This window comes from Bacillus rossius, chromosome 11 (assembly GCF_032445375.1).
Source record: "Bacillus rossius redtenbacheri isolate Brsri chromosome 11, Brsri_v3, whole genome shotgun sequence".
NCBI lineage: Eukaryota > Metazoa > Arthropoda > Insecta > Phasmatodea > Bacillidae > Bacillus > Bacillus rossius.
In genome coordinates this window covers 59,477,586-59,549,674 of record NC_086338.1, presented here as the reverse complement: position 1 = coordinate 59,549,674, position 72,089 = coordinate 59,477,586, and the positions used below count along the sequence as shown (strand labels likewise).

The 72,089-nt window shown below is 36.8% G+C and overlaps 2 protein-coding genes across 2 annotated transcripts; one reads left to right on the top strand and one right to left on the bottom strand.

The window, feature by feature from the left end:
- The first annotated feature begins 21,665 nt into the window (after positions 1-21,665).
- LOC134536523 (protein G12-like) lies at positions 21,666-29,072 on the top strand. The gene is made up of 5 exons (XM_063376253.1): positions 21,666-21,797; positions 23,124-23,193; positions 24,094-24,278; positions 26,444-26,695; positions 28,876-29,072. The coding sequence occupies exons 2-5, from the start codon at positions 23,124-23,126 to the stop codon at positions 29,002-29,004; spliced, it is 636 nt and encodes a 211-aa protein (XP_063232323.1). The 5' UTR covers positions 21,666-21,797; the 3' UTR covers positions 29,005-29,072.
- A 2,862-nt stretch (positions 29,073-31,934) lies between these two features.
- LOC134536493 (uncharacterized) lies at positions 31,935-55,500 on the bottom strand. Its single transcript, XM_063376216.1, has 10 exons — positions 55,460-55,500; positions 54,982-55,048; positions 52,694-52,878; positions 50,691-50,948; positions 50,148-50,271; positions 38,590-38,678; positions 35,337-35,403; positions 33,734-33,918; positions 32,663-32,920; positions 31,935-32,170 (listed from the first exon to the last, which is right to left on the bottom strand). The coding sequence occupies exons 1-10, from the start codon at positions 55,463-55,465 to the stop codon at positions 32,045-32,047; spliced, it is 1,365 nt and encodes a 454-aa protein (XP_063232286.1). The 5' UTR covers positions 55,466-55,500; the 3' UTR covers positions 31,935-32,044.
- Between the last annotated feature and the right edge of the window lie 16,589 nt (positions 55,501-72,089).

Here is a 72,089-nt window from a genome sequence, read left to right as displayed (position 1 = left end):
GTAGTCCGAGAGCCTGGCCTCGCAGCATCGCGGGGACAGTAGTCCGAGAGCCTTGCCTCGCAGCATCGCGGGGACAGTAGTCCGAGAGGCTGGCCTCGCAGCATCGCGGGGACAGTAGTCCTAGAGGCTGGCCTCGCAGCATCGCGGGGACAGTAGTCCGAGAGCCTGGCCTCGCAGCATGGCGGGGACAGTAGTCCGAGAGCCTTGCCTCGCAGCATCGCGGGGACAGTAGTCCGAGAGCCTGGCCTAGCAGCATCACGGGGACAGTAGTCCGAGAGCCTGGCCTCGCAGCATCGCGGGGACAGTAGTCCGAGAGGCTGGCCTCGCAGCATCGCGGGGACAGTAGTCCGAGAGGCTGGCCTCGCAGCATCGCGGGGACAGTAGTCCGAGAGGCTGCCTCGCAGCATCGCGGGGACAGTAGTCCGAGAGCCTGGCCTCGCTGCATGGCGGGGACAGTAGTCCGAGAGCCTTGCCTCGCAGCATCGCGGGGACAGTAGTCCGAGAGCCTGGCCTCGCAGCATCGCGGGGACAGTTGTCCGAGAGCCCGGCCTTGCAGCATCGAGGGAACAGTAGTCCGAGAGCCCGGCCTTGCAGCATCACGGGGACAGTAGTCCGAGAGCCCGGCCTCGCAGCATGGCGGGGACAGTAGTCCGAGAGCATGGCCTCGCAGCATCGCGGGGACAGTAGTCCGAGAGCCTGGCCTCGCAGCATCACGGGGACAGTAGTCCGAGAGCCTGGCCTTGCAGCATCGCGGGGACAGTAGTCCGAGAGCCTGGCCTCGCAGCATGGCGGGGACAGTAGTCCGAGAGCCTGGCCTTGCAGCATCGCGGGGACAGTAGTCCGAGAGCATGGCCTTGCAGCATCACGGGGACAGTAGTCCGAGAGCCTGGCCTCGCAGCATGGCGGGGACAGTAGTCCGAGAGCCTGGCCTCGCAGCATGGCGGGGACAGTAGTCCGAGAGCCTGGCCTTGCAGCATCACGGGGACAGTAGTCCGAGAGCCTGGCCTCGCAGCATGGCGGGGACAGTAGTCCGAGAGCATGGCCTCGCAGCATCGCGGGGACAGTTGTCCGAGAGCCCGGCCTTGCAGCATCGAGGGAACAGTAGTCCGAGAGCCCGGCCTTGCAGCATCACGGGGACAGTAGTCCGAGAGCCTGGCCTCGCAGCATGGCGGGGACAGTAGTCCGAGAGCCTGGCCTCGCAGCATCGCGGGGACAGTAGTCCGAGAGCCTGGCCTCGCAGCATCGCGGGGACAGTAGTCCGAGAGCCTGGCCTCGCAGCATGGCGGGGACAGTAGTCCGAGAGCCTGGCCTCGCAGCATCGCGGGGACAGTAGTCCGAGAGCCTGGCCTCGCAGCATGGCGGGGACAGTAGTCCGAGAGCCTGGCTTTGCAGCATCGCGGGGACAGTAGTCCGAGAGCCTGGCCTCGCAGCATGGCGGGGACAGTAGTCCGAGAGCCTGGCCTTGCAGCATCGCGGGGACAGTAGTCCGAGAGCCTGGCCTCGCAGCATGGCGGGGACAGTAGTCCGAGAGCCTGGCCTCGCAGCATGGCGGGGACAGTAGTCCGAGAGCCTGGCCTCGCAGCATGGCGGGGACAGTAGTCCGAGAGCCTGGCCTTGCAGCATCGCGGGGACAGTAGTCCGAGAGCCTGGCCTCGCAGCATGGCGGGGACAGTAGTCCGAGAGCCTGGCCTCGCAGCATGGCGGGGACAGTAGTCCGAGAGCCTGGCCTCGCAGCATGGCGGGGACAGTAGTCCGAGAGCCTGGCCTTGCAGCATCGCGGGGACAGTAGTCCGAGAGCCTGGCCTCGCAGCATCGCGGGGACAGTAGTCCGAGAGCCTGGCCTCGCAGCATGGCGGGGACAGTAGTCCGAGAGCCTGGCCTCGCAGCATGGCGGGGACAGTAGTCCGAGAGCCTGGCCTCGCAGCATGGCGGGGACAGTAGTCCGAGAGCCTGGCCTTGCAGCATCGCGGGGACAGTAGTCCGAGAGCCTGGCCTCGCAGCATGGCGGGGACAGTAGTCCGAGAGCATGGCCTCGCAGCATGGCGGGGACAGTAGTCCGAGAGCCTGGCCTTGCAGCATCGCGGGGACAGTAGTCCGAGAGCCTGGCCTCGCAGCATGGCGGGGACAGTAGTCCGAGAGCCTGGCCTCGCAGCATGGCGGGGACAGTAGTCCGAGAGCATGGCCTTGCAGCATCGCGGGGACAGTTGTCCGAGAGCCCGGCCTTGCAGCATCGAGGGAACAGTAGTCCGAGAGCCTGGCCTTGCAGCATCACGGGGACAGTAGTCCGAGAGCCTGGCCTCGCAGCATGGCGGGGACAGTAGTCCGAGAGCCTGGCCTCGCAGCATGGCGGGGACAGTAGTCCGAGAGCCTGGCCTCGCAGCATGGCGGGGACAGTAGTCCGAGAGCCTGGCCTCGCGGCATGGCGGGGACAGTAGTCCGAGAGCCTGGCCTTGCAGCATCGCGGGGACAGTAGTCCGAGAGCCTGGCCTCGCAGCATGGCGGGGACAGTAGTCCGAGAGCCCGGCCTTGCAGCATCGCGGGGACAGTAGTCCGAGAGCCTGGCCTCGCAGCATGGCGGGGACAGTAGTCCGAGAGCCTGGCCTCGCAGCATGGCGGGGACAGTAGTCCGAGAGCCTGGCCTTGCAGCATCGCGGGGACAGTAGTCCGAGAGCCTGGCCTCGCAGCATGGCGGGGACAGTAGTCCGAGAGCCTGGCCTTGCAGCATCACGGGGACAGTAGTCCGAGAGCCTGGCCTCGCAGCATGGCGGGGACAGTAGTCCGAGAGCCTGGCCTCGCAGCATCGCGGGGACAGTAGTCCGAGAGCCTGGCCTCGCAGCATGGCGGGGACAGTAGTCCGAGAGCCTGGCCTTGCAGCATCGCGGGGACAGTAGTCCGAGAGCCTGGCCTCGCAGCATGGCGGGGACAGTAGTCCGAGAGCCTGGCCTTGCAGCATCGCGGGGACAGTAGTCCGAGAGCCTGGCCTTGCAGCATCGCGGGGACAGTAGTCCGAGAGCCTGGCCTCGCAGCATGGCGGGGACAGTAGTCCGAGAGCCTGGCCTTGCAGCATCGCGGGGACAGTAGTCCGAGAGCCTGGCCTCGCAGCATGGCGGGGACAGTAGTCCGAGAGCCTGGCCTTGCAGCATCACGGGGACAGTAGTACGAGAGCCTGGCCTCGCAGCATGGCGGGGACAGTAGTCCGAGAGCCTGGCCTCGCAGCATCGCGGGGACAGTAGTCCGAGAGCCTGGCCTCGCAGCATGGCGGGGACAGTAGTCCGAGAGCCTGGCCTTGCAGCATCGCGGGGACAGTAGTCCGAGAGCCTGGCCTCGCAGCATGGCGGGGACAGTAGTCCGAGAGCCTGGCCTTGCAGCATCACGGGGACAGTAGTACGAGAGCCTGGCCTCGCAGCATGGCGGGGACAGTAGCTGTGTATCCCGCGGTGGCCTGTCGCGACCAGCTGTGGTCGAGGCAGTGTGCCGCAATGGTTTGATTATATCATTATGGATTTTACATTTTTTAAAAATAATTTCATAATTTCAACATATTTAGTTTTATAATATTTTTTTCTATTAAATAAAAAATATATATACTATCTACATATGCTAAAACATAACTTATAAGGTTTGCTCAGTTGGACGTAGGCGTACTACAAGTGTGAAAATGATATTTATACTCTCATGACCTTCTTCAAAATCGCTTTGAAGAAACAATTAAACTATATCAAGAGAAATGTACGCCAAATAAAACTATCTTCTTATTAAACACCAAAAATATAAAGGCTTTGATTTTGAAACAGTAAAATGACGTATATGCGGTGGCAACTGTGAACTTCATGAATGTGACGCACTTACGTTCACCGTTGTGTGTGATTTGGTGTCAGAGGAATGTCGTTAATTCGGTAGTTGATTTGAAATTGCGAACTTCACTGGTAAGGTGTGTGGGAGAGGGAGAGAGAGAGTGTGTGTGATGAGAGATTGAAGTCAAAGACAGAGGGCGGGTAAGTGTGCTCTACTCTACATCTCGCTGGTATCTACTTTCCACTTCTCGTGTTCATCGTCTCTTCTCTTCCCGCTTGAACCTTGACCCTTGATTTCCAGCTCCCACCTTTTACTAGCAGTTCATCTCGAAGCTCACTCGCCTTCACAGGCTAATGTCATCAGGGACATCTTTAGTCTGTGCTGAATTCAATTTGTAATACGTGTTGCAATCAGATTCGTTCTATACAGAATGAATTAGAATTCAACACACACACTTCGGTTTCAGGACGAACACATGTGTATATGATTTATTTTCTAAAATGCTTTCTAAGGCTGTAAAGCCCTTGAATTGAAAGGAGAAGAAAGTTTTTTCATTATAAATAATATATAGCATGTTATAAGATGTGGCAACGAACATCTGGGTTATTTCTAATTGAACTTGTTCCTACATCCACCACATTTCGCTGTCTGGTGTGTTTTACGTCGAAATATTTTAAATAAATAATTTTTAAAAAGCGACAAATTTTTAATGGTCGTTGTCCAATTTTCTTTTTGATTAAACATAATCTAGATGCTAAGTTAAATAATTTTCTATATTTTCCAATTGGCAATTTGTTCAGCTCCAAGTTGAAAGGCCTTCACTAGATTTGGGAAGTTGTACATGTGTTTTCCACGTATTTCTGCGCGATGAACCTGCACACTTAGTTTGTCGGTAGAATTCTAACTCAGCCTGCGTTATTTGATAAGAGTTTATTTGACATTAACCTATCACTTACATTAAGAATATAAACTACTGAATAATGAGCAGCTTTCTTAGGACGGAAAAAAATGTTTACTTGAAAGTTTCGAAATCAGTCGAAGAATCAAGCTGGATTCGTGTTTGTAGAGAACGAAAATGTTACGCTTTAACCTGAAATAACTCAATTTAAATGCACCTATATAAACGTCTATCTATTTATTGTCTAAAAAGTGCATAATGTAACGTTGCAAGACCCTGCCCTCCTAGCTAAATAATTTTCTTTTAAACTATTTTTATGCATGTAAATATTTCTTAAAAAGTCTTTCTAATGATATTTTACCGTTTGTTATATATTTTAGGGTTGATATTTTTCACTTGCTATGTGTTTTAAGAAGGTATTTTGTATTTTATTAGACAATTTTAATCATTACTATTTTTTATGTAACTATTCACAAATGAGCCGTTGTACTAGATTTTTGCCTGTTTGGGCCTACTTTTTCAGGTTTTTCTAAATAAGTTGAATTTTGTCAAGTAATTTGTATTATGATTGCTGTTCTTAATTTTAATTAACATGTTGCATAATTCTAGAACAAGGGACTGTGTCTGGTGTGATGGTTAGAAAGAGAGGCATGAGAGGCCTGTAAGTGTAAGTGAGAAAGAAACAATGCTTCCCCGCCAACCGAGATAAAGACGGTAATTCCCCCCCTGCGGGGAACTGAGTGATAACTGCTGTCTCACGGTGTGGGATAGATAACGAGAATGGGAGTCCCCGATTTTGATGTGAAATTGAAAAGAGACAGATCAAGGGAAGTCCCGAGTTATGTGTGTACAGGGTTTTTTCATGTATTGTAATTTGTACTCTGATTGGCTTGTATCTGTAAGCGTGAATGAAGCGTGAGTGTGATTGGTCGATGAGGTCATGTGACTTCTCCTCCCTGCGTGGAGGAGACCGTGGCAAGACTTCACCAGTCGTCCGTCGAACGCCGCACAAGTAGGTCGCGTTCGGTGGCTTCTCGCAAATTATGTAGAAGTTATTGAAGAGATAATTTAACGTTGGTGGTCAAAGCCAGGCCGATTATTAAGTTAACCTAATTCTTTTATATTTCGTTCGGACATAAATTAGAAATTGCGACCACCTTCGTCGGCGTTTTGGCTCGTGGCGAAATTCGTTTTCGCTGGGTGCGGTCATGTTTGAGGTCGCACTATATTCGTGTACTTACAGTAAGATTTTACTGAAGGACATAATCTACGTTATTTTTCGTTAGTCTTCATCGCCCGAGCCGTGAGCATTCTCGACAGGCGAACATACGAATGAAACGAGTGAATGAAACATTGAAAGTGTTTGGATTCGTCTGTGCATTATATTTAAAAAAAATAAAAACAACAAAATTACAATCGGCGTTGAACATCTGTTTATTTTTGTATATAACGAACCGTTATAACCTTCATAAACGTCTATCTATTTAGTGTCTAAAACGGAATAAAAAACTTAATATTTTACCTAAACTACATTTATTATAATTTAAATTATTTTTTAATGCTAGCTATCATTCCGCTATTTACGCTGGCTGGCTAGTTATGGAGCAGCATCCGTAACTAAGGGCCGCACAAAATTTTATTTTCTAAATTACACTACGCAAAATTAAAAATCGGAAATTTTTCACAGAAGCTATAGTTTCAACCAACTGCCATAGACGAGCATCATAAGCTTAGTAATAATTAAGTTTTAATTAAGTAATGAATAATGTGGATGTTAAGAAAATGTTTCGTGACACATCAAGGAAAAAACGTAGCTACTTGTATTGTACGAAGATTTAAAGAATGCGTTGTAAAACACTCAGCTTCATAGATGACGTAGCAGTGTCTGCTTCGTCTCTCGTGTAGCTCTTAAATTAGCCCGGCGCTCTTTTTGTCCAAGCATTCCCAGCGCCGCCGGAGCAGAGCGGTCCTATCTGCTCACCGCACTCACAGTCCGAGCTCTGCTTGAGTCCGTGAGGGTGCACTTGGTCTGCTCGTCTGTGTTCGTTTAGTGCGCAATTAGAATGCCAATAGCATCTTCAATGGTTTGCGTCAAACGTCATTTCGTAAAAGCAATGACATAAAATAAAACAAGTATGCTTATGCGTTCTCAATTTCTTCTTGCACACATATTGGGATAAAAATACTAAAAATATTTAACATGCTAATGTTTACATAATTTTTAGACTAGAGATCTTAACTATTCTACGGTAGAGCTATTTCAATGCAAGCCACGGCTGTACAGTCAGATTTATAAATCATTAAGTTACAGTCTTCATATTATTTAAAAACGTGTTACGACGTTTGAATACTCTGGATAATTCACACTATATAATATGTATATCTTACATTAATTAATTTAAAAAGTGAACAGACTCAGTTAATTATAAAATTTTTTTTGTTCAGAGAACCAAACTATAATCGTGTAAAGAAACTTGAAAAATTAATCGTCATATTTAAACCCGATATAAATTGTTTTGTTGCTGTCCAGTTATAAGGTTATCAATGAATGTATACAAACAAATACATTCACACGTTAAGAATATTTACATCATTCAACAAGTAAGTTAACATTCTAATCATATTCCAAAAAAATAATTTATGTTTAAAAACCCAAAAACTTGAATTAAGACACTTAATTTTACCATTTTGTTATAAACTAAAAATTATTTTGTTATAGTTCGAATTTATAATGACACAAATTACAAGAAAAAGAAATATTGTACAAATACCTTCAAATGTAATCAAAAGGATCTAAGTATCTTTAATTATAAATTGTATACTACTCTTAGGAATTGAATAAATATATTTGTTTTTATATTTTAATAAATATTAAAATATATATTTTGCAGCAGATATTTTTTGTTTTGAGTTTGATTGTCAACCGGATTTCAATATGTTGTAAAATCTTTTATAGCTACAGAGAGTTTGTTTAATTTTATTATTGGTATTCTTGTTTATATTATATTTAATTTGAAATATTGAATAATTAAAAATAATAAAATATATACACATCTAACGAAATTTAATCACACTTTCATAATATTTGTGGTTTATATTTTCTCTTGGTTGATGTTTATAAGCTTAACTGAGCATAAATATATTTTTTTCATTACAAATTAATTGAAGTTTATAATTAAAAACCCATCATATTGGTAACATATTTATTAAATATTTGTAGTGTTACATGCCAAAATCATTCTTGTTATTTTTCAATTTATTATTTCATAGGTGAAATAATAATTATTTTTAATCATATACTGAGATAAAAGAATTTAATCGTGTCTTGGTTAAAAAAAATTAAAGCGAAAAACAAATGTCCTAAAAATAAATTAGCAATTAATTTGTGTACAGTACATACATAGATACCCTGCGCCTACTGCAGGGTATGTCATCATTGTAATGTATAGTGACAAAAATATTTTCATATACATAAATTTATATATATATTTAATTAATTATTTATTTATATATGGACGGAAAGTTTAGCATTAAAAATAAACCTATGTCTGAAACTTATTTGTTTCAAACGTCGTAATTGTTAGTATCGCGAATACAAATACGCATAGTTTCAAGTGTATGTGTTTCTGACGATCCAGTGGCGGTTGATGCAGCATTATCCCGACAAACTAACATGTGTTGTTGCCGAAGGAGAGCAACAGACGTGGCTTTCCACGGGGCGGCACCACGTCGCTCCTTACCTCGAGGCTGCGGTGAACTAGGTGGCTTCCAGCCGCGCGGTCATGCCCAGGGCGGCTCCAGCGCCTGCCAGCTGCTGGCGTATGCAACCCGCTGCGACGTGGCTGCCGCGGCTACGCCTGGCGCGTCGACTGACCCGCCCGGCACGCGCGCGCGGCGGGGCGTGGCGTCGCCTGCGTGGAGGGGCAAGTCCCGCGCTCCGGAGGGGGGAAGAGGCGGCGGTAGGGGTGGCTGCGCCCCGCGCAGGGGTTAGTGCTCTTGCGTCACACGAGTTGACAACAAAGGAGTTACTGCCAAATATTTCAATGAAATAATTTTAGTACAGCGACAAAATACACGGTGGTTGTAGAACATTATTCAACCAAACAGTCCAGATGAGCAGTGTTCCATGTTAAATACTTTCTCCATTATTTATATTAACATTGTTTTTCATCCCCAATTTAAAAGACGTATACCCGCCTTGGGAAGCACTTTAGACTATTAGTAATATAGAGATTTTCAACTTATGTTGTCATTATGAAACTGTAGCTGAAGTTTGTCGTTTGAATTCAGACTCATTCTGTATATTATTTATCTGTGGAAACAATAAGTAAAATTATTGACTTATTCAAATAACAGTCTGCATTATTATTTACCTGTTGAAAAATTTTGCAAAGAATTATATTCTATTATAATCAAGTTAAATATATTAAAATATTTTCCTGAAACAAAACTAATGACATGTAAATTCTTGAGTCCAAGAGTTGAGTCTTGAGAAGTGCGCCTACCCGGACTGTATTTGTGCATAAACCATGGGGTGCTTCACGTTCACCTAATACCAGTCGCCTCTAAGCGCAAGGCAGTGTGGGTCCTGGCTGGCCGTGATCACTAACGTGTGGCGGGGGTCATTGGTTCGATCTCGAGCCCGGAGTGACTCAGCCATGAGCACCTATTCAGTGTGTCCAGGTGTCTCGCCGGTCGCGATAATCCTGGAGTGTGCAGTCGCCTTAATCTGTGCCTAGCCGCGCTCCGATTGTTTAGATTTTGTCCTTGTTTTTATTGAAGAGTTTTTTTTATTTGTACATCACTGCCTTTTTACGCATATTATATTACAATAGCGAATATCCATGAAGTGATCACTTTAAAGATATCACTTTAAAGTGCGATTGTGCTTGTTAATATTTTTTTTTCATTTTACGAAATGGAGGACTTCAGAACATAGTCCGGTGTACATACAACAATTTCACAGCTTGGGGTTAGCTACATATTCATCCACTGAAACCTCCAAATAATTATTTGGTGTGGGAAATTCCTACCTGCGAAATTCTTAACTTACAACATTATCTTCAGAAGCCCCTCAAAAGTTTTAGATGTTGGCATCGTATTTTATTTTGACGTGACAACGTCTAATAAATCGATGAACGCCGGCTGCACGCACGGAAAAGTGTCCCATTACGCACATTGTCCCGTTGCGCTGTGTCCCGTTACGCTCATTGTTCCGTTACGCTGTGTCCCGTTACGTTAATTGTACGCTTACGCCGCATCTATCATTTCATCAATGTTTTGTTATGATGTTGTCACGTTAAACTATCGTCCGTATTGTTTTCGTGTTTCACCAACCTCTTTAAGAGGCCCGCCTAGTCAGGGATGTATTTGTGTTAGTGAGGCGGGATGATTAGGGTGACGCTTACTTGTGCTTCTAGCGCGGTATCGACTCTAAGAGCAAGACTCTGAACGGGCGCGCAGTCATCTCGTCGTGCATAATAACGCTATGGGATCCAAGCGATAATCATAATGTTATATCGCGGGAATACGAAAATCAAGGTAATGCAAGTCCTTTGAGTTCTTTCAAGAATCTGTACCGAGAGTTTTATGCCAAAATACTAATATAAAAACACGTTTTTGGCCATTTTTAATATTATAAAAATAAATTTATGAAAGTAAATGCGGAAACCAAACCAATAATCTGCCCTCAGCGTATTATTAAGTGTTATTCTTAACAGACACTACTCACATATACTCGGATCTCTTGTAATTATTTCCATAACAAACGGTGCAAAACTGCATGGTGTGTGACGAAGCAATCGTATTAAATAATTGAGTTAGTACCTGAAAGAAATTCGTCCAACCAGGTAACGCAGGCGATGCTACAGTGTTAGAACACACAGCTGTTCTTGCAAGAACACATGCTCCTACCTTGAACTAGTTCGCCCAGTTGGTCTGCCCATGCGAGCCTCTCCGGACTGCTAGGGCTCGCGGCAGAGGCCTGGGTTTATGGGCCATGCCTGGGTCGCAGCAGCCCCGAGCTTCTGGCGAGGATTGATAAAGTATTTATAGCCCAGCGTTCTGACCGACGCGCCCTTCATATAAACGGTTTGACGAGACCGCTCTTCAAGATATAAAACTATCAAGTTTTCATTTCGAACAAGTTTTATTTTAAGTAGAGGGAGAAATGGCGTGGCGTGGCAAATACTTTCCACCCAAGCCACGTTTTGAAATTGATCGCCCAGGCACGATGATTCTGCGGTGGTTTGCCATTGCCTTCTATGGGATGAAGGCGAGAGAGACAGCACAAACACCCTGTCCTGAACACAGGGAGAAGGTTTGAACAATTCTCTTCCCGGCAGGCAGTCAAACCCGGGCCCCTGGAACAAATTGAAATTAATGTACGACACAAGATAAGCATACGTAAACTTATCTTTGTAAGAAACAAAATGATTTAAAAAATGCGTGTGTCTGTAATTTTATAATAATTACTGGTAATTATTTTCCCAGTTAGAAAATTATAAACCTGAATTAATCTAAAGTTCAAAAAGTTATGGTCTGTATGTTCTAATTTTTTAAACTTAATAACTGCCAGTGCTGTTGATTCGAAAATCAAAGAATATTTATATATTAACCTCAGGATTTATTAAGTATTCATTTCATTACTATTCCACAAATTGTTCTGAAGGTATAATAATTATAAACCAAAATATTATAGAAAATAACATAACTATTGATTTGTACAATGATAAATAAAACCCATGTAATAACTTGAATCACTGTGGATATTTAAGTTTTTAAAATCAATGGACATTTTTGTATAGTTTATCAATGTCATCAACTAGGTAATAGACAGGTTTTGTGATAAGGTTGAAGTAGCAGGTTTCCGAGTTTGCGGTTCCACTATGCTGTTTGTTCGCTCCCGAGCATAAAACCAACTGTTTATCAATCTACGACTACGACTTTACTGTACACATATATTTTAACAATAACTTTCTGTATGTTTTCAATTTAAATAACCTGTGTGAATTATTCTGCATATGCGAGTGAAGTCGTGGGGATGGATGGCTATTAGGTAATAGTTTTATCCCTTATAAAATTCAAAAGTTTTGATATATTAAATTACGGTAAAATGAACAAATATTATTAATACAATTTTATAAAGCGGAAATAAATTTAAGAAATGCTAGGAGATTTCATAGTATTTGGCTATGAACATTATTGTCAATAAATATTAGTTTTTTACTTTCTCGTGCAATAATAAATTTTAATTTTAGGTAGATTTTAAAGAAGTTCTACCTATTGAAGCCGTTACCATGGTGCAACTTTCGTAAAATGTTTATATAGATTTCGTTTCATGGTCCATAGACCCTAAAACCATCGTAAACTCAAAAGTTATATATATATATATCACAAATTTGTGGACACGATCTGTCGCAATTTTTCACAAATAAATTCCAGGTTGATAAATAAAATTTAAAATCTGGTTGTGGAAAATATCGTTCGCGTTCGTACCTAAATGGACAATAACCGAGTAGAAATGGGGAAGGTGTTTTGAAAAACAGAAAAATCGCTGTAACTCCCATAATATGGAATATATTACATCCATTTGAACGTATTATACTTTGTAGGAGTAATATCAAAATATTTTGTCTTAAAATTTTTTTGATACAATCAACCATAACTACAAGGGGTTAAATAAATTAAGGTTTGAGGACAACAAATCATAACTTTCTTCGTAGGCACAACATCGAATTCTTACAGATTTTTATTAATCTTATAATTACTATCAAAACTTTTTTGGGAAACAATTTTTGATTAGACGATCCATTGCTACAAAAGGTAAAATAATAAGGGGTGGAATTTAAAAAAATCATAACTCCCTTAGTAGGTACCGTTTACATTGTTTGTAAATCTTATAATTTATACCCCAAAACGTTTCAGAAACAATTTTTAAAAAAACGAACCATTGCAGCAAGAAGTTGAAAAAAAGTTTTAAAATAAAAAAAAAAAATAAAATCCTTAATTAGTACATTATTTAAAACATTTATGTTGATTAAAAAGCAAAAATAATTATATAAAACTATTGCCTTAAACAATTTTTTATATGACCAACCATAACTGCGAGGGGTGGAAACAACAAAGATTGGAAAGGGAAAAAATTCAACTCCTTTTTTAAGGACACAATCAAATCCGTTAAAATTGTTTGTAAATCTTATATCTTTTACCTAAAACTTTTGACTGTAATAGTTTTTGTTAAAACAAACCATTATTGCAAGGGATTGATAAAACCGGGGGTTTGAATAAGAAAATAAATAAAATTTTCTAACCATGTACACTACCGAATCAATTTTTTTAACTTTACAAATATTGACTAAAAACTATTGTTGAAATAAATTTTTATCTAACCAACCATTACTGCAAGGGCTGGAAATAAAAAGGTTTGAAAGTAAACAATGATGATTACTTTTTTAAAATAGGTTTACTATCAAATCCGTTATAATTTATTGTATTAATCCTAAACTTCAGCGGCAACAAATCTTGATGAAACAAATTAATACGGTATAAAAAGGGGTTGAAGTTTTAAAAAATTCGAAACTTCTTAGTACCAAATTCATTCGAATTTATTTTAATTCATCTGAATGTTATCTTAAACCTTGGTGCAAAGAACAATTTTATACTACATACTTATTAATGCAAGGAATGAAAAATAGTGTTTGAATGTTAAAACAATTATATAATTACCTTTTTGGCATGTAATATGAAATTAGTTCTAAGTTATTCAAAATTAGATACACTGAGTTAAAAATAGTAGTAATATTTTTGCTGCCTGGTAAATGGGCAAATATTTAAGCAATCGTTTAGTAATATTGGAGATTGTAAATACATTTAATTTTAAAATGTTCCATAATTTTATGGATGTTTTCATAATATTTCCAAAAGAAATATAAACTTCAAACTCTAACTACTCCTGTTGGCTGTGCTGAAAGGGATTTTTTCAAACAATGTCTATCTAGTAGACTAGTGAGAAGTTTTAAAAAAATTCATCTGTCAAATAGTAATATTTACTTCAAATATTTCATTTCTTTTATATTTTATTACCGATTTTTTGCACACCTAGGCACATCCGTAACTGTCACAAAAGAATCTTTTACTGTATTAATTAGTTATTTTTAAAACCACTTTCTCCTTTTAAAAATTGGTTTGTTCAATATGAAAATATCACAATTAGTTAATTGTAGTTATGCATTTATTTTAAGGCTTTCATGGTTTACAAATTGATTGCACGAGAAAAAAATATGACAGAAAAATTGTCATTGATATTTGTAATAAATGGAAAAACCTTGTAAATATTGTAACGCATTTTGTCCAAGTAAGATGTTTTACGAAATTTGAGGTAAGAAAATAACGCTTCACCATTTTATGTTTCAATGTTACTGCTTGGGTAGTATCGACACCAGAGGCGATATTTTTACAGCTTTCTTGACAGTTTTGTTTTTTCTTCAAAGGTTATCACCATCGCAAATAACGAAGATAAGAATTATCAAAAATTATAAGGTGACCTTGTATATTAAAATGAAGGTTATTGACATTTATATCTATAGTGATATTGTTCAAGTAAAAACTCATTCATGTGCTCTTAGAAAACTTTTATTTGTGATAAGTTCTCTAGTTCAATTATTCTGAATACCTTTCCTTAAATTTAAACAAATATTATGGATACCAAAAAAAAATTTCGTGTAATTAAGGTACATTTAAAATTTAATTCCTACAGGTAAATTTTGTCTGAGCATCAAAACGAATCACGTATGACCACAAGAAATTCAGCATCACTAATGAACAGTTTTGTGAATCATTTAAACTTTTTGTTTTTACACAAAATAATTGGCAGTGCAAATTTTAAATCTAGTTGTAAACAAAAAAGTTACTTATTTTCTGTGTTCTGCTAGTACCTTTTCTCAATGTATCAGCTTATGTATCACTATGCAGCCAGCAGGTACTAAATAGCACAGATAAATTTGGAAGTATAAAACTATAGAAAAATTTAGAATAAACTTTGTGACGGTATTACATTTTGAAACAGAATGTGTATAGTTTTATTGTCTGTCAAACTTCAAAAGTCGTGAAATATAACAAAGAGTAAATGTAATACAAGAGGGTTAAGTTTAACTGAAAGTCAGAGACCTTTGCAGGATAAGTAAAACAAAAAATATATACTTTTCTTTAAACTCTTCATTATGATAGTTTTATTTAAAGTCTTCATTATAATAAAAGTAAAACCAATAATATTCTTGGTTGGAGTAGCAACAAGAAAAATATGGAATTTTAGTGAAACTGAACATATAATTAGATGCTTGCAAAAATAAAACCAATTTATTCAATTTAATTTACCTCGATGGTGTATCTGATAGTACACTCAACTTTTAACTTTGTGATCCTATGCCTCACTTCAGGAAATTGTTAAACTTAGAAATTATTAACCACTCCAAATAATGTTGGGAAGAGTAATTTATTCGGAATTTTTAAATGCAAATCATTTAGCGTTTTAATATCGTTCACAGTTAAATATAATTGAATTTTTATATTTTAGGACAACGGAAACTTAAACTTAAATACAATCTTCATTCTTTCTCACACACCGAGAATACTGAGAGGAAAATAACTAAAGAAATAATTTTAAGTTTCACATGTTAATGAACTTCTGCACCCGCATCAAAACTATTTTCTTTTTACGCTGCATTATAAACCATAGTTAATGGAAACCCCATGTGCAGGAACCGTTGCCTGTTACCAACAGCGCACCACATAAACGTTCCTATAATAAAAGTGATAATACAATCAAAAATCTTTATAAGAAACCGGATAAGCCATCTTGATTTCAAAACGTTGCCAGTCCATTACGATTTTATAACTTTATATCTCCAAAGTTTGGTTTCGTCCAATCAAAGCATAGTATGAATTTTAAATGAATTCTGGAGGTTTATAATGACTGGCTGCTACAAAAAGTTTACACTGCGAAGCCATTAGCGTTTAGTATTGAATTCAGATTTTTTGGGAATGACTACTACTATTACAATGCTGTAAACATAAATTATGTAACAGTCTTTGTAAATCTATTAATATTTAATATAAGCTTTAAAGAAGCCAAATGTATAACCATAAAAGATTAAAAAAATTGTTATGGCACAGTAACCAAAATGGTGCCTCAAGTTTCCCGCATTTATTCCTTAAGGTGGTCGCCTACTCAGAAGTGTATTTGGGTTATTGAGGCAAGACGCCCGCTGGTACTTCTAGTGAGGTAAAGCCTCTAAGCGCAAAGCCCTGGACGTACATAGGGCAACTATTAAATTTGAGCAGTAACCATGGCAGAGAAATGAAGGTAAAAGTGATAAGAAAGTCCTATGAGTGATTTCAAGAATCTTTATCCGGTGTTTTATTCTTAAAAATTATTTTGAAAACACTAGTTTTAGCCATACATCTAAAAATACAGTTTAAAAATAAATACGGAAACAGGACTACCTGTCTGATTCGTAAACAGTCTCCATACATCGGTTATCTTCAGCAGTTTTCAAATGGCGTGGTTTCTTCTGAAGCTGTGCACATCGTGTGTGCGCCCGTGTAGGCGGGCCCTTAACAGTCTTTACGGGGCGCTAGTACCGAAATCCAGACCCAATCAAGCACCAATGCGGCCGAATGGCTCAAGCCCCCGACCCCAAGATGCTTGAAACTTCCTGTCCTTAGCCAACTCTTCTTCCTCTGGACCACCTTACTTGTCCTGCACTGAACCTGCCTGCTTAATGCTTGCACTATTTAACTTCGAATGAATGAGCCCGGGGTTTTCCCTGTGTTTATGCAGATTTTACCTGGGCCCAACTTAACTAGTTATGTTCTAGATGTAAGATAGGAGAGTTAGTCATGGCATCAATTGCTGCCAATCCCCGAACAAAGCACACGATGCATCCCACCCTTTCTGTCTGGCTGAAACCCTGTATGTTTAGGCATTAAGGCTTCGGCCTGGGACGCACCCCAAATCTTCCCTTACCCAGACCCTCCCAAACAAATACACTTAGTTTAAGTTAATTAGGCAAAATATAGTATCGAATTTTTATTCTTGGAGACAATTTTGTTTTTAGCGTGAACCGGGCACGGCTGTTTAATAAATGGCAGAGTGTCGCGAGTGTAAGCATCGTTGGTTGGTGCAGGACGAGCTCATCCGAGCTCGCCCAAGGAGCAGCTCTCAGCCCCCCCCCCTCCTCGAAACCCTCGGAGGGCGTAAACCTCGCGGCCTAGATTTGCTGCTCTGATAACAGCCCTGCGCCCCTCTCAGCCCTCGGAGCGTGGAGACGGCGGGAGACGTGGGGGAAAATTGGGGGCACGAGTTGTGATCCGGAGAAAACGGTGACATCTGAAAGAAGCCCTGGAGAAGGAAAAGAGGGAGGGGGAAGGGAGAGAAGAAGAAAGAAAAAAAATAATCTCGCTGTGTGGTAGGAAATGAAACTCTGGCGCCGACTGAGACGGATCTGCTATCGAGACCCGCCCCGCCAGCTGCCTGCTCTGGTCGACTCCAGAACCTCGCTCGAGGGACGATGGACCATCGAACACCACAGCGGCAACTCGACGAACGTGGAGTCGAAGGTCCTATCGACTGCTTATAAATTATAATGACAAACGACAATATTGTTATATTTTCTAAAAAAAAGGGGGGGTTGTCTGTAAAGTCGGTTTACGGACGATAATTTTACGTGATAACGTCATAAAAAAACATTGATGAAAAATTGCATACTTCTTAATTTTCAAATATAATTTATACTTTTCGCAAATTTCATTTAAATAATTTGTTTAAATATAACCACGAAAAAATAGTTAAAAAGCCCGCCTTAACCTGTTTGAAATTATAGAAGATTTTCTCGCACGGTGGTTGGCCGGTTCTTGCACGCTAGGCTCAGAAGGAACGGGACAATATTTCGTGCGTGCAGCCGGCGTTCATCGATTTATAAGACGTTATCACGTCAAAAAATCAACAGATCACCCATATTTTGATAACTCTTTCTCTGAATGCCCACAAACTTAAATTCGCAAATGCTGTAAGCCTAGGACGCGATCAATCTGGTTTAAGCTACATCGGCAGAGGAAACATCCCTACAATTCGGAAACAGCAAAACAACCAACGAGGGATTTTTTTTTATCCTCAAGAAAGCACGAATATATATTTTAGTGTGGTCACATTTTACGACTAGTAACAGGTATGCCAAAAGTTTTTAAAAGACTAGATATGATTGAAATTTTTCTTCGGTAGCACTTTGTTTACCTAAATATCTGTAGGGTTCAAGTATTTCATTCGATGGTAAATATTGTATTATGTTTATTTAAATAGAATTGAGCAAGTTTTAACTTCACAACACACAATCTGAAAACAAATGGTTTTTACATATTTATCTTTGAGTATTATTATTTATCTCTAAAACTATTTATTCTTATTGTTACAGTTTACTACCTATGTCAGTAACTGTACTCTATATAAAATAACCGTACGCTATATAAAGGGTATTAGTAATGAACCAGTCCTTCAGATAGATATTATTTTAGAGAAAATTACTTAGTAAATAGTTTTCCAACCTAGTTATTTGGAAAACAAAGCATGCACTTTAGTACATTTAAGTGAGAGAATTAGGAAACGAAAAGTGCCATATTGGTTATTAATTTAATACTAAACTCTGATGACGTCACAGGAAAAAATAATGGTAGCAGCATGTCACTTTTAACTTCACTCGTTGCACTGAACTATACACTGATAACTTTAAAAATAAAGCCGAATTTTGAAATTTAAATGACAGAATATTATTTGTAATAGCCTAACAACATTTGAAACCAAAAAGGAATCTTAGGATGCTGTATTGGTCCCTTCATGAAACATGTTGAGTGGAATGCATGTAGAAACTAAAGTTAACTCTTTCATGAGCTCGATTATAACTTGGTGGGGTTGGCCAGTTTGTTTGTAGTTGTAAACAGATATTCAGTGAAAGCAAACTTATCGCCATTTCCGTTCTGCTCGTTCATCCAGGATGCGGTCGTGCAGTCGCGGCGCTCTCCCACAGGAAGGCACGCGGTCGTGAAATATCGTCGGTGAAGCCAATTTCGCGCTCTCCTAGAGCATATGCCCGAAAAAAAGAAATGGATAAAGACTCCAACAAATTCTTGGCTATAGTTTCAGAAGTAGTACACAGAGCCAGATACAATTTAAATTAATACACTGCAAAACCATTCATATTAATACCATTAAGAGAGAGTGGGAGATTTTTTGTTAGGAGCAAACTTAAACCTTAATGGACCAATTAAAAAAACCTTTCCAGATGTACCAATATTATGTTTTAATTTGAAATAATGGACGCTGCACGTGTTATAAGTAAAACTTTATGGATATAGGCATATAAAAAGTGTAATATACACAAATATTTGGAACTTGAGTGCAAGTGTGCAAGTTTAAAAGCTGTATAAACATGCGAGTGTATAAGAAATTGTGGAAGTACCCGAGTGCGGAAGTATGCGAGGGAGGTATTATGAGAGTGAGCAATACGCAAGGGCGCAAGTATACAAGCGCGTGAGTATGCTAGTATTACAGTATGCAAGTGTGCTGTAAAACAAACATGCCCTCGAGCGCTGTTGTAGGCTTTGTTTTTTTTTCTGAAAGTACATAATCGCACACACTCATATACATATATATATACTGTTACGAACGCGGGAGACAAGGACACGACGACCGCAAGGCCACGAGCATAGGGTGGTGGGTCCTCTACACCTCCCTGCCCCCGCGCCCTCCTTCCTCATCGCTGTAGTATATACTTGAGTGGCCTGGGAATCTCGCGGTCTTACAGAGGCCGTCGCATGGAGTGGCGTGAATAATGCGCCGTTGTTCTGGATCCTTCGAGCGTCGGGTCGGCCCGGGTTGACGCGACATCTCACAACCACTTCAGTAGGTTCCAGAAAGGCTGTCAAGGGTAAAAAGCGTCGACGCCGGCCTCCGCGGAAGTTCCGAGAGTTCCAACAGGCAAGTGGAGTGGAGTGCGTGTTCGGCGAGGAGGACGAGAGACACAGCCTCCCCCCCCCTTCCCCTCGCTGTGCGAGTGGCGCGAGACTGTGTGTGGACAGGGGCGAACTACTGTTCAGCCTAGCTACAATGAGGAGTGTGAACTGTGGATTGGACCGATATTCTATTGTTAATGAACAAACATTTTTAAGTGCAAGTAATTTTAGAACAAACATTAAGTGTGTTCATTTAATTAGTAATGTAAATAAATGTAGTGAATAAAATTCTAAATTAATTAATTGTACTATCCTTACACACCATTTCCCTCACTCAGAACTATATATATATATATATATATATATATATATATATAAAGAAGAGTTTTAGTTTGTAGCTTTGTAGAAGTGTACGTTTGTATGTTTGTTTTTTTCAAATACCAATTTACAGCTTTACTCCAACATTGATGAAATTTCACTCACTTTGCCTTCGAAACAAGAGGAAGGTCACTGTCTACATGAGGTATCAAAAACCAGCCCCTTACTCCTTTCCCATTCCTTAAAATATAACTTTAACACTACTTGACGAAAATTACTACATTTTACACTCAAATTAAGAATGAAAACACTGATTAAAGAAACTAAGCTCACTTTATTCATGAGATTTTGAAAAACCACCCCAAACCCCTATCCCATCCCTTGAAAAAAAAATTGGTAAATTTTTTTTTTTTTTTGCAATTTTACAGACTTCACGATCATAATAGATGGAAAATTACTAGATATTTCTGATTTTGAAAAAAAAAACAGTCCTTCTTTACCCTTAATGTATAATTATTACTGTACTACTAAATAAAATTTTGCATACTTAGTGTCCGAAATACTTTATAAAACTGATTTTGAAATAAACTAACCCCATTCATCTATCCACAAGATAAATCGAAAAACCTACTCATCTCTCAATCCCACTCTTGAAAGAATAATACTGCTACGATTTGAAGAAATTTTTGTAAATTTTAAGTTAAAAATAATAGGAAATTACTGTTTCAATCCTAATCTCATGAGATTTAGAAAAACCTTCCCCATTTACTTCCCACGCCTTAAAGTATAATTTTGTATTGCTTGATGTAACTTTCAACGCTTAAAGTTCAAAATAAAAGGAAAATTACCGTCTACATCTGTTATTGAAATAATTACCCCACCTTCTTTTTACATGCAATTTTTTTAAATCACTCCATCCTTGTTTTTCACACCAAAGAGCAGAATTTTGGTACTTCTTGATAAAGTTGTGGACACTTTTAAAACTGAATTTAGGTTGTTCTTTTGCAATTTTGCTATTCTATTGTTAATGATTTCTTCATCCTTTAGCAATTGTCAGCATGTACATTTATACATAAAATACTAAAATTAGCCTTTTTCACGATGCTTTAGTCCCGGGAAACTCCAGGTACTTTAGTTAGGAACTTATAAGGTATGTAATGGATATTCACAATGTAGATTCTTAATACATATTAACAAACTTGGCGAGGAAATCACTGGAAGGATTCTTAAAGTTGTCTGACTGTCTTATTGTTACGCTTTTTTTCGTTGCGCTTTGGTGACGTCATTTTACTAATTTACCCCACCGGATACAATGAAATTTCGTTTCATAAACGTATCGTCCCGTAAGCTATAGCAATATTTCTACCAAATACTATGAAAAACGACCAATTTTATGGCATTTTTGACCTTCGCTTAATGAACTGTTACAGATATAACACAACAATTTTGTCAAGCTTGTACGTGGCGCATTCGTGATTATACACGCATGAGATAAAATAGTGCAAACTTATATTTGCTTACGTTGCTACCTAGTAACAGGTATCTTTGATACAATTGCAACAAACACTCGAGATAAGGTTTGACATTATGACGTTGATATGTTTGCCCTTCTATTTAACGATACTAATTAATATGTGTGTGTTTTTGAATAGATAGAGCTAATAAAATTGTAAACACTTGATATTTTCTTTTGAATGAAGGGTATATAAGACCGCAAGCGCTCGGCAAACTCATCAGTAAGGATCTCTTTCAAGTGACGGCAGCTGAAGGAGAAATTTTAAAGGTAGTTAGTTACATGTGTACACTTAAAGATGTGTGTAGTATATTTAAATATATCGTTTACTTAGAGTACTTGTGTGTTTAATATGTGATGCCAGTAATTGACAGAGATAAGCTATTATTTTACGTTACAGTTTCGCAGACTTATTGTGATAAATTGAAATAAGTAAAAAGCTTGCCCGGGATTGGAACCTGGTGCAGTCAAAGAAAAGGCCCAGGTGTATCCAGCTGCCTCATGGGGGGGGGGGGGATTTACCAACAGCTGAACCTCCCACTCTTCACGTACCGTCCAGTTTAACCTACTACATATTTTGCGGCGACTACACAATAATTTTAGTGAGAACATTTTATAGAACGTCCAGTTTATTATCATGCACAACAGTTATTTTTATGTCCCCAAACACTGTAGATAGAGTGAGATAAAATACGTTATTTTTTGTCAAAAAAACTTCACATTCTCAATGTTTTGAAGAAAAATTTAAGCAATTAATTATAATTGTTTGCTAAAACCCTCTAAGTGCACGAGTTTTACATTCAAGTTAACACTTGATTACAAATAATTTACAGAACTTGCTTGCTCTGGTTGACTAAAACACTCGTTAAACTTAAATTAGAACACACATGTTGAATCATAGAACCTTTTTTTATTCTTTGGAAATTATCTACGTGTTGGAGTTAGGGAAAGGAGATCCCTTCAGACACAATATAATCATGGAATTAGGATTTTCCAGAAGAAAGCATGCCGTGACGTATTTGAAGTCACGTTTTTTACCTCACCATCACCATCCTGCCCGAAACATCGCGGAAATGGTGCTTCACCATGTCTGAAGATGGTTAGTATAGTTATTCAAAACGGTATACACAATGCAAACAGTACACTTCAGCCAATGGTTTGGGTGGCTAACAAAAAGGACGCAAGAAAGCAGAAGAAGAAAAATGACTACCCAGTTACCATGTAATCATGCAGACGTGGCTAGCCCTGAGTAAAACATTTATTTGACTACGGAGTAGATGTCTTCTCTAAAGTTCAAGATACCTTGGTAAGAAATTAGATAGTAAAACAAGCTGTAGCCTCAGAAAATGTATTTTTGAACAAATATGTTAACAAAACATCAGCAAGAATCACCGTTATACATTTTTATAACAAAAAACTATCAGATCGTTTTAATTTTGACTTCAACTATGAAAATTGCGAATATATTACTCACAGCCACTCCCCAACTTATTACCATTAAGAGTAGGAAAGGTAATTTGGTAGGGGCATGTGAAATGTTTTGAGACAAATCATTGCCTTTGAATTGTATTAATTGATATTTTTCCTGTTTTTCAGATGAATTTCCTGATTGTTTTCGTGGCAGTGTTTGCCGTTGCATACGGCGATGCTAACTGCACATCTTCCAGTGAGTTTTGGCTCTAAGTTTATTAGGTCTTGCTGGGTTTTTGGGTTCAAAAACGTACTCCTAGTATTTGTTCTAAGTTTTTATTTATGTGAAATGTAATTATTTTCTTGCATAAGTGAAAAAAGTAAAAATATAGTTTCTTTTTTTATTTTAAAATTTGTAGGTTATTTATTTCAATTGTTTTAAAACAATTGAAATCATTTTTTTGCAAGAATAGCGTAAAAATGCTTTAAGGAGTGAGAAACTTTCTTTACACTTATTTGTGATGTTTTCTGCAGATTCAGCTCAAACTTTTCTTATGCAATTATTTGCATTTTTTTCTTTTTATACATTGAATGCAGACATTGAAAGTAAAAAAAAACATATTACAGATCGGAAAGTGCTATTAATAGTAAAAAGATTGAATCAATGTATAAAAACATGACATAAGCCTTTATCTAAACAATATAAAATCCACACTAGAACATAATTTTAAATCATCCCACAAATTTTAGTTTATGTTTTCTATTTCAAATATTATAATAATTTAACGGGTATTATAAAAGAATTCGCTATATAAATTAGTCCCATAGACCTTGGATAACCGTGGTGCTAGTAACTGAAGGCTTAGGCTATGAGTAGCTTAAAACCTACCGCCTTAATTAGCATTCTGAAGTGATGCAGAAGATTTAAATATCACTTTATAAATAAATATTTTTTAATCTTCACAGTTGATTTCTGTGAAATATGATAATTTTTTACCATAATATTTGCGGAGGAATTTAGTCGAGATATGTTTTCGCATTTTGATTAACAATGTAACTACACAACGCATAGCCTCTCTTCTACGGAGTATCCACTGCTGCAAATTTGGTCTCATTTTCGCGAGACATATTCATGTGTGTTTTGTGTTTGCTGCAGCGAAGCCCAACCTCGAAGACGACATAAAGGCCATCACAAAGCTGATCCCCGTGTCCAAGATAAAGGCGATCGCCCTTAAGTACATCGCCAATGACGCGGAGGTTCAGGCGGTGGTAAAGTACATGAAAGGCAGCGAGTTCGCAGCGCTCGTCAAGGCAGTCAACGACGAGAAGCTGGTCAAAGACGTGAGTGGCCTTCGATGTAGTTTAACATGAATGAGATGAACACACTCTTTTACTATACAAAACCATAGAATAGTATCCAAAAATTTTCAAATTAAATTATAAGTTAAAATACTTTTTACTATTTTAATTTTGTTTAGGAAGAGCAACTATGATCCATAACCTAAACACATAACGCTTCCACCTGTAAAATATTTTCGTACGACAGTGTTTTGAAATTGTTTTTCCCCGCATTATTTACGGAGGAAAAAAATTATTATTCTGCTCTTCCACCATGTGAATGTGGTGTATTATCTTTCAAGATAAGGAAACTTTCTCTGGCAAAAAGGAGTAAACCAAGGCTGTAAATTGCTGCATGAGCTTTTCTGTTTGGCGTGACGATATTTGCAGGCTGCTACTAAGTTTACTACTCAAACCGTACACCAACACACGTAGTTCTTTCGCAAAAGTAAAACTGTTAAATAAATGTATATATTTTTCACATTACGACGATAGCACTGTATTGCTTTTAAAACTGGTATTCTTTTGTTTTTTAAAATCGTTCTGTAATCCGGCAGCACTTGAATTGCTCGCGTCGGGATTATCTTCCGGGTGGATCCGGGCGATTCTCGACCCTGACTTGCCGTCTAACCTCTGGCCGCCCACTTCATGAACGCTCGGTGCTTCTCTTTGGAGAAGGCATCCACATAATAATACAACACATTTTCCTTTGATTACAATTCAATAAATTAAACAGGATAATTTAGCACTCACAAAAGGGATGCTTGTGTGTTAGTTCATCTAGTCACTTAAATCTACGTGCAGTATTTGACTAATGTAAACATTTTAAAATTCTAAAAATTGACAAATTAATAAATAAAAAATAACATAAGAACTCTTACCTATTTTTCAAAAAGTTAAAAGTTATAATATGATGTTTCAAAAAATATCTATGTATAAAAAACAAAAATAAATATTTATAAAAAAATACGAGTACATAATTTACTTAAGTATATAAAACTTAACATATAAATTACAATAAATCTGTTCATCAGTTAATTTATTCAACCAATTTTTTTTTTTAATTTGAAAAGACGCAAATTAATACTGAGAATTTTCTAAAGCAGTAACTCTCTTTAATTAAAGCAGTTTATTGCAACTTATCTTAAACATAACAATATACATAATTTTCCAGAACTCAACGTCAAGCAGATAACAGTTAGTAGTCAAAATAATAAAAGATATATATATAAAAATATACAGGAAATATGTCGTAGTGTTAGAGTTGTAGGAATTTAATTTTCAAGTATCTTAAAATCTTCATCCTGTAAAAAATTATTGTAAACTGTGATTCAAAATCCACAATCCACAATACTAAATAACACTTCTATTTAAAACAATTAAAAATTGAATAATATAAAACACACTAGTTTATACATTTGAAAAATATTTTCTTTGCATGCCTTAAGCGGTAAAAAAATTGCTTATCGGGTAACTTTAGACTATTCATACTGTAAATAAATTTACTTTTCTTACTTGAAAATGACTTTAAAAGATGACTCACTTAAAAATAATAAACAGAATTCAGAATGGTGTTGTGGTGTTTCCGTTAGACCTGTATTGACGTTCGATAGTCCGGCATGGCCGTAGTCCGGCAAGTGCTGGACTAAATAGCTACCAATCTACATTCCTGTGCTGGGTGGCTCCAAGACAGCACCTGAAAAAAATCTAAATTTCTTAAGATATATTATCAAAACCATCTTCAAAATAAATATCCAGATTGGCTTTAAAAAAACGCTGTTTTAAGGGGTTTAATTGTCAAATTTTCCGGTAAAGTTCTCCCAAAACCCACTTTTCTCTTAGTTGTAATTTATCACCTTAGCGCCCCCCCCCCCCCCCCCAAAAAAAAACATTTCAAAAGGTCACTGTCTTAGATACAAATCAAAAATATTTACAATTTCGCTGTATACGCTGATAAAATTGAGTAGAGGAAGGTACGCACAACAGTTTCCTAGTTATAAATTTTTTCAGGCATGTGTAGCAGTCACAGAAATATTCTAACACACAAAATGTTAAATCATGGGTTATAAAAGTCCCGCTTGCTGTTTAACGCCACCTGCAGCCCAGCTCATGAACACTGTGGAAGGGTCGTGAGCACACACATGTCTGAGTGTCTGCTCTCCACGCAGCTCTACACGTTCCTGTGCTCCAACGGCGTGGATATCTACAAGGACGTGAACACCGTGAACAAGCTCCTGGAACTGCCGGAGGTGCAGCCCCAGGGGAGAGTCCTTCCTGCTGCCAGGACCTTCCGCGGCTTCCTGGACGAGGTGGAGGCCGAACTGCCGCTCGGCGACATGAAGAAGGTGTTCGAGCAGAAGAAGGCCACCAGCGCCGTCTTCAAGGCCTTCTTCGACAAGATCAGCGGCAGCGAGTTCAGGGTCAGTACCTCTCGAGCCACCGGCTTCATTCGGCGACAACACGTACCTTACTGGCGCACTGTTCGTCTGGACGAATCTCAACCAAAGAAGGATCGAATCACAGACAAACCAGCTGAGACGACTTACAAGTCAGTAGCCAATGATTTGGAGTTATTTGCTATCGGGGAATGTGCAGTCTGTCCTGAAGTCCATCGAAACCACGAATTTATCCTGTCCTTACTAATCCTTAGTTTCATTGGCATTTGCTCTCTCTTCCTAATGCGCTGTCTTGTTTCAGTGTACTCTGTGGCCAGGTATAGGCACCTCATAAAGCACAAGTTGTGCCCGGTGACTCGCTAGAGTATCACTTTTGACGGGTTATTTATTGACATATTTGATTTTATTTCCTGCTTAATGTTGATTACATAAATGTAAACCACGGAAGGTGGAACACACACCCAAAATTTTTTTTGGTAAGCTATGAGGGAGGGAGCTCAAGATTATGTTGAAATTATTTGAGTTATTTTCAAAAAACTTGAGAATTAACGATGAAATTAAATAAGCTTAGGTCAATTTTGGTCAGCGGTAGCGATAGAGACAAAAAAAAAGTATGTGTTCTTATTAATTTCTTGGTTTGGGCCATTCAGGACGGGTTGTTTCCGCATCGAGTGGCTGTGATTGGTGTGCCTGCAGTAAACTTTTGCCTGAGAGAAATCCAGCCAATCACAAAGCACAGGCGATGCTACAGCAATTTAACAACCAGAAATTCTCGAAATATTTTTGCAAAAATAAAAACCCCTCCATAGAAATGTTTTTACATAAAAAGAAAAACAAGTTCCCAAGAAAGAGTTACAAGGGAAAACATTGTAAATAAGTATAAAATTCTAACACTATGTAAAAACTACTGAATATTTTTATGTTGCATTTATAAAAATTGGCACATAGTTTCAAATATGATTGAAGTTTTATAAAAGCATTAATGTTTTAAAAAATGAAAAAAAAAAATTACTTTAACTAATGTAGGTACTGGGACCACACAAAACATATATAACCAGGTAATAATTCGAACAGGTAATAATTGCGTTTGCCTGAGAATCCTAAAAAAGTTTTTAGCCACCAAAAACTATAAGGCATATTCAATATTATTCGGTACCACAAAAAAATCACCCTGTCTCTCCGAAGTTGCTATTGGTAACAATTATTTTTCTCGATGGGGGTGGTTTTTTATTCCTTTATTTTTTTCTGTTTGTGAGGTGAATGAATGTGTACTAAAATATACCGTACGTATCAAGAGGTTAAGACTATCAGAACGGTAACAATATTTAGTAATACACTGGAAAACTATAGCTGCAAATCACCTTATATGTTGGCTGTCTTGTACCTGTAAAACTGAAGAATTTATTTACATACTAACGACCCGCCCCGGCTTCACACGTGTGCAATTTATCGTAACGTACTTATAAGTATGGATTACGTTGTCGCGCTGAAAAGCACGTTTTTATTAAGTAATAATTGTTATTTTCCTCGCTAGCGCTATTTATAGGCACGCGCCGCCGGCCCCCCGGCCTGTACCGCCGCAACCGCTATGTCCCTGCATTTTAAATCTGTAATATCTTGGAAAAAATTCATTTAAATGACCTGCTGTAAAGGGCCATGTTTATCTATATTAAATGCACAATGTATTTAAGGTACTTAATTGGATAAGGATTAATACTGTATTGCTTAAAATCGCTTTCGTAAATAAGCCATTATTTCTCGTAAAACGTAAAGGATAAAAAATGGTTATTGTTGGTTATCCCTAAGAGATAGACATAATACCATTGCGAACTTTTTTGTAGACCTTTTTAAGGTGTACAATACTGTAGTACATTATTTTGATCTATCTCGTAGGGTTCAGCCAGCGTTAGCAATGTAAGAGCAAAAAAAAAGTGTTTATTTACGACATCACATTAGAAACCTCATAAAATTATCAGTGTTTCTCTACTATATTAGCATGTATTATACATATAAACCTTCCTCTTGAATCACTCTATCTATTTAAAAAACCACATCGAAATCCGTTGCGTAGTTTCAAAGATCTAAGCATACATAGGGACAGACAGACAGCGGGAAGCGACTTTGTTTTATACTATGTAGTGAGTCAGTTTATTTACAAGAGCAAAGAGTCTTGACGTGATCGCGGGGAATTTGTTTGTTTTCAGGCTATGGTGGACAAGTTTTGGGCCCTGAAGACGGTCCAGGATATCAAAACCAAATTGGAAGCATTGGGAGCTGACGTCGACAAAGCTGTGAAACTCTTGAAAAATCTTCTTGGATGGGTGTCAAACTAAAATCTTAAATGTTTTAATACAAATATGTAATTTTTGTCATAAATAAAAAGTAATTATTGACTGCTTAATATGTGTTGTTACTGCAACCTTCAAAGTTTGTGACATTAACTTACCACAACAAAAATTAATTTCTTGAAATTCGTGGGAATATTTTTACACTTTCCATTTATTTTCAAAGAAAAAATACATTTCAGCTAGAAAACAAATGGTATACACCTGATAATTTTTTTTTGTGATTTAGTCTAAATGCCAGAAATAACCACAGGTTAAAAAAATACAAAACTGGCGAAATATATAATAATATAAAAATGTACATATGTATAATGAATTTTTTAATGAAATGAAGGTGCAGAAGAGCGTGGTTTTACACGACACATATAAAGGTTTTGAACATGTGTGTATATGAATGCCTAAATATTAAGACTGAAAAAAGTGATATGTACAGCTAAATTACAGAAAAAATGACGCCAAATAAACAATAATTTGATGGTGTTATTTTATTCAGCTAAGAAATTAACATGCCTATAAATATTTTGAAGTGCACAATGCAATACTGGGAAATAATTTTAAAAAAGGAGTTTTAATTTTTGGGAAATTTAATATTTTAGCAACGATTTTACATATTTTTTACGTAAATGACCTAAACAATCTTTAAATTTTACAACAGCAAGAAAGGTAAACACAACTGCATGAATGTGGATTATTCAGACGTCAGACTCAGTTTCAGTGAATATTATGTTTCTAAATGAAAAAAAGCATAAAAAATACAATTAAAATAGTTTACCATAGTTACAAAAAAACATTATAGAATAAAGCAGCAAAATTATTCTTCTGGAAAAATAATATATTCCCTGGCTTCTTGGAAAATCCACATTGACTAATACGAGACTTTAAAAAGAGGACATGTTGGGTTAAAAGAAGACAAGTCTGGTAAAAGAAGACACACAGATAATAGAGAACATGCCCAGATTAAAGAGGACAATTCCAGATAAATAGTATATGTACAGATAAAAACTACATGTTCCGATAAAAGAGGACATGTAAATATAAAAGAGGAGTTGTCCATATAAGGAAATATGTCCGGGTAAAAGAAAAGATCTGGTAATTCTTTGTGTGACTTCGTTATTTCCGAAGCGCTTGGCCAGTGAGTGATTCTTTACTAGAAAATGAGTAAAAACTTTCTACAAAATTTTATTTATTTAATTGCTAAAGGAGTTAAACGTATTAAATATATGTTATAATACTTTTTTATTAATTTTAAATAGTTACATGCCCAATCGATTATTATTGTTTATTAAATCACAGATTTTAACTCATGTGAAAACATGATCGATAATGTCATCACCCTTCATAGACAAATTTGTTGCTTTGGCTACCCATATTTTAGGACGAAATCTTTTAATCATAAACCACTTTTTTTTTATCAAAAAAGGGGAATGCCAACCACTTTTCACAAGTGTAAGATATATGTTACAAAATATTATTCTCTTAGATCTTACTTATTTGGAAGTAGTTTTAGATATTTTTAAGAAAGGTTTTCTTATAAAATTTTTAATGGCGTTAGAAAAGTTCTTGATATGTTTCGCTATGTTTTTTTGCTCTTAAAATTGATCTAGAAAGCGTTGAAAGTTTAATTTGCTAATATGTTGAACATTATTTTATACGTGCTGTTAGAATTGATAATATTAATAAAATGGTCAGTAAATATACTTCAAAAGGTTGTGTAGTAAATAACATAAGAAAAAACACTTTGATAGTAATTTATTTTCAAAAGATTGGTAAACATTTTAGAGCAAGATCCAATACGATATTTTGTGATTTAGGTTCGGAACCCGTACGTTTGAGAAATGCGAGTCACTAGACACAACGTTTAAGTACTTTATACCAACAGTGAATAGAAGGAAAGTGTGGCTCATTATTTTAAAACTTAGTTAACATATTACAAACTATATTGGCATATATTTGTACTAATGCGACTTGATTTTAGATAAAAAGATTAATTTTAATTCTTGTTTCTCTTTATTTTATCTGTTTTCCATCAAAAGGTTGTTGGAATTGACTTCTTTTAAAAACGATTACCTTTTTCTTGAGTGTTTACAGAATTATTGAGTTTTTTAAAACTATTAATGCGTCAAAATGAAAGCATCTAGCTAAACATTGTTATTTGATTCTGTGGAATAAAATAAAATATTTTTACACGTTCAACATTCAACAATTTTACTATCGCTTTTTCAAACATATTTAGAAGTCTCCTTGTCTTCTGGGTAATCGTAAAACGATTATTGCAATAAAATTTCTGTAGAAGTTGAAATATTTTTAAATTAAATGCTTTATCAATAAACGTTTAAGCGATACCTTCGTGAATTTTCTCTCTTATTTTTTTTGACAAGCCTTGACAGCCTAGATCCATAAATAAATACGAAGCAGCAGAAATACCTAAGAATGTGCAACCAAGATATATAAAAAAGTGGCTGTAACATCAGATTGAAGATGGCGGACATGTTATTAGGATTCATGATTGCGATCGTAATAAAAATCGCCATTTTCTGGAATACAATTGGCGGAATACCAGTTGGCAATTAATTTCAAAAGTCAAGGTCAAAGTTCAAGTTTAAGGTCAAAGGTCAAGGTCAAGTACAAGTTCAAAGTTCAATGTCTAGGTCAAAGACACGGTCAAAAGCAAGGCCAAAGTTTAAGGTTATCAAATATGGTCGCAGTGACAGAGATCGGTTGGTCATTGACCGGCTCCAGCTCCTGAACCTGGACCCTGTGTCGGGACCGTCATTACTATACTACTAAGATTTGCACTCAGTTTTCTTACAAATTGGGTGTTTAGTGTTTGACCGTTGCCCCACCTGGAGAGGATCAGGTCTACAGAGTTGCTATGGTGACGATGGGATGCCAAGGAATTTGAGACAAGATCATTCTAATACAAGTTTATCTGCAACTTTATTGGGAAATGAATAGGAACATTTACAAAAGGTTAAAAAAAATCATTGATTTTTTTTTCACTAGTAAGAGTTTTGCTTGGTTTGGTTTGTTAACTGCTCCATCCCATCAACTCTCTGACGAGCTGTTCCAACTTGTTGACGTCGGCTCCCATGCTCACCAGCTCGGCTCTGAACTGCTTGACCGCCGGAAGAGCGATTATCCTGTCAACCATCGCCTGGAAAATAAAGACGAAGAACATTTCTCATGCTTTACGCTGGAGCGAGGCGTGGCAATTGGGTTTCATTTCGCAAAGTAATGTGTGACTGAGTAGATAATGCTTCAACTTATGACAAGTTAAATATATTTCAAACAATCATGGTGAATTAAATTATGTAATAATTTGAGTTATTTTGATTCTGAGAGGGGCTGCGGTGGTTAAGTCCTCGGATCACTAAACTACCACCGAGGAAAAGTGGGTTCTTTTCCCGACAAGGTGAAACTAGAATTTCCCTCAAGTGAAGAAACAGTGCGGATGGTGCTGTGGCTCGGTGTGTTAGCTCAGGGCGCTTCCCGTGCTTAACCGCCTGTTATTTACGTTGGTTCCACATCTAATCGGTCATAGCCTTCATTTGTCTGTGAATACCTCCGTGGTAGGCTACGTTAAAAACAACACGTGAGGTAAACGAGTGAGAGTTTTAATACAGCGTATCTCGTGAACGAAACTCACTCGGAACTCCTTGCTGCTGAGCTTGTCGACCCACTCCTTGAAGATGGGGCTGTTCTTCTTCTCCTGGCTGAAGAGCGCCTTCATCTTCTCGACGGGGATGAGCTTCTCGATGTCGTCCAGGAAATGGCGGAAGTCCCTGGCGCTAGGCCTGACCTCCCGGGAGGGGGCGGGGGTCACGTGTGGCAGGCCCAGGAGGTCGTTCATGTTGTTGAGGAAGTGGTAGATGGGGATGCCGTTCTTGCACATGAACGCGTACATCTGCGCCCAACGAACAAGCACCGCCGTCACGCCGAGTAGAAGCTCTCTGATATGAACGGTGAAACCACTCAGGTCGAATGGTTAACGAAACAAACCGTAGCTGTGCAGAGGCTAATAGTAGAAGTTTGTTCAGTAGCTTGAATGTAACTCACTCACTGAAAGAAATGTTTGTTTGTCTCAACAATATATTTGTTTGTTTAAGGCCAAATAAAGACATACATTTGATTCAAACAAATTTTTGGTCTGAAAGATTTTGTGGATCTGACAACACAGTTTGTCAAGTCATTTATACAGAATGAGTCTGAATTCAACCGACCAAATTCAGCTGCATCACGACAAAATCAGTTAATAACCTCTAAACGACTTACGATCTGAAGTGATGCCCAAGGCTGGTATACGTCTTTGAAGTTGGGGCTGAACCACATTATTATTGTAAATAATTGAGAAATGATTTAAGATATGACACTGAGCGTCTTAATTATGTTTAATCTGATCGAAGTTCTACAATCACCGTCGGATTCTGTCATTTTAGAAAAATTATTTAACTGACAAAATTAGGGGTGGTAATGCGCTACCAAAATATGTAGAAAATAAAAGTGTTAGCCCAATTATTTAAATGAAATAATTTTGTTACAGTGAAAAAATAAGTGGTGGTTGTAATCCTTTACTCAAACATAGTTCAAACGCCCAGGTTACTAACTTAAATACTTATATTACTCAAATTACTCCGCCATTTCTGTTGATTTAAACAATAACAATTGCATGGCCACTAGTTTCCGAACATGAAAGAGTGCGGCGAAGGAGGGGACTCACGGCGATCATCTCCGGCTGGCTGTTCACGATGCTGACCACCTCAGCCATCTGCTTGCCCTCCAGGAACTGCAGCACCTTCTGCACCTGCTCGTCGTTGGCGATGTACTTCAAGGCCACAACCTTGATCTGGTCCAGCGGCAGCAGCGCCTTGAACTTCTTGATCTCATCCTCCAGGTTGGGACTCTCTGGAACCATCGCGAGAACCAACATCGCATTTCAATCATTTCAGATCTCAGATCTTAGATCCACGTGGCCTTATCACTTCTCGGCTTCTGGGTTGAACCTTATTGTGTCACCAGCGTTTCAGCGTGCTTCGTTGGAGCCATCTTCAAATGCATTTAACCACTTCTCTCGTGACGTCTGCACACTTTTGAACCGTTTATTAGGTGAGCCGTAGTATTTGTAATTATTGAGATTACTATTAGTCCCACCTGCGGTCAGGTGAGCGTGCAGGTTGTTAAACGCCCTTGAAGATGGCTGTGACAAGACATGCCGAAACGTCGGGTAGCACCATCATTTGCTCGGACGAGGCCTCAAGGAAGAACACAAGAAGTAGTCATTAGGGTTATTTGCTGAGGGAGCTACAATTTTCAAGCTTTGAGAAAATTACAATCGTATGAGGGGAATAGTTACGTACGATTGTGGAGGGGGGGGGGGGGCAGGGAGAGGAGGAGACAGCTGGGAGAGGAACAAAGAACTCAGTATACTTGCACACTTGCATGCTTGCACACTTGCATAATAATATACTTGTGTACTTAAACCCTTGCATACTTACCCATTTGCATTGTTGCACACTTTCCCACTTATATTATAGCATACCTTTACACTTGCACACTCGCATATTTGCATAATTGAACACTTACATACTTTCATACGCACACACAATTGCATAATTGCACACTCGCAAACTTGCACACTTACACACTTACATACCTGAATCCTTGCATACATACATTATTGAAACTTGCATGCTCTCACACTCGCATACCTCCACACTTTCATACTTGCACATTTTCATACTTGCACAAATGTACACCCTCAATCTTGAATGCTTGCGCACCTACATAATTGCATACTTGAATTGTTACATACCTAGTTAATAACAATCCAGATATATGAGGATTCCATGAGGTTATTTGCATTTGTATGGAAAATAAAATAGTTGAAATAAATCTTAATTTTGGTATTTAGGCTAGGTTTAATTTCAAATATTAAAAAAATAATCTTCGGTGTGGAATGTGCAAATATCTTTTTAAATTTAACGGTATCGTAAACATTTAATTACCTTTCTTTGGAACTGCAGTAAAATTATGTATATTTATGGTTATGTTTATTTTATCAATAACATCTATAACCGTAAGAAATTATCTACCTAATAAAGCTATAAAATATATAAATTTTCATTTTAAATATTGCTTTTCCATACTTTATTGGGTGTGCTGACAACTCGAGATTAGAATTTTTTTGTAGATTTGTATATGTGTATTGCTTTTGAAACTGAAGATTTATTTTTTCCAGCCACAGTTTTGTATCATGTTGCCTTTGAAGTAAATTTGGAATAAAAAAATCCCTTAAAATACATTGAACTAATTAAAATTATTACCTGCGCTGCAGTTTGTTTCACAGTATGCCAGGCCGAAAATGGCCAGAAGAACAACGAGCTGTTTCATCTGGAAACAAAAACATAGCGTTAACTTATACTAATATGCGAAAACCCCAAGTAATAATTTCTATAACATCTGTCCATCATGTCACATACTCTATACGACATTGTTTAAATAAGTACTTATTAAGCTATTGGTGATACACTCTAATGGTGTAAACTCAAGCCATAGACAGCACAATAAGCATTAAATGTAACTAAGAAAATATATTTTTTTAGAAAATTATTTTCTGTTTGCAATTTCTTAAGAAATAAATATTGTATGAGCACGTTTGACATTAGAAAAACCGTTCTATTTTTTCTGGTGTAGACAATTCAGCCCCAGTTACAATGAACTACTTGGTTTGCCTTACTTAGGAGCGTTATATCACCTAGAGACCAAAAACCAAAACTTTCTTAAGCTGATAAAAATTAATTACTTCTGTTCACTCTTACAAAACAAAAAAAACCAAAACTTAATATACAAAGAGCATATGTTTCTAGTATATTCCGAAACAAAGCGCTTTAAATGATTGCCTTTAAATGAATAGATCCATCATTAAGACTTTTTTATTTCTGAAAAAATATATGATCTGAAAATAAGCACAATAAATGAAAATTTATTTTAACAATCTTTGAGGAAATTATTTTTAAAAAATATATTGAAAACATAAAACTATTGGTTTTATTGAAATTAATATTTTTTTAGACCGTCAACAACACCATAATTTATTATATTTTAAAGCTTATTTAAAATGAAAAGTAAGCTATTTACTAACATAAATAGGGTGAGTAAATTTAAAAATCTGGTATTGAGGTTCTCCCTTATTCTTTTTCAAAAGTAATTTTAAATATCATAGAATATTTTTGCTTGCATAAATTTTACGTTCCCTTAGGCTGGCCAATATAAGTAGGTAATTATAGTTCGTTCTGGCACAGGGGGTGAGGGATCGGGATTCAGGGATTCGTGGCGGCCATCTTGGATTACGTCACTTCTGGAGGCCATCTTGGATTATGTAACTTCAGGCGGCCATTTTGAATTACGTCACTTCTGGCGACCATCTTGGATTCTGCCATTTTCTTTTCTAGAAAATTCCGCCATTTTGTTTTCTAGAACATTCCACCGAATTATGACGTCACATACACCATCTTAAAAATCCTCAAATATTATCTTAAAAATTGGGGAAAAAATTAAAAATTTATAAATAAATTTTAATTTAAAAACTTGATGACTTCTTCATCGAGCTCCTCACTCCTGTGCGTTGCACTTTTCGTTCGATGAAATCATCATCCTCCCCAATCCTATCCATGCATTATAGTCTGCTGGAATTAGCCATCTTGTTTAGTGGTGACCGCCATCTTGATTTCATCTGATGGATGTCGTCATCGGGTGTAGGTTTCTAAGGTATGTCAGTGTATGCAAGGTCGAGTTTGTATTTCCTACCAGTGTTGTTATGACCCTAATAGACATAGCAAACTATAAATTAAGTTAAAATAAGTCACAAAATCCACAGTCATTTTGTTTAAGACCGCCATTTTTTGTTAAAGACATAGTCAATTATGATGTTTAATTGTATAGTCTGAGATATGTTATCATAATATAAAAATAATCGTCTCATCGTTGCGGATTCTATGGTTATAGTAATGATAATAAAAAAATATTTAGTTAATTTTATTTATTTACTCCATCCTACACCGTTCAGGACCCGAAATTTTTCAGAATCTTCACACGTAAGTTATATTTTTACTGACGTATCTTCTAAGCAGTAACATGTTTGCGTATTCGTGTTTAAAAAGCTGCATGGAATCAGATATTCTTAAATGTTTGCATATAATTTCATTGTACTTTTCAAACAAGTCCGTGTTTGCGTACCCGTGTTTAAAAAGCTACTTGGAAGCAGATATTCTTAAATGTTTGTGTATAATTTCATTGTACTTTTCAAACCAAGTCAATGTATGCATTCATGTGTTTAAAAAGCTGCATGGAAGCAGATATTTTAATGTTTGCGTATATATGTTCATTTTCACTCTTTTTAATATGATTACCTTGAGGAATGCAGGTATTATGTTAAAATAGTAAACCGTATGCAGGGTAAAATTATATTTATTAAAATAAGCTCGTATGCTACATAAACAAAATTCTCAAGAAAAGAATAATACCTACACATCAAACAAAACTTTACAACAAAAACTTAAACCATACATCAAAAATGGAAACTATAAAGAAAAAATGGAAACTATACAGCAAAAAACGGAAACTATACTACAAAAACGGAAACTTTACAACAAAAATGGAAACTATAAAACAAAAAACGGAAACTATAAAACGAAAATGGAAACTATACAACAAATGGAAACAACATCAACCGAACTGCCAAACTATTTACATCCAAACTATTTACAGGAAAAAAAAAATTATTCGTCTTCTCCGATATAGCCGTGGGGGATCGTGCTGATGCCGTCTTCGCAGATTAACCGTTTGTCGTCCTCCCACATTATGGCCAGCTTATTGCTGTATTCACTGTACAGCACATGCTTCCTAGACCGTATGGTTCTAACACTTGCCCTTATTGTACGGTGGTCCTGCAGAGCATCCAGGTAATCACCGAATGTTATACGGTTTTTGACCACACAGCGCTCGATGCCCTTGGCCTTCTTCTCACCTTTGTCACCGCACTTGTAGGCATATAGTTTGGCCCACAGACTGACAAACTCCTGCATTACTTCCCCCCCGCACTCATCCTTAAACTTTCCAACAACCTTTTTGTTGACGGGGAAGAAGCAAGGGTGGTTGGAAGGGTTGCAGCTGGTGTCGAATTCAGACATGAACTTTGGGTAGGCTTTGAGATCATGGTAGAAGTCCTGTGTCTGGATCTCGTAGATATGGAGTAAATAAATAAAATTAACTAAATATTTTTTAAATTCCATAGGCATCAAGATTCGTTGTAAGTTTGCAGTAAGATTTATATTTTTAAATTTAAAGCATGACAAAAAATATTTATGTATTTTTGTGCTTGTTTTGAGAACGTTGATGATATCTCTTGATAGGCCTGCGTATCTTTTTCCTGTATTACAATATTGAGAAAACGTTTTATTAAATTCCAGTCCGGCCTTTGAAATTAAGTTTGATTGTCACCCAACGACCCAAGACATTTAGATAACATGGATGTGTATAGGTATTTTAAAGTGCATCAGAATGAAATGCAGGACTTACCTTGGATACGTCGCTGCTGCCTTCAGTCGAGAGACGACAATGCGATGGAAGTTGCTGGATGCGGGCGCTTTTATCCTCCGCGAGAAGTACTCAAGAATTAAAAGTAACGGTGCTGCGTAACGCCCTCTTTTTGCTTATCACGTTTAAAATTACCTAATCATAGAATCATGACTCATTAAAAAATGCCATGTGGTTTGATATTGGAAAGTGTGCACTTATCAGTTTTTCTTGCATTCTGGCTGCAACAGTTGAAATGAGCCTTCATTAGATTCCAGTCAGTTTATCATGTCTCCTTACAGAGCATTAACGTGAATTAGTACTGCATGTAAGTAACAAGGAAATAATTTCTTTGTGGTTAATGGTGATGATGCAACATAATTTTATTTAATTTTGTGTTAGGTTTTGAAGTATTAGATAAAAGCTGTTCATGTTAAATTATTCATAAACCATGAATTTACACAATTTATTGATAATTTTAATAATAAAGTGCTTTTAATTTTCTCAAAAAATTATTGTACACATATTTATAAAATATTGCATTCACTAATTTACATTGTAAGATATCTATGACCACTGGGCAAAGTATAATCAGAAAAACTCTTGAACTTTATGCATAGAATAATGTGACATAGTTCTATGCAACGTGCACCAAGGGAGCCGGAGTGGTGTCACATTGCTGCTTATTCCTGTGTAACACCGCCAGCACTCGCGTTGGTTGCACCTTGCCTCTTGTGGGTGGTTCATAAGCCAGTAGACGCTTCGCATGGGTTATCTATGTCTTACGAAAGTAAAATTTTCATTTAAACTGGCATTAAAACTGATGAAACCAATATGTCGTCCTCCCTTTTAAATTAAACAATCTATGACGAAATGATTGCTGAAAAGATTTGTACTAGTTTTGTTTTCATCGAAGTATTTTTTTGAAGCTTAACTATTCTTGGATACAAAATTAAAGAGTAGTGTATAATATTACCTGAAAATTTTGGCAATTTTTAAATAATTTTTGGAAATTTTTGGCAAAGTTTGAAGATCAAGGTCAAGGTACCCAAGATGGCCACCGTGACGTCGCAATCCAAGATGGCAGACACCGACACTTCACTCCGACTTCAGTCCCCGGAAATATTATAGACTACTTTAAAGAAACCAGAGGAGCATGAAAATAAGGAAAATTTTGTAAGATGATACTACAAATTCTTTCAAAACCATTCTTTAAAAAAATTTTGAAACTAGCAAATATGTTGCCATGGTATGGAATATTGATACATAGCGGTCATGTATATACTAAACTCTTACTTCACTATATCCGACATACACGGAATTAGGCCTCGTCTGCATGGTAACCGTGTAAAGCTTTTTTCCCAGCTTATTGTTTGCGCCATATTGGTTACGCACCCAAAATATTTGCTGAAGTGTAGTGTGTGCATCGTGGAAACAGTTTTAATGACTATTTTATATGACGGTGACTATTTTTAACGACGGATATTCTAATAATATGTACTAACCATCGGCAGACGTGGTCAAGCAACATTTCCGCAATGTTTTGTGCGTGACAATATGATGAAGGCAAGTTAAAAAATGTTTACTTCAACAATGTCTCAGCATGGCATCTCCTGAAAATTTCTATCTGTAAAGTTTCACATACCTTTTTCAAAACAATAATTTTAATTTTTTTAGTTAATACGTTTGATGAAAGTCTCTAGAACCTTATTTGATCGTCGTTTGTAGAAAATTCGTTGCGTTTGTTATCTATACGATCGCATGAATTAAATCTACGTGTGCGCGCAATAACTTATTGGATTGATAAATAATGGTCAAATAATTCCGGCAAATAACTAGTAACAGTATCAAAGTTTCAGTTATTCAGGGTGGATTCAGAGATTGATTTAATTACAAATGCAAGTTCACTGTGACGTCACCTTTAATCAACACGACATACAGAGATTGAATTCATGCCATGGTATACATTTGTGGGCAGATTCAAGTTGAATAGATGAAGGGATTGGGCTAAACGCTTTGTCCTAATCGAGGCCATTAGAGACGGCCAAAGGTAATAGACTCTAGAGGGGCATTGACGGAATGAACGGGTGTCGTGAAACGGGAGTACCCCGAGAAAGCCCACTGACCATGGCAACGTCCCCCACATTGCCCCACTTGCAAACAATCCTGTTTTGACCCACAATAGGAATCGAACCCTGTTTCAATTGGATGGAGGTGAATTATCCGATCACTAGGACACTGTGGCCCCTCAGGGAGTTAATAGGTAAGGATATATTTGGTGTGTAATGTTTCCCATTTATCAACTCTGAGCCGTTTGTGATCATCATAAACAGACTGTCACTATATGTTGTTGTTATAAGAACAACTTCGTGGACATAAAACCATCAATGATGTGTAAGCCCATGGAATTGTTTTAAATTAATCTTCTTCTTTGAAATAATTATCGAAAAAAAGGAAAGTTTTGATGTTTTTTTTACAAATTTAATCAATAAATAAATTTTGAAGTAAATATTATAGCCAGTGGGGTGAGATGAGTGATGGCATCGTCAGAGCTTAACGAGTGTGGAGGGGTTCAGGAGTGGGGAGCTCGATGCTGCAACGACGCGGCTAGCGATGAGGTCGCGGGAGGGGCGCGGTGCAGGTTCCGCCCGTGAAGTCCGGGGAGCAGCGTCTCGAAGTGGCCTAACTGCTGTCGCAGCTTTGATGGGAGGACCACGAGGCCTTTCCTGGGCGGGACTGGCCGTTATGTGTGAGACAGACACCGACTCACGCAGCAGTGTGAGAGTGAGGCCGGAGAATCCTCGGGTCGATGAGAGGATCCGAGTGACGAGCGTGAGTGACCCATTGGTGGGCTGGGATGCTCTAGGACCAGTGTGCCCGGGGCGGTGTTGTGTGCGCGGCGGACGAGAGAGTTGTGTTGGGACCTGGGTCCGTGGTAACAGACGACCAGTAGGCAGAGTAAAGTATGGAACTACGAAGGCGTGATCAATCTGTGGACAGACACTTAGGTTGCTATAATTCAAGTTATAATGTAAATATTAGATAATAAATAATAATAAATATAAAATAAATAAATAAAACGATTTAAAATTATTTGGGCTCTCTTTTTCATATTGGTTTTTCCCACTCCATTGTATCTGTAGCACACTTGCATGTTTAAGCACATGCATATGTATACTTCACACTTGCATCGTTGAATACTTGTTCGTTCGCATATTTGTGCACATTCTTAAACATCCCCATACCTCTATCTTGTGAAGTTTCGCAAGGCGGCCAGGTACCCAAGATTTTTAATATGCCTGAAAATCTGTTTGTTACTGCTATTCTTTAAAAAGTAATGTTACAGTTTTATCTTTATCTTTAGTTATATGCTATTTACCCACTTTTTTATCTACCAGCATTTCTATTACAATGGCATGCACTTGTATCGTGTTCAAAAACAAGCCTTATCAATTTTCAAGTGTTTACAAAAAGGTGCAAGCATTGACAACCAATCAGATATTTGCGTTCACTAGAATTTTCCAACTGTCATAGCCGATATGATAAGGCTGGCCAATCTAAGATGTACAGTATACGTGAGTGCATCAATAGTATCGCTCAATTAGCTTAAAGACATCCTGCATGCCTGGTGCCAGCGATATATCTCGAAATTTAACGAATTTTTGCATTTAATTTTATCTGCCAAAAATATTAATCATTAATTGAAATATATAATTTTGTTTTGAAGAATTTGAAAGCGTCAGTGGTCATCCTGGTCACTAAAATGACTTAAACAAAGCAGTTTCGGGGCAATGAAGAGTGGTTCCACAGAAACTAGTCCTAAATGTCAAACCTCTGTAAGAATGTTGTATTGGAGCTATAATAGATCATATTTTTTAAAAAAATATTCCCTCACATATTTATAACATACTGGCATCAACACAATAACGTGGTGGTCAAAGTGCATTCAGTGTAAATGATTTTTCTTTGTTAACGGAATTGAAAGTATCATGTAAAATTACAGATATTTGTAAGATTTTACATTTGCATGAAAACAACTGTATCAATACAAATATTGTTTGCAGTATTATAGAGTTTGGATTCTTGCACGGTAATTTATGCTTTGTGTTGTCCAGTACTTACAACAGCTAAATATATTTCTAAACCGTTCCCTGAATACTTTTCCTGTATTAACTGCGCTTATAAATACATATAATACAAATTAAGTAAAGGCCAAAAGTTGAATATTCAATTATAATTTTTATGGTAGAAAAGGTTTTGCTCGAACAAAACGTTTACACTATTTAAAATTATTCATAAAACTATTTGTAGCAGCCAATGGCTATTAACTTAAGGTTTTCCAAAAAAAATTCTAACTTTGCTTTAACAAAGCCAAATTTAAAAGAACAATTATTGTAGTTGTTATGGCCTATAAATTGTTGGAACCAATATATATTATAGTTCGTACTTTTCCCGCTTAGTACACATGCGTCTATTAAGGCAGGATGTTATAAAATTAAAACGATCAAAATGGTATTTTAGTTTTTAAAAACAGAGATGCAGTCTTTATAATCACTGAGCAGATAAATATTTTTCTAGACATCAGGATTTTGGACTTAAATAGTTTCCTAAAATCACTCCAAACCTATGCTAAGATAGTTTATACTCAGTGCTGGACACATATCCCTGGTGAGTTTAATTGTGTGATAACTTCTCCAATACCACTGGTGAGTGTAGTTGTGTGTTACCGACTCCAATACTCCTGGTTATTGTAGTTTGTGATATCTTATCTTATGCTCTCTCCGTTAAGATTAAGGTATGGGTTCTAGCTGCTGCGAATACCCTGAATATGGTGTTCACTATTTCTAAATGGGATATGTGACATTTAAAGTTGTTTACGTGCCAAACATAAAAGCTTCAAACTATAGATTTATTAGCATAGTTCACTCAATGTCACGTGGTATTAAATTCAAATCATAAACATTCATTGAACATAAGTAATACTCGTGCGATTTTTTTCTTGCTGCAACTATTGACAACTTCCCAATGTCTTCCTTCACTATACACCAGCTGTGTACACAAAGCATTTTGGCATTATATATTCCTAGAATTCAACTTCTCATGGAAAAATATTAAATTTACAGAAAGTGAGGAACAATTAAATTATGTAATTAATACTGGCCTAAAATTACCTCTATTGACCTGACCAAGGATCGAACTTAATTTGCAATGCTATAGATTGATTAAATATATTACTATGAATTTTTTAATAATTTTTTTTTGGAATTTGTTCAGAAATTTATGTTAATGATAACAGATTTTTATTTGAAGGACAAGATAGCTGACTGGATGGCAGATTCTTTGACAGCTAATGGTCTGGGTATTGACTCTACTGCGCTCTAGCGAGTAAACATAAACAGATGCAACGGCAGTGAGCTATAGCAGATGAAAACTAAGATATCTGACCTATGACGTTAAACTAGTGGATGATATACATATTCCTTGGAATAAGCCAGGTGGTGGAGGAACGGGGTTCAGTCATCTAGTAGCCATCATGGGGAAGGAACTGTCACCATTTTTAATTAAGAGGCTTTGTCGTGTATCGAACCGAAGAATTCAGGGGCATGGCATTAGTTTTTTTTATTAAAACTAAATTAAAATAAATTTTATTTGCTTCTCATTTGAATTTTTTCCAAAATGTATATTAATAATGGACAACGTGAAATCATTAATCAAAATGGCGTAACCCATGATAGAGTAAAATTATAGAATCAAAGATGGCAGCAGTGATGTCATAATCTAAGATGGAGAAATTTCTAGAAAACAAAATGGAGTAACTCAAGTTGGCGGCGTGGTTTAAGGTCAATGTGAATGTCATCGTTTCAGAGTCGTCAATTTAATATTTAGGAAACTTAATCTTATTTTAAGTATAATAAATTGTTTCCTGTAATGGGAAAGTACTTAGAGGAATTTAATATTTAGAATGATTAAATTTCCTCAATAATTATAGATTTCCATTCCTGTTTTTTTAAAGATTTTTGATGATAATTAGAAAAAAAAATTGACAAATTTTAGTGTTTGGTTCATTTTGGTTTAAATTTGAGTCGTGTTTGGCGTATTTTGAGTCACGTGGCCGAATATTGCCCAATATTGAAGCTCAAAGTCATAGGTCAACGTCATTTATTATTGCAACAATCCAAGATGGTGACCTCCAGAAAATAATATGGCGGTCTTTCATCCTATATGACAACCTCCTCAAGCAGACGAAAACAATATGTCAGCCTCCAGCAGACAAAAACAAGGAGGAATCCAAGCTGGTGGAATCTAAGCATGCGGTGTCCAAGATGGGTTCATTCAAGATGGCGAAATTCAATATGTCGAAAAGTTCTAGAAAACAAAATGAAGGTTTTGGTATCATAATCCAAAATATCATGGCAGCAGGATTTAAAGTCATCTAATATGGTGGCCAGGATCAATGTCAAGGTCATAGGACAAGGTAATCATTGATGTGAGTATTACGTCACAATACAATATGCGGACACCAGCTCCATCTTCATACTCTACACCCTGGCGCTGGAGGAACCAATATATACTACTCCTGCGTTTAGAGGCGATATCCCACCAGAAACACCACCCAAAGTCGCACTTATCAACCCGCCTCACTTAAATAAATGTACTTCTAACTAGGTGGGCCCCTTAAAACTTTCCGTTTTATGTTTAAGAGCGCAATGCGTAGTGCGCAATAATATCTGGCAGTTTGAGTCGACTATAGTATCTGTGCATCCACCACTGAAAAAAAGTCCTACAACTATTGTAGTTACTACATGAAATGTGGTCTGTCAATGATTAAGCCTATGGCAAATAATTCTCAAGCTTTTGACGTCTAATCAGACGTGCTTACACAAGCGTGCATGGCTTTAAACTACAGCTTAACTTTTGATGAGCTTGCAAACCTACAAGGCTGAGGTACCATTGCGCAATCAAATGAAATCGCTGCCAATGTCGCAACTATCAGTCGAGTGCTATATTCCCCTTATCGCTGCAATACGTGGGCGAGGAACGAAGGAGGTGTACCGGTCTTCTGATGTTGCGTCCGAGTTATATTTCTGTTATTAGACTTTCCGTTTACTTACAGTACACAAGGTAATGACGAATGTAGGTGTTCTCTAGGGAGAAGCAAATTCTTGAATAACTATCCTATCGTAGCTAAAATAATCCACAAATGAAATATAATAGATATATAAAATAAACAATTTTCTCTAAAATATTTATCTAGCATTTAATGGAATTTTTTTATACCAGTAGCTGATTGGATTGAAACGTCTATGTTAATTGAACGAGAAGTTAACTTTGAGTATTGTATCACATTGTCTTCTTCGTCCTGTAAAAATGTTTGTAACTAATTTGCTGGTCTGCAATTAATTTCTGAATATTTTTTTTTAAGATTTACACTCATATTTAACTACTACCCTAATTTTTTAGTCATTTGAATATTTATTTTTATGAAGGGATACTTCACCTGTACTGTGCCGGAAATTAGGCATTTCGTCACCTTTTTTTAATTTTTTACAATTTTAAATTTTTTTGTGAATACTTATTTTTTTTATTTACCTGGTTGTTAAGGGGGTGATTTACTTTTTGTTAGGCCGGTGTACGCCACGTATTTAAACTTTGTGCCAGTGGACCGAAGCCCCTTCCCAGGGGGCCAATCTGATATTTTGCTGTCTAATGTGGTCGTGGGCAGCCCGGTTGAGATTACTTTCGCCTGCAGTCACGTCCCGGGTTTGTTATTTTAATTCCCTGCATGACCAAAATTGCATAGAGCAGCTTGTGGGCTGCAAGCTGCTACTTCTTACAGGCTTGCTGAGAATAGCAAGTCTCGTCACGAATGGGTCTCCAGTGGAGCTGCGTTCCCACCTTAGTGGCTATTTCTGTCCCCCCTTCCTCTCTCTCCACCTCACATTAGATCTGAGAAATCAAGTCGGGAGCAGTGGCCTGACGTGAACTTAGCCAAGACCATGGCCAACTTCAAGGACCTTCCCCCTGGTCCGACAGAGACGTCCACCACATCTAGCGGCAGAAAAAGTAACCGCGGGCCTGGTCACCAGCGTGCAGAGCTCACCCTCATGACACCTGGTGGCAAGTCAGCTCACCGCCTCAGTTAGTTCCCCTTTACGCCGCTAGAGAGCAGCGCCGCGGCGCCCTTAAGCCCTATGCTTCCTTCTCGCGGCCTGTAGAAGTCGATTCTTTGTAGCTTCCTGTTGCCGCCGGTAGAGAGCGCGCACGTCGTGTTGTTGTCACGCCCGCCTCGGGCACCTCCGCATGTTTTCGGCCCTGAGCTGAACCTCCCCCCTTTTTTTTCTTAGGGCTGAGCGCCCGATTTAATTAGAAGCTTTGACCGCCATCGCCGGCACTTAGTTCTCCGACCTCGGCTACTGACCACGTCTTCTCGGCGTCCTCTGTGCTAAGAGGCTTTTCGCGGCAACGGCGAATTCGTGTGCACAAGAATGAAGTCAGCTTGCTTTAGGGATGTGATCCCAGTGGTACAGTAGCCAGTCAGATGTAGTATTTAGAAGAAGTCATGGTTAGTTAAATTTTATTATTTTTTTTACCTTCCTAAAAATTTTAGTTTCTTCCGCGCATCCGCGAATTCTCGGTATGCGCCATCCTGATGTCGGCGCGAGACACCTCGCGAACCCTGATTTCACACCCTGTTTGGTGAGTAATCCAGCCTTTTTTTTCTTCCCCAAATTCCCGTTTGTTGGCCTTTCGCGCCGACTGTGTATGACTGTCTGGACGCAGGTCTAATTCGTTTTGAATTTGACATGTGTTTCAGACAGGGTCAAAGTTTCCGGGGAGAGAAATTGCTCCCCGCATGATCTTCGGGACCTCCAGCTGATTTCCCCCTTTAGAAGAGTTTTCCTCTCGGTCCGACGTCATCCTGGGAAGACCCGGGTGATATAAGATATATATATTCCACTTGCTTAGAAGAAACTAAATTAATTAACAAGATACCAGCGAGCAGTGCTTTAAGAACGTAATCCTCAGAACATGTAAAATCAAGGAAACTCATATATATGTAATCGGTGGGAGAATCAAATTTTGGTGCTATACTTGAAATTTTGTTAAAGTAATCATTTGTTTGTTAAGGTGTAATGTGTATTGTTTTAAATAATGTAGGGGCGCCCCCTTTACTTTGTTAATTACTAAGATTTTTATTATCATGTCGAAATAATGCTAAAACAAAACCTCTTAAAAATAAACCAGGAAAACCTATAGACCAAGCTGTTTATATAGCGTATTTATTTATCATATACCTTCTTCTACATAACGATCCACGAACTCCCAAGTTACTAGTGTGCAGGGAGTGTAAATTTTGTCTTGTTCACCGCCTCGTGTCCCCTCTGGTAATTAATTTTAATTTTCTTAATATTTTGCCCAGCTGTTTCCGAGGTGCTTTTAATTAATTTAAAATAATATAATTTTTGGGTACGAGGGGCGTTACAGTACCCCACAGTTATAGTAGCGAGTAATTACTTTGGCAAGGTTCCTAGAAAACGACAAAAATATTATTCCAAAGGTGAAAACATAAGAAATGCACGCAATTATTAAAATATTTTTGTTGTAGTCTGTAAATGAAGCACGGGGTGCGATCGTCAAGGCCCGGGCTACAGCTGATATGTCAGCAGTCCTCGACAAACCACCAAGCACATAAAAAGAGCTCTAGTTAATTTTTGAGATAACAGTTGGGCCAGAAAAAGGACTTATGAGGAAATGTAGGTTTTTAGAAAAAAATTGTTATATTATATAGCTTGTGTCTATAATTAAAAAAAATTGATACACTTTTTGAGAAGGCAAGGATTTTGGAAACTTTGTCCGACAGAAATGCGACAGCATTTGCTAGTCTCAAATAGAGCTATGGATAAGAAATTCACACAGGGAATCACAGTGACTTTGATCTCTTACTCAATGGACAAGAGATGCTGATAAAAGCAGCATTATCCTATACTGCTGCTGCAGACAGCGACTGTAGTCACAGAATCGAGAGCCACTTGTACTTCTTGGTTTCTGGGTTGAGGCCACTTACTTGGAAATTATGTGGCACCAAACGTTTGGACATGCTATTTTTGAAGATCAAACAACTAAGCTCTCAATAAACGGCATTTAATAGGAGCAATTAGGTGAAAATGGAACGAAATTAGATGAACGGAAATGTGACACAAAGATTGCGGATCACGTGTATCAATATGAACTCGTATATAGTCACTTTCGTAAATATTAGGGTACATATCAAATGTATTGATGTGCCAAATGAAAATGTATAATAATGTAACTACCCTGGAATATATTTGGTAAACTAAAATAGTCATGGTAAAAAGTAAACCCAAATTTTAAAAGCTTTCATAAATATACAATACATATTCTCCAACTATGATCTAAGCAGGCTCCATAGAGCAGAGGTATAACGACCGGTTGGATATTACCATTGGTAAATTTGGACGTGGTTCGAACCACGCCAATGGTATACTCTATTTTTTAATAACATATTACTGGATTATACAAATTTTTCTTTAAAGAAATATTATACATTTTATTTATGTTATTTCTATAACATTATTAAATACTAAGTTTATTGGATTGAATATTATATACTAGGTATACCTTTAGCCTTTCTTTTTACTTAAAGTAAAATAAAATTAATCATGTTTAAAATGAAAATAATATCCATGAATTCACATATGTATTAAAAATAAATCTTTAAAGTAGTAGATTTATCCTTCAATACTAGCTAAATTATAATTCATAGTCATCTAACTGTTTCTAGAATTAACTGTTTAATGAATCTAGCAGTAAATGTCTGCTTTCTGATGGGTAGAATGTATGGTTTCAGAATAGACTTAGTGTTAAAGCTTTCTCGAGATAATAGAAGCCATATAGTGAAAACGTTGGCAGAAGATAAATTTAGTATATTTGTTAAAAACATTTAAAAATAGTTACAACAATAAACAATAGCGTAGCTGCTGAAATTGTATCGTTGGAAAGATAAAATTTGTAAAATTAATCTTAATCCCACACTTCATGAAAAGCAAATAATATATTTGTAATATTTCCAATCCGAACAGATAAGTAACTCACAATATGATGGTAAGGATAAAAAAATAGAACTCAGTGACAGTGTCCACCATATTTGATTTTGACATCATGGTCACCATCTTGGATGACCTTACCTTTGACTTTGAACTTTAATTCGGCCACTATGTTAGATGGCTTTACTCCTACTGCCATTTTATTTTTGTTTAGTATTAAGAAGCAGAGTAGCAAAACGTGTATAAATTAAAAAAAACAACAGATCTTGACATCTTCTGATATGTTTGATCCATTATATAGTAATTTTTTACAGGTAGCATTTCAAATTTTTGAAGTAAATATCATATTAAATAATATATAATAATTATCTTTATTTATAATGAAAAAAATTAAACAGATGTATACAATGATCACATAATATAAACCATTTTCTTGTAAATTGTAAAATAATATTTTATTGCGGATACATTATTGTATACTAATAATTTAGGAGCTTGTGTTCCATCCAAATAATTCATTGAATAACTTCCTCAATTTCATGATATCGACTCCCATTTTCTGCAGATCACTTTCGAACTGCTTGACTTCAGGCAGAGCCCTTATCTTGTTCACCATCGCCTGTAAGCAAGAAGAAGGTCACTGGGTCAGTAGTAGCCTCTGTGGGTGCACCATGTTTACGATGAAAAGCATATCTTTAGATAATGGAAATGTGAACTATTTCAATAATCCGATACATGATGTGCCCTGAATAAGTTATGTAACTAAACTCTGAGGTAAATTTACTAGATGAATAAAATTTATAGTTTTAAATGTATTTTGTTGCAAACCACCGACATGACACATTTTTATGAGAACCAAATCGGTGCAAAAGTGGATCAACCAACCCCAATATTGAACGTCCTGTCACCTTAAAACTGTTTATATAAATTGCAAACTTAAAAAAAAAAATTGTAAATCCAGATGAAAAAATTTGCTTACAATTTATTTTCAGAGTTATTTCCTGAACTCCGTCTTGGACTCTGATCAACAAGACTCACCACAAACTCCTTGCTGCTGACTTTGTCCACGAACTCCTTGAAGATGGGGCTGTTCTTCTTCTCCTGGCTGAAGAGCGCCTTCATCTTCTCGATGGGGATGAGCTTCTCGATGTCGTCCAGGAAGTGGCGGAAGTCCCTGGCGCTAGGCCTGACCTCCCTGGAGGGGGCGGGGGTCACGTGAGGCAGGCCCAGGACGTCATTAAGCTTGTTGACGCTGTCGTAGATGGGGATGCCGTTCTTGCACATGAACGCGTACATCTGTGCAAAGTAAAAAAAAAAAAAAAAAACGAATAAGGCATCACATAAATCTATATATTCCATTTCTCGAACTAAGATATATTAATCCTAAACTGGCACTCAATGGTGTTGTTATATTTGGCAAAAAGAGAATGAATTTTTGCCAACGCCAATTACATTAGTTACGACGAACAAAGACACATAAATTTCGCGGATCTATTTCAAAAGTTGAACTATGAACATTCGTATACTTTTTCGTAATCTTCAGTTGGAAGACAAATGTATTGACATGCCCTAAAGTAGTAAAAATAAATGGCAAACCAACAGCAACAGAATTCTTCAATCGCATTTAGGCCATTCAAGACTAAGATGTATTTTATTGAGGAAAATAAACAATGGACAAATGAATAACTCGAGAAAAAACACAGCACTAACAAATATAGCTTGCCGGTCGTTCATTATTTCCGGGTCTTTAGTTATTGAGTGTCAAAAGGTTAAAATGCCAGTGAAATATTTTAGTAAGCTACTAAAATTTTATACCGGTTACTACAGGTATGAAAGATAGACGAAGAACGCTTTCTTAGTACAAAGAAAAATTATTTCGTGTGGTTTAAATTCTTTAAGAGCTTTTAGTGCACAAGGTTTGCACACTTATTATAGATGATAAAAAAGAGTGATACAAAGATATCAGAAAATTCTTAATTGCGAGACAAAAGATTTTGTTGGTTCCAAGAAAATAAAATCATAACCTGAACCTTGTTACAGTAAAAGACATTAATAAAGTAACACTGTGGAATATCCTTGTGGTGTTTTCTGTCATTCTAAACTTTTGACAAACATTTAAAATATCGTAAGATGTGTGTTTTTTGGGCATAAATAATGTTATTTAGCCAACTAATTCGGAAATTAAGTTCTCCAGTTTACTCAAATATTGAAAATTATATGATGTTTTGATGTCTACAGGTCATTCTATTTGCTCATTTGTGATTGATATTTATGTAGAGAATGATGATACTATTCTATCCCTGGTGGATACTTTAAGAGAAAGAGTTGTGTTGAAATGTCAGAAGTATATAAGTATTAATTTCGAATTTTAAATACTTACGAGCTAGGACTCATAATTGCCCTACTCTCCAAACATAGCTTTTTAATTTAATCGTTTCAGTCTCAGATGCTACACTTGTTTCCTACACAACTGTATTATCCCGAACCTTTAATATCAGGCGTAGTTACAAACATTTCAATAGCTAAAGTCAACGTATAGACACTACCTCTATTAATGTAAAAACTGTCCTCAATTGCAATCACGGGTTTTCTGACCCCCGAGCATCCCGATGCAACGAAGAATTTTGAAGAAAACGCCACACTCTAAACAACTCAGTTAGCTCTGGTCACGTAATGTTTAAAAAGTATATATTGGACCTTTCTTCGTTGTTTGCTGGAGCTCAAAGAGAGATAAAAATTTAAAGACTTTTCGTTCTCCCATTGGCTATATTTCACAGACTTGTGTAGCCAGCACCGTAAATGATGGAATAAGTCTGTGGGTGGATATCCATTCGAGCAGATGGTTTATTGGTGATTATGAAGGTTTTGTAGTTTTTGACTACGTTGATGGACTCAGATGTGGTATTTATAATGAGCGCAATGATTTTAATGCACCATTTACCTAATGCGTGTATGAAGATGACATTTTTTTATACAAATATACGAAGTGGTTGACAAAAAAAACTGATGTCATGCACTATAAAGTTGAAGCGAATACTTACGTCAATAATGACCTTCTCGCTGTTGAATATATTCACAACTTTGGCGAACTGATCTCCTTCGAAGTAGGCGAGCACTTTCTGGACCTCCTCGTCGTTGGCGATGTAGTTCAGGGCGACTTGCTCGATCTGGCTGATCGGGAGCAGTTTGACGAACTTTTCCATCTCGTCCAGCAGGTTGGGGCTCGCTGGCAACAAACCAATCACGCAAGGTTTCATCAAGGCAGTGGTCACATCGGTGTGGTGCTGGCACTTTAACAACGCTGCGCTCAACGTATGCTCAGTACCACTGAATCAAATAAGCGACACGCTTGAAAGTGAAAAAATTAAATTCCAGTATAAAAAAAATCTTAAATATTACCGAATATTGCGTTCCTTTGTTTTTTAAACTGTCTATCATACAAAATTAAACTTTTGTATCTTTTATATTTTATTTTAATTTTTGCTATTTTTTCATTACAAAAAACAGCAAATCATTTGTTTTGTTTTCTCTGTCTTTTATTCGCAATTGTGTATAAATTTGTTCACAACTTAATGGATGAAAAGTGTTCTCATTTCCACTGAAGGCACCAAAAGTATTTATCTCTTTAGTATTTCACAATAGAAAACGGATTTCAGTACCACGACTAATATAGAAAACTAATTCAAGTATGTATAGGTTTTTGAGACCATACAATTGATTGTTCCTTCGACACATGTAACTATTATAGACATCGTCTAATATGTTATGCGTAAGATGATTTTGTTACCGGCATAGATATGAAGAGAAATAGCAACCTTGTTAAATATTCAAATGTATAAGAATGAAGCAGTATCAACATGCTTAGAGATACCAAATATTAAGTTATTGCCAACCAGCAAAATAAAAAGTTACTCCTTTCTACATATTGTGAAATAGCACGAATCAGTACATCATTAACGGTTATAAAATTATTAATGACAATACAATAGCAGTTAGCTACTTATAATTAACATTATTGCCATTTATGGTCACCGGGACTGAAGGTTGGTTACTGTTTTGCTGTTTCCTTGTGAATCATTAAAGAACTATTATTTTAGCCTTTCTCTGGTCCTTCCCCTAAGTGCACTCAAGTATGTTGTTAGATCGCAAGAATGTAACCACAAAGCTATTGTTAATGCCTGCAAGACAGTGTTTAGACATCAACACTCAAAGCATTAGTTAAATAGCTCTAGGTGAAGTCTTAAAGCCCTCCTACCCAGGCACACACGCGGTGTGCACAGTTCAGAAGAGACCACGAGGTTTGGAAACAGCTCAACATATCCGGGTGGAGTCGGTTTGCGAAAATCATTTATGAAAACGCTGAGGGTGGATGGGTGGTTCTGTTTTAATGTACCGTTTTTAAACTGTATATTTATAAGAGCAAAAATTGCTAAAACGCGTATTTTCAGAATAACTGTTACGAATGAAACACCTGATAGAGCTTCTTGAAATCACTCAAGGGACTTGCATAGCAATTTTTATCTTCATTTCTCCGCCATATTATGTTATGTTTCCGCCCAAATTTCATAGTCATCCCATGCGCGACGAGAAGACCGCGCGCCAGTTCAGAGCCTTGCGCTTAGAGGCCATACCACGCTAGAAGCACCAGCGTGTGTCGCATATATCATCCCGCCTCACTAACACAAATATACCCATCTTAATGTGAACTTCATTAACTGGCAGTTTAGTCAGTGGTGTTAAAAGTATTTTAGAACGTGATGCTGCTTTACCAATCATAAACTTAGGAATAACATATGTATATTATTTTTAAAATTTATACAAGGGACTAAATTTATACACAAAAACACTTATAAAGTATAAAAATAATAAACCAAAAAGTACACACTTCTTTTAACATAAATGAAAAATGTGTAACAAACAAATATTAACCAAATTTAGGGACTAAAATATGATACGAACTAAAATTTATGTTTGCAATTTATAAACATTTATAGTAACATACTAAAATAAATTAAAGTGTGTAAGAAATGAACAGAATTCATATTAATTTAGATATGATTAAAGACTTTACTAAAATTCATACTGTAAGGAAGTTTATAATTTACCTAATTCTACGATGTGAACCATAATAAAGATTGGAGTTGCTTGGCTTCTGGGTTGTAGCGCGTCGAAGGCTAAGATGTCACCTACAAGCTAACCGCTCCCTGATGATGGCGACTGCGGCCACAACCCAGGAGCCAAGCAACTCAGACACTGGCCGGGCAAGCCTGATGAAGCTTGTCTGCTCCGCACTGAACGGAGCAGAGCATGACAGCGCGAGGCCACTCACGTGCCGAGCAGACGGCCGCAGAGTGCGCCACTCCGCACACTGCCATCAGGACCAGCAGCAGCCTCATCTGCAAGGAACAAGCCAGCATCAGACCACTCTCACATGCCTGTCTGCACTCACTGGGAGACAGCTGTGCGGTGTGTCTGAAATGATTTTTTTTTTTTGGAATAGGTTCGAGCTCTAAATAAATTTAGCGAATCATAGTGGAAACCCTGAGTGAGTTTCTTGATTGTTCAGATAAATCCTGTGAATCACACGCACTGTTTCGCTCGTGAATTCAAAACATTTCAATTATTCCATTGTCTGGTTTTGTTCGGACTTTCTGGCACTCTAACCAGGCAGACAAACAGCCCCAGGTCTCATGATTTAATAATTAATTCATTTAGTTACAGGTATCGCCAAATGCGATCTGGATTGAAAAACATCTCCGTACATAAAATTGGTGATTATTTAAAACAAACACAAATTAATTACTCACATTCATAGAACTTTGTCACGGTGCGAAGCAGTTGTTTACCAATCCTAAGGTGAATAGGCATTATATATTTCAAGCTGAGTCAATAAAGAGAATAAGTGAGATAATGTGTGACGTGCAATTGATAAATAAGAGTTGACATAATGCCTTCTTCAAAACTTTGAAACCCTGTTGAATCCGGTAAAAGCAACGTGGTAAAAGAGATAGGTTTGCGCCGACTTTTTAGATTTGAGTGTTGGTACGAGTAAATAGTAACTAAATTACTTTTCAATTTAGATTCATCCTGTATCCCACATAGGGAAAAAAAACGAAAAATGTACATTTTTCTTTCAAAATTGATCTAGAAATAATTCAATTATCTGTATACGCAAGAACCAGAGGTTATTTAACTATTAATAATATAATATATGTTTTATCATTATTATAACAGTTGTTTGGTAGTATTTAAAAAAAGGTTTAACGGGTTTTGCTAATTTATTTTCATGCTTAAATGATATGCATGGAAGAAAGAACATGAATAATGTGTAACTTTGTTTGATTTCTCCCAAGTATGGATTTAATCTATAAAAAATTATATTTATTTTTAAAAAAATGTTGTCAGTAAAATTTTAAAAAATCCTTAATTGCGGCAGCAAAAAGTAAAAACATTAACACATATACGATCATCAAGTAAACCACAAAAACTTCGAAATTGTATTTGGTCAAAGTAATAAGAAGTTATAAAAACACATTAAATGTAACTTGCTTAAGGTGGTCAATGTAAAGCTTTCCTTGAAATAAACGTAAGTTATTACTGCATTACTTCAAAATTATGTCATAATACTTATTTGTTAAAAATCGCACATTCAGCTTAAAAATTAGCTTTTTAAGTACCAATGGATGTTTTACTGATGGATTTTTAATGATATTAATTTTAATAACTTTTTATTACTCTCTTTAGAGCTTTTTATATGTACCCAAAACACCAAGGCTTGCCACCACACAACTTCATAGTATGATAATAACCGAGAACAGAAAGTAAAAAAAATTTCCCTGAGCTCGAGAAAGCATTCACCAAGTAAAAATGTAAGCACAAAGCGAAGTGTAATTGTAGTTAAACTTACCTCTGTTCTTGAACTGGCACTACCTTCAGTAGAAAAGAAACGCGTTGAAGTGGCGAAGACAGACAGGGAGCACCTTTTATTCCTACAGACCACCTCCGAAAAAAATTAAATTTCGAGTGCTTTCTTATCTTGTCCAATAATTGCGTTACGCATCATCGAGTAACAGGTGCGTGATGGAGGTGATAAAACAACCACCGTGGGATTTTCATGAGGCATTCATGTCTGCTAGTCTTAGAACCAACCGTCAACAATCAACCTCTGATTTTATTTAAATAATTTTTAGGACGTACGGAATTGCTAGTTCAAATTGCATGTCATTGAGAATACACAACACACAGAAAAAGAAACAAACAAAAAACAAGCAAAATTAAACGATGTCAAATGTTAAATGTATATACAGAACAGCAAATTTCGTGGAAGGAGTGTCAGAACAATATCACAGCACAGATTATCACAAAGACAAGGCGTTTGCGAAAAAATACAGTAAATACAGACAAACAACAACCTTGGACAACACAACTACAGCACATAAGAACACAGTAGACTTCATAAGACAAAACAGTTCCACAAATACATGGTATTACAATCAATACAATTAATGTTAATACAATTAATATTAAGGTACCAAATAATATTTTCTTGGCGATCCCTCCAGCTTTGCAGGTCCTTAGAAATTTGCTGATGGGGACCAAAGCTCAGTGTAAACAAATCAGTAAAGCTCCGTTTGGTAAGATTAATATTTTTAGAAGCTCACTCATTATTAACGTCTAAAGTTTTCTCATCAACAGCATGTAAGAACCACTGACAACTCTATCTCTCCTTTCAAGCTATTAAAAAAAATGTTGGAATTATTAAGTGAATAACTTTTAAGAGAGACATTATTATCTCAACAATGTTTTGTTTAAATATTTGATATCAGGCAATAACCTATATTAAACGGTGATTATAGTGTTTCATTGGAAAAATAAAAGGCGTTAACTATGCCAGCCCAAGTTATAAGTAGCAGTCGCAGTTACCAAAACTCGTAGAATGAAATAAGCATAAACTACGTAAGGCATCTGAAATAAAAGACTTAAAGGATCGTAGGCCAACATTTAATGTTGTGAGGCAAAATGACTACAAATCACAACACCAGCATGTACTGAACTTGGGTATAAAAACAAATTAAGGCTAGATATTATGTGTTTCAGCACGCTAAAATAGTAAGAATGATCAAAAATTCTCATTTGATAGGTTGATTTCAACAGTACATATTATAGCTTTAAAGTATTAGATGTAAGCTATCAAATAAAAAAAAAATTACTAAAAAAATTAGTCATAAAAAATAATACAATGATTAACGATAAAAATTATAAGATTAAATTTAAAAAAGTATTATATTAGTCTTACACGCTCAACTGTTTTGCGTGTGAAGTCTTGCCTATACAGTTAAATATGAAACCATACAATAAAAAAATTATACAAAGTAAAATTTCAAGTTTCTCCTCGCAGCCTAAACCTCGTTGAGTACGAGGGAGTCCATCGTGACGCGTGGCTATAATAATTGCAAGCTGTCTGATTTACTCCTTGAATACACAGGACTTTTTCTTTAAAATTGAGCCGAAAAGCTTTGACTGTTAAAGAGCAACGAAACTGGTGGTAGCACACTGTTAGCATGCAGAGATTTCAAGCTGCCATAAACACACGACTGTGAACAGTGCCGATGTTTGTTCTCTGGCCAGAACGTAATTTCGAGCTCAGCCCCGGGGGGAGGGTGGGGGGGGGGGGGGGTTAGACTTCCATACTCGTGGGGAAACATGGTGGAAGCCCCTACCCATCATCACTCCTTCAAACGTACCCAAGTCCTCAACGTTCCATGGTGGCTTATATCACAAGTCTTAAGTCCACCAGGGTGCTGACATGCGGAGTTGTGCCACGAGACAAACTTAACAGTTGTCTATTCAGCTCTTCATCCGAAAACTTAGGTACTCACTTATTTTTTATTTCCTAAACGTTAATTACATTGGGAAAAAATTATGTCTTCTAGAAAAACCTCGGCGAGAAGGCAGTTGCTTGAAACGAGTCCTTATCTCTTCCCTGTCCGAGATTCCTGTTCCTCGCCCAGTGAGAATACTCATGCCCAGGAGATCACGCAAGAGTTGTGGACCTCATGAAGTGCATCTTGGTGAGCTGTTATCGCTACCCGTTTTCTGAACATTTTCTTAAAGGGCTAATGTACGTATGTAGCTACTCCATTTAAATGTTTTAAAACTATTATTACAGAATAATTATTTCAAAAAGAGGCAAATACCTCCCTTTATGGATGGTGAATTCAAATAAGACATCACGAATAATTCTAATGCAACTGCCCCGCCCTTTTCGACAAATAAAAATACATGTCATATTAAACTTATTTCGATAACATAAAAACATAAAAACACTTTAAATACTACCATTATACGTCAAAAATATTTTTTATGTCCTCGGTAGCCCAACAGATACTGTTGCCTACCGTTGTTTGTATTATTTGTGAACCATCTCACTTGAACGCGTTCTGCAACATTAGATCAAATTCTAAACAAATTGTTTGACAAAGGATTTGTTATAAGACTTTGCGTTGAAAGAAAAAATAAATTAAATCGGAACTTTACAGACCTATAGTTACAAAGCTGTTCATAAATAGGAAGTCAGACATTTCACCTTTTTATAGTTTTGCAGAGATAGACATATTATTACAAAGCAAAATAATATTTACTAAGTTAATGGAATACTTTTGGATAACAGCTAAATAAAAATTCAAGATTTTGGTGTCGAAACTGATAAACATACGAGTGTATGGTTCAAATCCTAATTTAAATATGCCAAAGCTGTTTTTAATTTTTTTAATTTTATTTGATGGAATTGCATACAGTTTGATTGCTCTTCTCATGTCTAGAGTAATAATTACTAGTATAATTATTGTGATGTACGAACATATTTAAAACTATTAGGATTATGTAATGGACATTCGTTACGCAACCCAAGATATAACTATAACTACATCTACTTCACATGTTGAGATGTAATATCTGAGCACATGACTTTTCTTATCACGTAAGAAATAGGCTCAAATCATCGTTATCAATCATACTATAACTTATGAGCGTTTAAAACACTTCAGAATTTGAAGATTTTCTTGCAGTTTTAGATAATGGCTTGAATTTCTGCATTTTCTAAAAAAATTACATTTTTTTAGAATATTTTACCTAGTGTTACGAGATACCATAATTTTCGAAGAAAGGTTTTTTTAAGAATCCTCGAATATTATAGCGTAGGAAAGATTACTCACACGCCATGATGGTTGTTATATTTATATATCATTATTATTACTATTTTTGGAAGGGCTTTTCCTGTTAATTTATCACGACAGCGCCTATGCAATTTGAATTTTGTATTCAATTTTCTCAACAGTTATCTAATTAATAAATTTTAGTAGTGGTAAAATGTCAAGCACATGATCACGTAAATGAATTTTTCAGCTCGGAAATAAGGTTTTGTTAAAATCTGGTGAGGTAATTTGTGACCCAACAACAAATGCAAGAGAGCTATAGAAATAAGTGTAATTAATAGTAATGACCATGAAATGAAATGACCACCTCGGCTTGTGTAACCGAGCCTTCGTTCGCGCTGTACGAGCTCTTCTCTTCGCACCGGCGTCTCTACATTCGCAGCCCATCAGCTTTCTCGTTGTTTCCCACCACGTCTACTCTGCCACGGAGTTGTAGTCTATGGAGTTGTAGTCTATGGAGTTGTAGTCTATGGAGTTGTAGTCTATGGAGTTGTAGTCTATGGAGTTGTAGTCTATGGAGTGATGTCTGTTCCAAGGTGGAAGTCGCTCCGGTTGTCAGTTTGTTAAATAAAACAAGTAAATGACCGAAATTACATACATTTATGACAAGACCACAACGTGACTAGTGCCTTGCTAAAATATTTCACAGCAAAATGACGGTAATTGGACGTCAACGTCATAACTCGTAGTTAGTTCTGAAATCACATATTATTTTCTTTCGAACTAATGTTTTGAACGATATACATTCATATATATTTATTTTCGGACACGTTCTTCATTTGTGATTGGAACTTTAATATACAATTCTTAAATGCTTAGGTTCCCGAATACCGACTGTATTCTGCCGAGTATAATTTAATAATTTTCAATTAAATATTTTTAATAATGTCCAATTACAACCGAAACATGTGCATATAGTTATGAACACTTACCATTTATCATATATTACATGTATGGTTTATAGTCGACAAGTAAATTTATACCTGTAAACTATATTTAACTGAAACTAAGTATGAAATATATATTATTAATAACATATTTTTCAATATCGTAAAACTGAAATTCTCTGTGTAAAATTACTTCCACTAGATATTTTCCATTTTTACTGATTTCACTTGTTGGTTAAGAGAAGTTAGACTAAATTATTTGGATTTATTTTAACGGATCACTCCGTGGATTGTAAAATCCTTTGCGGGGGACTCTTTAGGACCGACATTGGCAAACTGCTTGCTCTTGCCTCTATCGCGTGCACGCGTGTTATTGGCCTACAGAAGTCATTGCATTTACCTACTAATACATTTTAATAACACAATTTAAATATAGTTTTTTTTTATTTGGTAGCGAGCAGACCTCCATAGAAAAGTTGGATGCACATAGGCTCTAGGAGCGAGGGTGCTGGTTTTCAGACCCGGTATGAAAAGGGTAAAGAGGTGGGTAATTAATTTTAGCCAATTATGGTAAGAAAAATTGTTCATAAGTCAAATAATTTAAAAAACTTTATCATAAAAGTTATATGTCTAATTAAAAATGTAATAGTTGATTGTGATCACTTATGAGTAACGCTCATGTAGCAAGGTTCGTTCGATCGCAACACTCATACATATGCATGAGCACTGATTCTGTGTTCAAGTTTCTCGGAGAACTCTGCATTCTTGGAGTAGGAACCGCACCGTTAAAAATATTTAACCTAAAATTTACGAAGACCGGAGATCTTAGTAAATTAACGAATACTAGTTCACCTACTTAGGAAATGAATATACAAGAATAATCTTGAAATATAAGCAAAACATACAATAACTCGTAAGACTACTGCAAAAAAATAACAATTTTTTTTTCAAAGTTTGTGTTCAACAGAACTCAGTATTCAGAATGTGGCGTTGTTTCTAAGAAGAAACATTTATCAGAAATTTCGATGGTTTCTTAGTTTACATGTGGTGAATTCATCGTTGAAATGTACTGTAACTTCTAGCAGCGCGGGTGACCTAAAACGTTATCAAACAAATCAATTTTTTATTACTTAAGTTTTGTGTCATCCATGACCACGTGAATAGAAGAAATGGAAATATCTGCCAGGCGTTTGATGTTCATGAGTCAGTCCAAGCGAAGAGATTATAACGTGATTCGTCAGAGAACCTGCTCAATGAGGTCAGGAGTTAGTGTCGATAAGGTTTTGAAGTTTTCCTGAAGTGGAGGCAGGTGCGTTTCGATTCGTGAACAAGTTGGAATAACGGCGAGAGATTGCGTGGAACCTTCGGGAATTTTCATTTAAACTTACATTAAGGTGGCAGCCTTATGTTTTCTCGCGCCAAATGAATGGTGCGAATTAGTGTAATCCGATAGAAAGTAAAAAAAAAAAAATGTTTGTTTAAATGATATAGAACAACCGAATTTTTGAGGTAATATATGAAAGGTAATTGTTACTAAATTAAAACTCAATGAACAAAAATAATTAGTTGGTTTTGTCATTAACAAAGCGTTGAATTGATTCTTTTTTGGTGTCGAAATTTTTGTTGAAATTATAAGTTTTGAAGGAAAAAGTTCGTTAGTATTTATCTACAACTATTTAAAAAAATTTTTAACAATGCTTTCTCCGAGAGCAGCAGTCTCGAACAGTCACGCATCTGCACACACGTGTTTTAAAGCCAGCCTGTTGTAAAATCAAAACGAAAATGGCTTCTATTCATAGCTACATTTATTTATCAGTGCTGCATACTTAACGCTCTAAAATATTTATGTAGTGTATTATTATACGTATTACAGGTATTGGATTATGGTTGAATTTTTAATAATCTCTTTCGTACCGCCCTCTTGAAATCGTTTGTCATACTTGAAAATAAAATGAAGTTAAAAATATAACATCAAATATGTTAGTTTAATTTTATACATTGATACGCAAAACAATAAATGTAACTAACCGCTGGTTGTACCTGTAAAATATTTAATGTTCATTCAATTACAAAATATCTGACAGTTATTTTAGTCAATATCCATAATAGAGCCTAATAGCGTTCACGCAAAATGCTATGTGCATTAAGAAATGAATACGTTTAATTCAAATCGCGGGATGTTACTTAAAAAGAACATATACATTGTAACGCATCATGACTTTAAATTATTGGCATGTTTTTATCATTAAAAAAGTATTTAAAGCTACAAACTAAGAATGCACAGAAATTTCTGCGGTAAATTAATTATAGTCGAGTAAAGTAGCCTAATAAATTTTTTATGTAAATTACTTGAATGCTGATATACACAGAACTATGCTTAATTCATCCGTAGAAAGTCGTTTCTGTTGCGTTCCATTCAAGTGATGAGGCTTCATTTAGGCGGACAGGATTTTTTTTCTTTCAAAATCTCAGCGTTTATCCTCACATATTAGTCTAGTGTTAGTTGTGAAAATGTTTACCAATTTTGACTAAATGTGTGGATTATATTAAATATATATAAAAATCAAGCAACTATTTTTTTCATTTTTTATATATTTCAAATTATTTCCTGCAAACCTTGGGGTACACGATTCCCCCCCCCCCCCCCCCCCCCCCACATCTTCGTCTGCACATCCCGAGAATCAGGAGATGTAGGCTACACAGTCGTTTTCCTCGTTTTTTAACATCAATTTTCCAAAAATTCGCCAATAAATATCAAAAACTTCATTGAAATGCTTGGAAATGGAAACTGAGAGTTTTATTTTTATATTTTTGTTTCTAAATCTCATGTAGACAGTGACCTTCCTTTGGTTGTATGCAACATTCTTAAAATTCGGAATGAAATTGTAGATTTGTAAAAATACCAAAACCACAGATTTATGTTTTTATTAATTTAAGAGATTTTGGCAAAAACAACCAAAGTCCAAAATATTCAATTTTTAGTTTTTTGATCCGTTCTCTATGTACGATAAGAAGCTCTAAAATGTCGTGCGTGGAGTAAAAAAAAAAAAAAAAAGGCGCGTGTAACTCAGTGTATGAGATAGAAATGAAATTTCCTTGGCAATTCAAACCTCTAATCTTAAGTATAGGACAAGTAGGTACATAAGTTATGCATGATAATGCATAATGCATAATGCTATGCAAAATAATTTCGCGAACATAAATTACCTTACCTTGAACATATCAAAATATTTAATTTATTATAAGATAAACACAGAAACACAGTGTAGAGATAACTGTATTAATCTAAAATTATACACATTAAAAAGTTATATATATATATATATATATATATATATATATATATACACATATATATATACATATATACACACACACACACACACACACACAATATCCTGTTTAGTTGAAATTGTTTGTCATTAACCTGTAAACGTTGGTTATGGCTTTTTTCTCTTGCTTTTATAAGACTGCTTTACTCATGACGTTTTAAGACATGATGTAAATGGGGCGCAAGGAATTTTAGTATCTTTCTGACGCCATTCAGCGCGGATCATACCGTGTGCTGCGCTCTGTTGAGAGCAGCCCAAACTAGCTACAGCTGGCGCTTCTGTTCGCCACGGCATCTGTGACGGCTTGTTAGAATCTCTCAGAATTCAAGAAATGTTATTGGGAAAGTGAATGCTGTCTTTTGGAGGGACGCAGTTTATTATAATATTTATCTCTGAAAACACCTCTTCCACAACTTTTTCCATTGGTGTAAAAAAGGTAATCATAATGGGAAAGTTAGTGGGGATGGGGAAGAAAAGGTAAAATAAGGCTATTGAATATGTACCCAATAATTATGTACAGGAGGAAATGCATTCGATCTAAAACCGAAATTGCAATAGCTCGTCACGTCCGGCTGACATCCATCCGTCCGTCACACTTTTGTCCATACAGCTGGACTTCTTTGGGCGCGATAAGAGTAAATATTAAAGACTGAATTTTAATGCAACGTTTTCGTGAAATATTGTTGTTAAACGTTTCTGATGTGAAAAAGGACAGAGAATAGATACTTGGCCGAAGAGATATAAAGAGAGCACTATGGTATATATGTTGCTCAGGGCCGGAACTAGGAGATTCGTTAGGGGGGGCAAAGCTTAATTTGCCGCCCCCTCCTTACCAACATTATAAAATACCCTTTTTCGTTAGAAGCGGTGGTTGAAATGATACAATTCACTTATACATAATTGAGAACTTTTATTTATCAAGTACACTAATTGGAAAACTAATACAATTACATTTTTTATTATAATGAAATAGACTGTTATCAAACTATTGTTTATTGTTTGCACAACAGTGAAAATTAATGTCTTACCAATAAGTTTATTAAGTACAAAAATTACATAAGGAACATGTGATTATGAATTAAGTATAATATTGTATTGATAACCATACAAAAAAATTCAATTCAAAATTTAATTTTTCGAGCATGATTAGCTGCAAAAGTGTTAATAATATCATCAAAATTGATCAAAGCAGCTCGTTTGTGTTCAATAGATAAATAATACTTAGATTTGTTCATCTCTGCTGGCCCATCGTGCTACTCAAATAGCTTTTAATCATTTTAAGTTCACTAAAACTTCTTTCACCTGACGCAATTGTAACTGGAAGGGTGAGAAACATTCTCAGAGCAGTAGTAATTTTATTTTTGTATATAAGGCTCAACATTGTTGATGCTGTAGCATCTTTTAATTCATAGTCTACTGTTAATGCATGGTGCTTAAAACTTTCAATTTCAAATACGAATCCTTCTTTGTTAAGATCGGCACTGTGTTTCCTAATTCTGCTGCTTTGAATTTAAATCTTCTACTTCCATTTTATGAATTTGAACACCACTTAAAAATCCAAACTTTTTGTTAATGTTCTCGAAAGCCTTAAACCTGTTACTCAGTTCCATAATTAATCTGTCAATGACTTCCAACATTACTTGATGTAAGTTTTTTTGACATACGCCATTGCTAAGCAAATTTTCTGTAGAAGAAAACTAAAAAATAAAATAAATAAATAAATAAGTAAAAATAACCAAAAGACAAAAAGCACAAATTAAGCAAAAAATTGCTGTAGTCAACAGGATATAAACACCACAAAATATTCCGTAACAGGAATATGGTCAACAAACAAATAAAAACAAAGAAAAATTTACTAAGAGAACGAAAAAAAACCACAAATGATGACGACACAAAAATATTGAACCCAAAAAAAATTCAGCACAATGGTTGAAACGAGACAAAAACACGACAAAACGAAAAGACGAAACAAACACAATAGTTTTTCCAAAACAGAAACAAGTGACGTTTCGGGAACTGCTATCTGCTCCCGTCCTCAGGCAGAGACGCACATGGTACGAAAACACAGGTGCGACTGAGTAGGGGCTGGAAAAATGAGGGTATTTATCAGAGAAACGGCTACATCTTGCTCAGCCAAGTGATCACCCGCGCAACGGGTCCTTCAGATGCCAGCTCTCATCGCAGTGGTTTTACTCACTCCAGACCACGAATTATGGTAATACTTGTTTCTTAGAGTGAAGTAACGCATTTGAAGTACGAATATATTTATGCATAATCAAGTTAAATAAAATTTCTTAATTTCTTGGCTAACTTACCTATTGGTTGCGATATGTACACTTTCAAAACTTTTTTTAATGACTAGTTTCATTTTGTTTTAGTGAACCACTTTTCATATTTTGCCGCCCCCTGATATGTGCCGCCCGGGGCACATGCCCCCCATGCCCCCCCCCCCCCCTTCCTAGTTCCGGCCCTGTGTTGCTGGGCTCGTTTTCGTTCTCCTCTTTAAGCTATGATTCGTCCCCCACCAAAAAAAAAAAAGAACCGAGAGAGATAGATGCAAGAATAAGACAGAGAGTGTGCGCACGCATTTTTTGTTTTGTTTTCAGAATATAGATATAGGTATCCTATACAGACAGCTGTGAATGCCTTGAATGTTATATTTGCTCACGTTCCTCCTTGTTCAACCAGCAGCGTAGAGAGTGCTGTTGAGACAGTACCTTCATTTCCCGCATAGATAGCACTACTTGTTATGAATTTCGTATTATTTTCAGAGATTTGGCATGTTCCAAATGGCAGAATTGTTTGAAGAAACAGTAACACGAACAGTTTTTTTTATGGCGTGAGTATTTCAAAAGTAAGTAAAATATATTGTTAATTAATCATTATTATAAAACTATCATCTCTCTCTCTCTCTCTCTCTCTGGCTGTTTTTCACCTTTCGGTGTACTTACGAGTCGAGGTTTGAATTGCCAAAGAAGTTTCACTTCTACGACGTGCGCTCCCCTGGGGGCTGCTCCAGGCACGGCCACTCGCCACAACACTGGCGCCACAGGGTCGCTGCGTGCGGCCGGGGTCCCTGATTGGTCCGCGCGAGGCCCGCTCCGGGGCTGTCATTGGCCCGATGTCGGCACGTCATCAGGGGCAGCGTTCCATGGTTAGGTGCAGCCTGTAATACAGCACCAAATCGAGCCCCAGTCACGTTCAGAATTGTTTCTTTTTTTTCGGGTTGATTCCGCCATGTCGCATTACTGCGCTGTTCTATTAGAGTTTACCGTTACTTTCGGTTTACATTTTAGTACAGCGTTTCATGTTCTGGCGGGTTTCAGTTTACATTTCACATTTTCCGTGTATAGCCCGGATGACTTTTTTTTACAACAAGAACAACTCTCGTCTGTATTATTTTGGTTTTGTTTTCAATACCACTGTACTGTATGCTGGTTTTTCAATGGAATTCCTGTTACAAGTATATTTAAGTATATGTCTCTGCAGAATCGCGTAAATCTCCTAAGCTGGGTCCCGAAAGGCTGGGTTAAAGTCCTAGCACTGTAGTTGTGGATTTGCTCACTATTCCTGTCTTCCACAATCGCAGCAGACTTTCACTATGCCTTCGGCTGCATGGGCGAAGGAAGTGTATGATACACGAGTGAACAATATACATGTTCGGGAATCAAACCGGTGACAGTATTCTTATCACTTAAAAATCCAGCAAAACCCATTATGTTGTGTGATTTTTTATATGACCAACTATAACTGCAAACGGTGGAAAAAACATGGGTTGTAAAACAAAACAAAAAAAAATGACTTTCTCAGTATACAGACTATAAAATTAGTTCAAAAAGTTTGTAAACCTTAAAAATATTATCCAAACTTTTTGTCTGAAATAAATTTGGGAAAACCAACCGTTGCTGCAAGGGCATATTCAGGGGTTAAATACCAGAAAAATTCATAACTCCATCAATAGTACATTACCTAATATATTACAATTTATTTAAAATGTTGTAAAAATCATCCAAAAATTTAAAAATATATATATATTCTTGATATGACCAATTTTGTAATGCGTTAAAAAAAAGGAAGTTACAATTAGAAATTGTATTAATTCTCTACAACATACACTGTCAAATTCATTCTGATTAATTTTAACATATTGATTATTATATCTTGTCCATATTTAATTTTTATACGACCACCGTTACTGCAAGGGTTGTAATGATATTAATGTAAATATGTCATAATTTAAACAGTTTCATGCAATTACAAATTTATATTTTTACTATCAGTACTGCGAGTTTGTAAGAAAAGAGATCACATATCAATTGTTTTTTTAACAAATAACTACAAAATAACTTTTAACATTTTTGACGTGACAGCGTCTAATAAATGGATGAACGTCGGCTGCACGCACGAAAAATTGTCCCGTAACGCACATTGTCCCGTTACACTGTGTCCCGTTACGCTCATTGTACGCTTGCGCCCCATCTATCTCTCTTCCACTCGATTGGAACAACCATCGATTTGATTTTTTCGAGGCACATTAAACTTGAAACACTCCCATTCGTTTCCTACTTTTCCTATCATTGTCCTATCCTTAACAGAATAACACAGATTGGAAGAAGTTAATTAGCAAACATGTATAAAAGTTATAGTTAAAATAATCTCTTCGTGAAAGTAATAAACATATTTTAATTAATGAGTGCAAATAAAAGTAAATTCATCAATTAAATTGTAGATTTCATTTCACTCCTTCTTTGTATCCATACAAGATAGTGATAATTCAATAAAAATGATTCAATTTTATTCATAAAAGTATGCAATCATTTCATCAATGTTTATGTATACTCCAGTAATCTGCAATTTAAAAACAAAACTTTAAAAATGTTCCACTGCAGAGTTTTAAACCACGTTTACTTAGCTCATTACCTGCACACTATAACCACTGCACTACGAACCCCGACAGGAAATTATATGTATCATAATAGTTGTAAGATCAGTATCCTTAGGCCTTTTAAAACCTGAAATTACTTTTACTGTTTTAGCTAACCAAATACATTCCAGGGTAGTTTCATTATCGTAAAGTTTCATTTGATACACCAGTCAATACGTTTGGTATTCCCTCTGATTTATAAAAGTGGCTATATGTTGATACACGTGGGTCCACATTCTTCCTGTAAAAATTTCGTTCCGTGGGTGCGTGTATCTTAAAAGTTCATTATTTTTTCTATAACGCGCCTAAAGACGTATAACTTCAAAATTTTTACTAAATATATAAAACGTTGTTTTGCATCAGGACTGTACTGCGGCGCGAAGGAAGCTGACAAAAGAGCGAGCCACTGTCGAGCCAATCTCCAGTGGAAAGTGCTATTGTTAAAATGACCAGTGTAAGACTAATTGTTGTGGACAGAGATCTCGAGTGCATTAATTAAATTTATGGTATATACATTAGTAATAAATAAAACTGATCCAATTAATTGGGCAACACCTTACGAACTCAGTTTTCTACCCACATTATATTCTAAACACTATTTTCTCGTCAAAGGTTGAAATATAAACCTCTTTCAAATATGTACAGCTCCATTCATGCTCGCTACGAACGAATACTTCATTAGAGATGATACAGTTGCCAACAAAAAGATTTTAATACTAGAAGAACTATATTTTAAGTTGGTCCAACACGTGGCTATGGCAATGGCGGATTCAGAATGATGGTCAGGGGAGCGCCAAATTAAATTTTCTAATACTATTTTCGTACATTTAGAATTTAAATATTTAGTTGGTTTTATTTGTAGTTCAAAAACCTCCTGTTATGTATAGCACTGTAGTAAAATAACACTCAAGTAAGTTTGGAGAAACTATGGTAAGGAATTAGGAGAAAATTTAAAAAAAAATGTATGTATATATGTATTCCGGGTTCAGGGGAGGACCATACCGCTATGTGCCGTCCCGCCCCCCTCCCCCTTCTGGATCCACCAGTGGGCTATGATTAATTTTGCATAAATGTAACATGTTTATAGAGAAAACACTGAGTATTACTTACGAAAATTGGCGTATAATTTTATATTTTAATTGATGTTTTATTTACGTATAATTTTTTTAACATGAAAAATATTTCCAATATTCATTAATTCGACTTTATTTTGTTTTATTATTCTTATTAATGAGCGCAATTAATACTGCAAAGTTATTCAAGGGACGGTTTACAAATAAATTTTCTGAACTATTGGAGGTACTGGGACAACACAAAGTATAAATGTCCGGGTAAGAATACTAACCTAGAATTACCGCAAACACTATTTTGTAGTGATAAAATTGCTTTCATGTAACTGTATGTATTTACAAATATCTATAATTTTACATTAATATTTCTGTTCCATTTACAAAAGAAAAATGGGTGCGTGTACTTACGTACGCGCATTAGAAGTTACGCTTGGTTGGCATAATAAAAAAAAACTAGTTTCAATTGTGCATGCAAATAATAAATAGAAATAATAGAAACTAGACAGATATAAATATAATTGGTAAAGTATAAAATCAAACAAAATAAAAAATAAATAAATGAATACTTCATTTTTAATGTAAAAATTAATAATTATTTAATGTAGTAAAATAATCTATACATTTATAAAATAATTAAAAAAATGATTTCATAGTATATAAATCATATAATTTAAACATACAGGATTATTACCACACTTATAGAGATACACTTGAAAAAGTTTATAAACACAATTTATATCACTTATATTGTAATATTAAAGTATTACAGAGTACTGAAACTGTGTTGAATAAGTTTGTTTACGTTTAGAACTACCGTCGCCTAGCGACAACAACGTCGTAAGTGCTCTATTTACATTCTCAGGACGTTTGTTTACAAACTGTGTTTTGTTTTTAAACCGTATTTAATGACTTTTGAGAGACGGTGACACTATAAATTTTATTTATAATTATTATTTTATGAAAACTTTCAGTCATTAAATAAGTTTCTTTCTTGAATTTTTCGGACGGTGCTTCGTGATTGGCCGAGGCGTCCCCCCGCCTGAACGGAAGATCGCGGCGTCGGGGATGATGGGAAATAGAACGTTTCCACCGTTTGGTTCTGTGAGTCTGCCTGTTCGGAGATCCTGGCGACGGGAATAATTAACGTGTAATTAACGTGTGCGGGCGCGAACGCGGTATTGTGTTGGACCGGGACATTCCAACGCACGTTTTGTGCTAAAAATCGTTGCTGAATTCCATCGCAAACGCGTACAGTGAACATATCTCCAACTGGTCCGGATACAGCAACAGGTAAGCCATGTTGGAAACGTCCGTTGTTTGCAAATTCTAGTGACGCCAACGTATTTTAGGCCCTCTTGCAAAGCATTAAAAAAGCGATTTAAGCTGAGATATTTTTTATTTAAAAACTGTGAAAGTTGGTAGCTAACTGTGCCCAACGTATTGAATTTTTAGATTTTGCCTTTTTTTTTAAATTGCCTGAACTAATTTATTTTCTGGCATAAATGAGTATTATTTTTAGAGTTAACAGTAATTCAAATCCGGCATTTATTATCCAACATAATTTTGGTGCCATCGTGTTCTTCACATACCATTACTGTGTCATTGTTTTACTATCCACGGTATATAACAAATAAAATAATTTTTTTATACGAACTAGTATGCAATATCAATCACTAAAGTATTATTTTTGTATGTAGCATTTTTTATGCTGTTAATTTTTGTTGAATGCTGTGTAAAAATTCCTCTCGTATATTTTCATAACGCGCCAAGAGAGCCTGCAGACTGCAGGGTTCAGAAATCTGGCGGTAAGCGGCAGGTGCGAGCTCGGAGCTCCAGGCTACGTGTCGCTGTGTCTGGACTGACGTGCGTGACGCTGTCAGGGTACAGGGGGGCGGCGGGCAGCTTGTGTTGTCGCGCTCCGCACACGTGCAGGGCAAGTCAGTCGGAGACCGCCATGTGCGCCTGCTTCCTGTCTCCTCCCGTGCGCCGGCCCTCACTACACACTCGGCC

What these genes read in the sequence shown, in the direction of transcription:
- LOC134536493 (XM_063376216.1), bottom strand. An exon ending in GCCAGCCGGAGATGATCGCC is followed by an intron (nt 32,921 to 33,733) that starts GTGAGTCCCCTC and finishes CGTTGGGCGCAG; the next exon opens with ATGTACGCGTTCATGTGCAA. An exon ending in TCAGCAGCAAGGAGTTCCGA is followed by an intron (nt 32,171 to 32,662) that starts GTGAGTTTCGTT and finishes TTTATTTTCCAG; the next exon opens with GCGATGGTTGACAGGATAAT.
- LOC134536523 (XM_063376253.1), top strand. Translation starts at nt 23,124, where the DNA reads ATGAATTTCCTGATTGTTTTCGTGGCAGTGTTTGCCGTTGCATACGGC. An exon ending in TGCTAACTGCACATCTTCCA is followed by an intron (nt 23,194 to 24,093) that starts GTGAGTTTTGGC and finishes TGTTTGCTGCAG; the next exon opens with CGAAGCCCAACCTCGAAGAC. An exon ending in ACGAGAAGCTGGTCAAAGAC is followed by an intron (nt 24,279 to 26,443) that starts GTGAGTGGCCTT and finishes CTCTCCACGCAG; the next exon opens with CTCTACACGTTCCTGTGCTC.